Source organism: Arachis duranensis, chromosome 5 (genome assembly GCF_000817695.3).
Source record: "Arachis duranensis cultivar V14167 chromosome 5, aradu.V14167.gnm2.J7QH, whole genome shotgun sequence".
Classification (NCBI taxonomy): domain Eukaryota; kingdom Viridiplantae; phylum Streptophyta; class Magnoliopsida; order Fabales; family Fabaceae; genus Arachis; species Arachis duranensis.
In genome coordinates, this window is record NC_029776.3 from 105,313,410 (window position 1) to 105,373,524 (window position 60,115).

General features: G+C 35.4%; 6 protein-coding genes across 47 annotated transcripts; 2 read left to right on the forward strand and 4 right to left on the reverse strand.

The window, feature by feature from the left end:
* Positions 1–3,102: 3,102 nt before the first annotated feature.
* Positions 3,103–15,230, reverse strand: LOC107491114 (putative F-box protein At5g55150). 41 transcript variants are annotated; one of them, XM_052262146.1, is made up of 15 exons: positions 14,651–15,225; positions 14,414–14,505; positions 10,322–11,636; positions 9,893–10,069; positions 9,734–9,786; positions 9,409–9,649; positions 8,960–9,067; positions 8,327–8,412; positions 8,031–8,085; positions 6,196–6,273; positions 5,755–5,838; positions 5,141–5,280; positions 4,290–4,344; positions 3,886–3,963; positions 3,103–3,283 (listed from the first exon to the last, which is right to left on the reverse strand). In XM_052262146.1, the coding sequence occupies exon 3, from the start codon at positions 11,560–11,562 to the stop codon at positions 10,348–10,350; it is 1,215 nt and encodes a 404-aa protein (XP_052118106.1). In that variant the 5' UTR covers positions 11,563–11,636; positions 14,414–14,505; positions 14,651–15,225; the 3' UTR covers positions 3,103–3,283; positions 3,886–3,963; positions 4,290–4,344; positions 5,141–5,280; positions 5,755–5,838; positions 6,196–6,273; positions 8,031–8,085; positions 8,327–8,412; positions 8,960–9,067; positions 9,409–9,649; positions 9,734–9,786; positions 9,893–10,069; positions 10,322–10,347. The 41 variants fall into 41 exon arrangements, 37 of the variants coding, with proteins under 37 accessions (XP_052118106.1, XP_052118098.1, XP_052118103.1 ...); XM_052262138.1 differs by lacking the exon at positions 4,290–4,344; XM_052262143.1 differs by lacking the exon at positions 4,290–4,344 and having other exon boundaries at positions 3,103–3,461.
* Positions 15,231–17,893: 2,663 nt separating this feature from the next.
* LOC107491112 (probable receptor-like protein kinase At5g24010) lies at positions 17,894–20,783 on the forward strand. 2 transcript variants are annotated; one of them, XM_016111876.3, is made up of 2 exons: positions 17,894–18,400; positions 18,827–20,783. In XM_016111876.3, the coding sequence occupies exons 1-2, from the start codon at positions 18,080–18,082 to the stop codon at positions 20,567–20,569; spliced, it is 2,064 nt and encodes a 687-aa protein (XP_015967362.1). In that variant the 5' UTR covers positions 17,894–18,079; the 3' UTR covers positions 20,570–20,783. The 2 variants fall into 2 exon arrangements, with proteins under 2 accessions (XP_015967362.1, XP_015967361.1); XM_016111875.3 differs by having other exon boundaries at positions 17,894–20,783.
* Positions 20,784–29,493: 8,710 nt separating this feature from the next.
* Positions 29,494–31,752, reverse strand: LOC107490847 (uncharacterized). Its single transcript, XM_016111663.1, has one exon. It carries the CDS (start codon positions 31,750–31,752, stop codon positions 29,494–29,496), a length of 2,259 nt encoding a protein of 752 aa, XP_015967149.1.
* Positions 31,753–36,983: 5,231 nt separating this feature from the next.
* Positions 36,984–39,556, forward strand: LOC107491111 (deSI-like protein At4g17486). The gene is made up of 4 exons (XM_016111874.3): positions 36,984–37,459; positions 38,116–38,377; positions 38,856–38,923; positions 39,066–39,556. The coding sequence occupies exons 1-4, from the start codon at positions 37,325–37,327 to the stop codon at positions 39,360–39,362; spliced, it is 762 nt and encodes a 253-aa protein (XP_015967360.1). The 5' UTR covers positions 36,984–37,324; the 3' UTR covers positions 39,363–39,556.
* A 536-nt stretch (positions 39,557–40,092) lies between these two features.
* On the reverse strand, positions 40,093–42,357 carry LOC107491110 (pentatricopeptide repeat-containing protein At5g42450, mitochondrial-like). Its single transcript, XM_016111873.3, has one exon. It carries the CDS (start codon positions 42,051–42,053, stop codon positions 40,443–40,445), a length of 1,611 nt encoding a protein of 536 aa, XP_015967359.1. The 5' UTR covers positions 42,054–42,357; the 3' UTR covers positions 40,093–40,442.
* Positions 42,358–57,150: 14,793 nt separating this feature from the next.
* Positions 57,151–58,050, reverse strand: LOC107491108 (uncharacterized). The gene has a single exon (XM_016111871.3). It carries the CDS (start codon positions 57,950–57,952, stop codon positions 57,332–57,334), a length of 621 nt encoding a protein of 206 aa, XP_015967357.1. The 5' UTR covers positions 57,953–58,050; the 3' UTR covers positions 57,151–57,331.
* Positions 58,051–60,115: the final 2,065 nt, after the last annotated feature.

A 60,115-nucleotide genomic window follows, 5' to 3' on the forward strand; every position in this document is an offset into this window, starting at 1 on the left:
TATATAAGACTATAACATGAATTTATTAATTAATAAATATGTTCATTCATGTATATAGACCAGTATGTGATCCTATCATCCATGTTGCAATGCAATGCACTAATTCTATACATTGTTGACCTTTCTTATTCACCCTCAGCTTTGAAACTAAATCACAGCAATATTTAGCAATAATTGAAATTTTGAATACTTAAAACACACAATTTTGGCTGGTCCAAAAAAAAAAAATTGGCATTTATATTGTTTTAAATGTTTAAAAAATTCATTATATTAGTATCACGCAACATTATTCTTTAATACCAAACTAGCATTAAATGTGTAAAATATATTTTTTATTTTTAAAATTTATTAAAAGTTTTTTAAATAATTTTAAATTTTATTTCTAATTTTTTTATTTGTATCAAATATACCTTCTGACAGCTAAATTTTTAAAAAATTTAAGACTAATTTAAGAATAGTGCATGATAACTATCTTTAGTTTTCTTGTGTTGATAGTTATTCTTGTAAAATTATTGTTGAATTAGTCTTAAATTTTTTTAAAAATTAACCATAAAAAATATATTTGATGCAAATAAAAAACTTTCAGGATAAAATTAAAACAAAATAAAATTTAAAAATATTTTTAAAATTTTTATCAAATTTAAAAAATATAATTTATTTAAAAAATACTAAAATACATATTTAAAAAAGACGTCGTAAGTATCGTTATTTGAATGGTTCTCATCAATAAATCATTAAATAATAACTAGTAAGAGGTCTGCGCATATGCATAGGTAGGTGATTGTGTTTGTGAAATTAATAACAAAAATATAAAAAAAAACACAAAAGTTTGATAATGATATGTTTGTTATATACCTTTATTGAACTTAAAAATATGATCACAATAATGTAACTAATAATTCTAAATCATGTATTAATTAAACATGCTTATTTCAATGATTACATGATTTGAATAATCAAAATTTATAACAAAGAGTTCAGGTAGTATAAGCACCGCATTGTATTCATTTTTTGAATGTGCAAACTTTCTATTTTATGTGCAAACTTTCTATCGCCTAAATCAAGGATCCATTATACAATTTTTTTTCATTCTCTGTCACTTTTATTTTCTATTGAAGACCTTAATCTCATATTATGAGTTAAAGTTAATAACTTATATTCATGCCATATATAAAAAGAATTAATTGATACATTAACAATATCTTGTCTAGATCTATTTGTTATCATAAGAAGAAGGAAAAATAAATAAAAGTACACTTGGATTTTCACACGGTAAACAGATGTACTCCTGAATTTTTTAATGAGTCATTTGTACACATGAATATAAAATTCCGTTGTCAATTCTACCATTCTGTGGCCTGAGTAAATTTTTCGGCGGTAGTGGAGGCCAGGTGGCACGGTATTGTATGATGTGGCCAATTTGAGGTGACACTGTGAAAAATAGAAATATTCATTATGAAATTTGTTGAAATAAATACAAGAAAAGGGAATAATGCAATCACTGTTCATCTTCTTCCTTCTCTAATTTCTTTGAACCATATGAATCCTAACACAGGGTGTAGACCTTTCATTGGCCTTGATGGCACATTCTTAAAGGACTTCTATGAAGAACTTCTACTCACTGCAATAGGTCAAGATGCCAACAACCAAATTTTTCCAATTGCTTATGCAGTGGTGGATTCAGAAACTAGAGATAACTGGAAATGATTTTTGAAGCATTTACACAATGACTTGGACAACTACAAGGTTCATAGTTGAAACTTCATCAGTGACCAACAAAAGGTATGCATTTACACATATTCCCAATTGTTTATGCCGTGGTGGATTCAGAAACTAGAAATAACTGGAAATAGTTTTTGGAGCATTTACACAATGACTTGGACAACTACAAGGTTCATAGTTGAAATTTCATTAGTGACCAACAAAAGGTATGCATTTACACATATTAATTGAACAGGGTCTAATTCCGACTATGCAACAAGTTATGCCTCATCGCTTCTGTGATATGCATATTTAAAATAATTTCACAAAAAGATGGAAGGACAAACAACTCAAAGGGGCATTGTGGAAGTGTAGTCGAGCCACCACAACTCAAGAATTTGATGCTGCAATGTTAAGACTGCAACGGATGAATACTGGAGCATGGGAGTATCTAAACAAGCTTGATCGAAAGCGGTGGAAGAAAATCAGCAAGTAGAACTAGAACAATGGCTGCAACTCAATATTAGTTGCTTTGGACAAAGGAGTTTTTTGGCTTTGGTGTTCTCATTTGGACCTGCACATTTCTGATTGGAGTTTAAAAAATTGTTATCATTTCCTGTGTTAGGGTTCATACGGTTCGAAGAGATTAGAAAAGGAAGAGGATGAACATTAATTTTATTATTCATTTTTCTTATATTTATTTCAACAAATTTCATAATGAATATTTCTATTTTCCACCGTGTCACCTCAATACTCAGGTCACGGAAGGGTAGAATTGACAACAGAATTTTATATTCATGTGTGCAAATGACTCGTTAAAAAATTCAGGAATACATCTATCTACCGTGTGAAAATTCAAATGTACTTTTGTCTATTTTTCCTAAAAAGAATTTGAACATGATAATACAACATAATACTTATTTTAATAATTTGATTTTATATTTGTGAAATTTTTGAAGATATAATTTTGAACAAACTTAGACTTAGTTTGGTAAAACTTTTTGAAGAGATGCACTTTTCAAAAACATAAGAACCTCGTTTCGTGTTTGATAAATCAAAAGCTCATGTGCTTATACTTGCAACTTTTAAAAATTAGGAATACTTTTAATGAGCTATTATTCAGGGTGAATTATCAGTTCTATCCAAAACATTTGTATTCTAACTTTAAGAAGAGATTTTCAAAATTCCAATTAAAACTCATGATGTATAATTGACGATAGAATAACATTAAATCACTTTTATAAACGTTAGTAATACAAATAAAACAATTTAAATATTAGAAACACAAATAAGACTATACCCCAAATATTAGAGACAAACGATGCTTTACTCAATAAATATTCGATGGTGTTTGCATCATCATATGTGAAATTCACAACTAAAAGAAACAATAGCCTTCACAGTTAACATGATTTATCAGCATCTCAACAAAAGTTATATGGCTTGTTGCTTACCTGAAATTAATTGAAGATTAATTTATAAAAAGAATCTAGTGCTTTTAATTTGTACATACATGATGGGTTATATTCATCGTAGCTACAAAAAGTCAAAGTCGCCAAAAGCTATATGGCTTGTTGCTTACCTGAAATTAATTGAAGATGAATTTATAAAAAGAATCTAGTGCTTTTAGTTTGTACATACATGATGGGTTACATTTATAATAGTTACAAAAAGTCAAAGTCGCCACTTTATGCTTGTGTCTAGTTGTCCTCAACCATGTATTACTTTTATAAGTTTAAAAACAGCAAATATACTCTATTCTGAATCATAAATCCATAACAGTATATTAAATAGTATTTGAAGGGAAATTGTTGTCCAACATAAATACATACAATGAAAAGAATAACAAAAAACAGAAACCCATTTGAATGTAGAACTATTTTGAAGATCTAAATTGTTACTTAATCTCATTGCTTACGTTATAAGAGTCCCTTGTAGCCAGCTTATAAACAATTTATTCATAATAACAGATCTCTTCTGCACAAAGTATCTATTCATAATTTAGATTAATTAAAAGCAAATTAGATAAATATTCAATCACCTAAGCTAGTAATAAAGGAAATCATTCAAAATTTAAGAAAACAATTTCTAGTCAAAATAAAAAAAAGTAAGAATTTGACAAATTCTATACGATAAAAACGGTAAAAAGCATGAAATTTAGATATAAAATTGTACATAACTAACCTCTTTGCTCTATATTTTTGTGTGTGTAATCCTCATTGTTCTAAAATTGTCAAAAAAATTCATTACAAACTCACTTAACTGCAAGTTGAACAACTTGGAATCAGAAACATAATATTATTGGAGTCAAAGCTTTTAAAGTCATTACATGATCTCAAATGATATAGCTTTCTAAAGAACTATAAATAATAAACTGCATAGTTTCTCATGATTTGCTACACCTAGTCCTAAACTTAAAATAAAATGACAAACTCAGGGGCAACAAGTAATTTTAAAAAAAGCAAAACATCATGATTTTTCCATTTCTCCTACTACTTAAAAGTGATAGACTTACTTCCACTACAATTATATTGCTAAATCCAAAACCAAAGGCTAGTTATTAACACCAAAAGTTGAGAACAAATTACCATAACAATCACCACCACAAATAGCTTGCAGATTTCCTTCTCAATCAAAACCCTACTAATGAAATTAATCGAGTAAATATTGTTTAATACAACTATTAATCATGTAAAATAATAAGAATTTTCACATTAGTAACATAGAGAAAAAGAGTTCTTATTTCTTGTAAGAAAGAATATTAAAATTGAATGTAATCTTCATTTTCATATTTTCTAATTATAATCATCCTTATCACTTATAAAACTCATACATATTCAAAGGGTTCGTGGTTTGCATTGTAAGCCGTCAATTTACATAAATTTGTTAAAAAAAATTATACGTGTACAACTAAATTTCTGAAAAGCGAAAATAGATTCGATCCCATGAAAAAATCAATGATATATTTGATTCGAAAACATAGCAAGAAAACGGCCCTTTTAAATGAGCTGAGTTTTAATATTTTCAAATTTGTCCACCAAATCCTTAAACAAACTCTAGAAACACTACTACATTTATGTCTTTATATGTAGGCTTAATCTTGCAGTCATCCCCTGAAAAAAGAAAGAATGCAAGGAGGCATGGAGCTTTGACTTTGAAGGAAACAATCCGACAAAAGAAAATGAGAACAATAATAAAATTAGTAGTCACTATAAAAAAACCGCTACTATAGAACAATTTTCTTTGACAACTTAGACTATTAAAAGAACTCAAAAGTTAAATAGATGCACAACAAATGAATGAGTTCTTATAAGTCATTTTAAATTCTTTTTGCATAAAACACACCTTCAAAACCACTGGAAACTAATTAAAAAATTTCATGTAATAGATTAATTTCCCAATGTCTCAATTTAGTAAGTGTAATAGTAGTAGTAGGTACCTCCAATGCAGAAATCTCAAGTTGGAGTTGATGCAGAGGGAGTGTGGATTCTGAAACAGTATCATCTTCAAAAGAGAACTGTGTCATCTTCCCTCTTGAGACCATCATATTAAATTAGAATCTCTTTGATTGGAATGTATCTATTTGACACAAAAGATAAATAATTAATGAAAATCATTTATGAGTTGATCTTTTAAAAAAATCCCAAAAAAAAAAATGGAAGATTGATTTTACAAAAAAAGGTCTATGGATAAAATAACATACTTGATAAGTGTTTCAAGGTGAGCAACCACAATAACATAATAAATGCAATGTAACTTGTCAACTGAATTGAAAATCACAAATATGGCACTTCCAAACTTAAAAAATATCATTCAATAATAAGTGCAATAATAATTTTTCCTTCCTGCAAGACTATTTCTTCTTCTTTTGCTTCTGATTCTCTTTTAGTCACTGAAACAATCACAAAGATTTAGACATGAAATAGATAATTTGATTGAAGAAGGAAAGAGAGAAGAATACAATCCTCAATGGTTGGGTGTGGGAAAGTTTTGGAATTTGAAATCAGAGGTGCGCAAAATAATCATGTATTGGAGATTCTAATTTAGACTAACCTTTGAAGAGTCACCAGCCAACTTCCAACTGCCTCCCCTTCTTCTTCCGCCTTGACCGATCCGTTTCCCCTTCCGCAAGAAGACCTGCAATTGAAGAAGCAGCTGAACTCAAAACTAAACGCTAATCTAAATTAGTGAATTCTGATTATATTAAAAAAGATGGAAATATACATTAACTATAAGTTCTGGCTAATTTCAATTACTGATCCAATAAAGCTATAAACCAATATAAAAAAGAAGAAAAAAAGGACTCCATGTTCAACTAAGTGCTACGGTCAAGAAAAAGGTTTCCCTGCTGGCTTGCTCTTATATTAGTCAGTAATCTATCACTTGAATTATAGTCATGCAATAGTTATTTTGAAATAGAAAAGGCTAAATCTTTTTTAATCCTTTTGTAATTGAAGAAATGAAAATAAAAATATGGCCTAACCTTTGACTCACCGGCCAATTTCTAACTACTGCAGTACTGCCCCTTCTTCTTCTGCCTTGGCCGAATGTTTTCTCCCTCCGCAAGAAGACCTGCAATTGAAGCAGCAACTAAACTCAACCAAACGCTGACTAAATTAGTGAATTCAGATTATATTAAAAAACATATAGTAATATACATTATAAGTTTGGCCAATTTCAATTACTGATCCAATAAAGCTATAAACCAATATGACGAAGAAAAAAAAAAGGCTCTAGTGAACAACTAACTGCTACGGTCAAGATAAAGGCATCCCCTGCTCTAATATTAGTCAGCAATTTATTACTTGAATTATAGTCATGTAATAGTTATTTTCAAATGGAAAAGACTAAATCTTTCTTCTGCTCTTATAATTGAAGAAATGAAAATAAAAATTATCAAATGAATTATTAGAATTAGGAATTCTATGATACTTATGGAAGCTATTTCCATCAGGGTTTAAATGAAAGCAACCATCCAGTTGCAAACTCTTTTAACCTTTACCTTCAGATTGTGAGTAAATTAGGATAAAGAAAGTCACTTTTATCAATATAAGTATGTGGAACCTTTTGCAAATAACAGATTCTGCTCTTTTAAACTCAATTTCACCTCACTTATCTTATGTAGCACAGAGTTGGATATAAAATTTCTTTTATGCATAAAACAAACATCATATAACAACATAGCTTATCATGTTCATCCACTTTATATACTAAAGAAAAACAAAAATAAAACACTAAGAAAAAAAAAGAAAGAAAAAATACTATACTATTGTGAGAAGAACTAATAAAAATTTTGGATGCAATTAATTTAATTATTCTCTCACAAAGAAAAAGTGTTACAACGAAAATTAAGAATGTTTAAAAGTTGTCAAAACAAAAAAATGAGTGAAATATTTCTCATGAATGTTAAATATCTTACCTCTTTAGAATAGTCAAGTACTCCTTAAAGTACCCAAGTACTCCTTAGAGTATCTTATCTCTTTAAGGAATAAAAATCTCAAGAATGCACACATATATATCCTAAATGATAAAAAGAATTAGAGTCATTACAACACAATAAAATGATTTAAAATTATATATATATATATGATGGAGGGAAATGGCTAAACTTTGCCTCAAAGAATCATGTGTAGTAAGTAACTGTTACTCAAACAAACACACTTGCATTTCCTTTAAAAGAGAAAAAAAAAAAAAAAAGGGATAAAACACATGCAAATACATATATACACAGAAAAACATATAGACACCACTACACTTATATCTAATCACTCAATATAGTAACCTAATTTATCACCGGGTGAAACTAAAGCAACCCCATTCTTTTCTATTACTCTGTCCACCAAACATGAAAAATCTGCAAAACACCGGGTAAAATATAAGGGACAGTGACATTTGCTTTAAAATTTAGATATCAAACATTTATTACAGTTAAAAAAAAAAAGAAAAAATTATTACTCAATAAAACAAAAAAAATTAACTGGTCATCATTAAGTGTAATCAAACAACTCATTACCAATCTTCAGCAAATAATTCCACAAAAGAAGATAACAACAGTATAATTAGTAGTCAAAATAATAAAAGTTCTATGAAAGAATTATCTACTTTAACCACTTGAACTATGTCATATACAATTCTGCAAATCTGCAGACATTTTTCGTAAGATCAAGAAATCTTTAAATAAAGTGAATTAATTATAAAGTTAAACATCAAATTTTACGAAACTCAAGTCAGATAGATGCATAAAAAATGATGGAATTTTTAAGCCATTTTAAATTTTCTTTACACAACATAGATTAATTAAAAAACAAATTTCGCAAATTTTCAATCACCTCAGCTAATAATTCTAGATCTGAAATATTTTGTTCCTGCTCCATCAAGCTTCATCTGGAGCAAAAATATGATACAACATTTTTTAGCAACACGACAGAAAAAACATTTAACAATAAATGATCCAAGGAACTCCTAACAATGGCAAGTTTAATTTAATTGTTCTTGAGGTAAAACAAAGTTCCTCATCACAAATATATTATCATTGAACTTTCAAGAGCTTCAGATTCTACAAAAACTTCTACAGATGTAATAAACCATTAAGAATTTTGGAATATTCACAGGTGACTATGCTTACCATGTAAATTGCTCTAGACAAAGGCTTGCTAAGCATACAGTATGCATCAATCGCCCTTGCAGATTGCTCAGCATTGAAATCCCTTTCTTTCAAAACAAATGATAGGATTAAACAAAAATATTAGCTTCTCCTATAACTCATTCAAATACACAAACTTTCAAACGATTCACCAAAGGGTAAAGAGGCAAAGAAAAAAAGTGCAAGGAAAAATATCAAAGTTTATCCTAACAGACCGACCTAAGAATGTGCAAATCAGAATGCAATTTGTTTTGCCAATCTCTATATTTTCCATCCAAATTCACACCATTTATATCATACTTCTTCTCTCCCTGTTTTAAAATTTGGGGGCAAAGAGAAAACACTTCTTAATTTTAATTATTAGCTGAGGAAAAAAAATTATGATAACATAATCATCAATTTAAAAGGTAGCAATCAATCCTATTAGTTCTTGGACATAATCATCAATTTTACATAAATTTTGCTCCAAACATTAGTAGAACTCAATCCATATCATTCACAGAAAAATGACAAATTCAACTCGATCCATTTTGGCCTATGATTAACACCCAAAAGGGAAGGTGTTTTGAGAAAACATATTTTTTAAAAAATAAAATGTAGTTTTGTTGAGTATACCTTGTTTTGTTTAAATGTTTTATGTCTTCAATGCTGATGTTAGTCCTGCATGCCCTCCATTAGGCCTCGACCACTTCCATCCATCAACCAAAGGTCCATTCCTGCCAACTGATCATAAAGCAAGCATCATTAAATTGCAGCTAAATGATAAGCAAAGGTGACAGAATGAATACACAACACCACCACAAGAAAAGTACTTCTCGACAAAATAACCTCTCAGGTTTCAGCAGCAACACGAAGTTCATCTTCTTTAATGAATTTAGTAAAGGATGAATGATCACACACTCACAAGGAATTGCTCGTCACAGACAGTTAATGAGCAAAATGCAAAAAGGTAAAAAAGTTGCCAACTTTGAGGGTACCCAACATCATAAAAAGCAGAATTGGAACCAAATTTATAAAAAATAGAGAGAAATGAAGGATGAGGTATCGATAAAATAGGAGTGTACCGATTACTTGAGTTGGAGAGATGAAGCTTGAGATCTAGGGATGAGAGTTCGATACCGTAGCTCAGCCATTTCCTGAGTTAAGTCCTCTACTTCCTCTTTGTCCTTTAACTTTTTTACTCGCAATTCTTCCTTGTTAGCCTTCAACTCCTGCACATCCGACGGGTTATGAACGAAAGCCGCCAGCGGTGCAGCGACAGCGAATTCAGCATCGCCACGATTTCTGCCCTCATCTCCATCATATCTGAACCCACAAAAAGAATATTAATAATGCTAATAATAAATCCCTCAAAAGCTAAACTGAAACAAAAATTGTGAGTGAAAAGACCTTGAGGAGCATCTTCTGTGTGGTAGAGGCGCTTGAGGATGTCATTTTGAACTCTGATTTCAAATGAAAAAATTGCGCTCAAAATTTGGTGTTCAAATCCTAATTTGAAAGGAAAAGATTGCGCTCAAATTGCTGCAGAAGAGAGTTCTGCTTCATTACCTGAGGGACAATGAGTTCTCAATCCATTGTTTACCCTAATCATCCAATCAGAAGCTAGCATTTCCGTTTTCTTCCCCTAAATGGTGGTTTTGGGATTGCTGCCAAATTAACTCCAACCCATTGGACAAAGATCTTCTCCGATAACCTTCCACCAGGTAAGAAGGTTTTGGCTTTCTGCTGAGGAGCGAAACAAAAGAAAGAAAAGGTTTGTCAGAAACCATCTAACAGTGCTAAATAGTGTGTGGTTTTACTGTTTGGCTAGTTAACCATTATATATTAATAGATAACATTTATACATCACATCACATATTTTAACACTTCACAAGTAAAAATACATAAACACAAAACTATTTTAACCACTTATTAATCAAATAAAAGAAACTACTGAACAACATTAATTCCGAAAAACTGAATAACAAGAGTACCTACATCAGAGAAGAGAGACAACGAAAAATCTAGAGATGTTGATTGGGATAACACCAAACAGGAGGACAGAAAAACTTGACATCCTGTAATATTCTTCGGAAACTTCTATTCTTCAAGTCGAAGATGCCAATGTCACGTGTGGAAGCATGGTCTGTTAATTTCAGGTCTATTAAGTCATCCGTGTAGTAAATTTGATTTCCTTTGCCTAGAAAATTGGTAGGTAACATCTGGACACTGGAATTGAGTCTGATCAAAACTATGAAATTCCCTAAACTATGTAATCTTGACCATGTTTTGGAACCTTTTCTCAATTCATAGATATCAAATTTCTTTGTCTCGAGTTCCTTTTCTGTGCCCCTCAATGTATCAAATTTCCTTACCAACATCAGTATGTTTCCATTGTCACATCCAATCAGATACTTCAGCTTAGAAGCGCATCTGGTAAACCCAATCGGAGGTGCGGCATAGATTCCCCCCATAGTCCCTGATTCTGTGTTTGTATCAAATTCGTATAGCTGGCCATCATAGTCTGCATATATCTTCTCTTTGAAAAATATGACATCTTCGAAGTATATGTTTCTTGTGAAGTCTGACCATCTCTTGTTGTTAGGTTTGTAAAAGGCTAATCTTTGGAGCGGTCCATATATAGCCACCGCCATAAAATCTTTGTTATCATTGTTAGGTGGTGAATTTATGACAACCTTCCAAACTTGGAGCTTGTGCAAACTATCGCGGTCTTGGTTAGAGATTTTGCCCAAAGAATCCCAACAAGTATATTCATCGTTTCCAGGATTATACTCGATTATATTGGGAAAAGTTGACAGTGGAGGAAGATCGAAATGCATATTTGTAAATGGATTTAACATTTGCATCTTACCTTCGGATCTTGTTAGGGTGATCAACCATCCATAACAGGAACCACGGATGAGGATGTCTAGCATCTGCATACCTGGCAGCATGGCATGGTAGACTCCCTTCCCTTCAAGAACCTTGGTCTCAAGTATGTCTTCATCGGCAACAGGTAAATGCATCAGACTGTAGATCTCCTCCTCCTCTTGATCAAAACTAGACTTGAAAGTTTCTTCAGGTAACAGCAACCACGGAATTTCGTTGCTTCCAAGTTTGAGGTTCCATTCCTTGCAAACCAGTCGAAGTGGGATGTGGTCGTCGTAGGAATAGAACCGCTTTGTAATTTCGTTCAACATATCTGGATGGATGTCTGACCATCGATCAGTCTCACCCATGTTTCAGATTTAGGGTATGTCAAGGTACAGGTTCGCTATTTAATCTCAAATTTCAGAAGAGACGAACAAAAAGCCTGTGCAACGCGTGCATGCAGAATCCACAAATTCAGGGAACAAACAACAGTATAGAAAACAATTTAAATCATCAATTTTTTGAATCGAAATGAATAAAAATTTCTTCTAAAAAAAAGCTATACAATCTATAATAACAGTAACATCCAATGTATAATTGCATCCAATTCAGCATTATTAAACACAAATCCAAGGTTGCGAGAACCGAACCAGTCATCAAACCGGTCGAGTAACTGGTTCAATGGTCCAACCGTGGTCGAACCGGTTTCGTTAAATATAAAATAAAATTATTAAAAATATAATATAAATCCAAGGTTCTGAAAACCGAATCGGTCATCAAATCGCTCTAGTTACTGGTTCACTGGTTCATATGTTCAACTGGTTTGACTGTGGTTGACCGAAAAACCGTTTTATAATAAAATAATAAATAAACACACTAAAACATAATTATAATCTAATATAAACTTTAAAATATCATCCAAATTAAAAATAATACATAAACTAGAATGTTATAATCTCATTCAAATACAAACTCAAAAATCAAATAACAAAAACAACCAACCAAACATAAAATGCCAACATTCAAGTTTGTCATCAATCATCAAAATCCGCCATAACTTGCTGCAGTGTTGTTTCGTTGATATCATCAACTACTTGGACCATAAAAATTAAGTGGTGTAGCATAACATATACTACTACTACCACCACCACCACCACTTTAATCTAAATTAGCATCAATATCTTCTATAAATATACAATTAGATTTAATTTTTATTGTGTAAATATGACTACTACTCTACCAGCAACAACATATAACTTGTGAGAAAAGAAAACAAGAGATGAAAGTATCTATTATCTCTGAGGTCCCTCTCAAAACCGTTTATTATTAGTACTAGACTCATCAACCAACCCCTTTGATCTTACTACTCTTCATTCCCTGTATTGTAAGCAAACCCCACCACCATCATTATTATCATCATGTAATACATCATGGCTCGTCATTATTAATTAATTGCCTCCAAATCAAGCTTCTTTCTAATACCTCTATATATAAATTAATCCCTCACTTATCTAAACCCTTGTGGCTTGCGAGACTTGTTTGTGGATATGCCTAACAAAACAACCAGAGGAGATCAGAGGCCATGCAAAGCTTCATGTGTTTTCTTTCTTTCTTTCTTTCTTTTTTTGTCGTGAATTTTCTGTTTGTGGAATAAAGTGTGTTAGATATCAAGCTTGTGATTTATCTATGCTTACATCATTATAGCTTCATCAAGATGTACCACCACGCTTGCAATGAAATGAAAAGCTTTTATGAATGCCAAGAATGAAATGAATTGAGTAGGTTTAACGTGACAGGTTTAACATGGCAGGAGTAGGTTTATCATGGGAGGTTTTCATCTTCCAATCAATGAACAATTTATTAAATCAACAACAAAACACAATATAACAATCAAAAGGTCAAGAACAACACCAAAGCAATAATTTATCAAATTAACAAGTTAATAAGATCAATTAAAACTGAAAATCAAAATAACAAGAACAATTAAAAATTTAAACTACAGCAAACCAACAAAATAAGAACTAGAAGAACATACTAATCATGAAAACAACAATCAAATAAAACAATAACTGAATAATTAATACAAGAAAGAACAAGAAGAAGGAAAAAAATACCCTAGGATGGAGCAGTCCTGAAATTCAAACAGTACAGGGAGAGGGAGGAGCTTTAAGACGCGACGGAGATGGCTGAACAACGGCAGAACGGTGGCTGAAAGGCGGCGGAACAGAGGCTGAACAGAAGGCTAAGCAACTCGAACAAGGGCAGAACAAGGGTTGGCCAAAAAGGGCAGAACAAGGCTCGGCCAAAAAACAGAGGCAGAAGCTTGACCAAAAAGGAGGCGGATGCACGGCGAACAACGGTGACGTTAAGCCAAAGCTGTAGCAATGCGGACGGCGGCGGTGGCTGGACGTTGAAGAACGGCGACCAGAAGGGGCTGCTTCGGTGCTTCCTCCAAGCTGCGTTTGAGTTCTCTTCTCTGCGTTCTTCAGTGTGTTCGTTCAGAGGCCAGAGAGAGGGAAGTGAGGGAGTGAGGGAGGAGCTCGATGATAGGAAGGAGGAGAGTGGCTGAGTCAGACCGTGAGAGAGGAGAGTGGCCGAGTCAGACCGTGAGAGAGGAGAGGCCAAGAGGGTGCTGCGTTTTCCGTTTTGGTTAAGGGTTAGGGTTCCTCTAACCAATGGCGCCGTTTTAAATTTTAAGCAAATTTCAGAAAACCGGCCGGGTTCCGGTTCGATTCAACCGACCGGTTCGACTATCCAACAGCTATTTCTGAATTTTCCGGTTTTGGTACATAACCGATTCGCTTTTTACATCGGTCCCCGGTTCGACTGGCCGGTTCAAAACGGTTTTCAGAACATTAAATCTTTTAAAATTTAAATTCAATCGTTCATATAATAATAAGATTTAAATTTTCATAACCAACCCACTAACTAAACTATATCACATCTCATCATTAAAATTCTATAATCAAATTCAAACATCAAAATTTAGAACAAAAAAAATCATGGCATAAAATACTATATCCAGTTATCCACATTCAATCAACATTTAACAGTCACCAACAATGTCAATAATTACTTAATTAGACAAAATTCGCTCAATTAATGTCAAATTACTAATTAAAATTAGCTATGAACCAATCTCAGCAGCAATATTTTTTTCAAGATGTGCAAAACAAACCATCCCCTGCCCCATGAAAATCCTAAAAAAAAGAGATTTACCAATAATTGACCAACTTCTATTTTAACATTCAGCTCCAGAAACGCAATAGGAACCTGCCTTCCAACAAATTCATCAGCAACAACACAGTAAGCTGAAAAACGACAATGCAGCATTTCAAATCACTCAAACACAATGAGAATTTCACCCTAACAATCATCTAAGCAAAAATGCATAAATATATACACAAAATTGAATCAGAGAAAAACAGATCTAGAGAGAAAAAGAGAGGAACCGACTGGAGCAATTATTGACGAGGAAGTTGAAGGTGTTGTTGTCGCAGTCGTAGGTGAACTTCTTGTTGGAGGAAGGAAGCTTCTGGAGGCACTGGAACGACGGTGAGGAGAACAGGCACGTTTGCGACGGCGAGGAGAACAGGGCTGAGTAGACATTCGCGACGTCGAGTAACAGAAACGTTCGGCGGCAACGGTGGCACCCTCGGGCTCGACGACGACGATGACAGATCTGGGCTTGACGAACTTCTGGCGACGACGAGGAGGATAGGTCCGGACTTGACGGTACCCTTGGGCTTGACGACGCAAGGAGGAAAGAATACCTTCGAGAAGCAAGGATGGCAATCACTGGTTGTCACCGCCGAGAATGGTGGGGACTGATGGTGGCTGAAAAGCTTTGATGATTTTGCTCTGATAGGGTTAGGGTTGGTCAATTTGAGGCTTTGTGCGTTTTGTGGAAGATTGAAGGGTTAGGGTTTAGGGTGTTCTCATTTTGGGCTGAACATTGGGTTTTTTTTTCTGTTGGGACTAAAACGGCGCCGTTTTAATGTTGATTATAGAATTTTAAAAATCTGGCCGGTTCAACTGGTTCACCAGTTAACCACCAATTCGATTGATTTTTTGACCGGTGTTTTGCAGCACGGTTTTAGACGTCAACTGGACCAGTCAAATGACCGATTAATCCGGTCGAATCGGCCAGTCCGATCTTATTTTCAGAACATTACACAAATCAAATGAAAAAAAAATCTCAATTACTTCTTCCCTCTTATATAGGGTTTGAAAAAAGAAACAGATATATATTCAAAGACAGTAAAAACAGGGACAGTGGACTCACAGTGAAGGGTGGCGGCACAGCAGCGAATAGCGCGGCAACGAGGAAGGTTAGCGACGACGGTGGGCACGGATGTCGCTCAGAACGCGCGTGGAGGCACCCGCAAAGACGATGCCTAGAATTGGGTGGAGGCGATGGGTTGGTCGACGCGGCAGCAGCGACACTAAAGGGAACGGAGCTCGCGACTGGCAGCATTAGCAGTGGAAGGCTTGACACTGGTGGCTGTTCCACATTGGCGGTGACTTCACCGGTGGATGGCAACGGCGCAACAGAGATGACAAGTGAGGGAGGAAGAGGAGTGATTGGGCGGTGAATTTTTGAATTTTACTGAACGTGAACTTGAAAGACGAGGTTAGGGTAACTAGTGGGTAAATTTTTGGGGTGCACTTAAAAATAAAAGAAAATCTTTTTAATATTTTTTAAAAGATTTTTTAAAAAAAGTAAAAATAGTTTAATAATAAAATTTTCAGCTGAAAATATTTTTAAATATCAATTAAATACAATATTATATTATTTAATGGAATACAGCCATTTATGCTTAATAATCAAAAATTTCTAAAAGTTATACTTAATAATCAAAATTTCTAAAAATTGTGATTACAAATAGGGGTGGAAGTGAGTCGAGTTAGACCAAACTCAAGTTCTGCCCACAAAAATTGAGCTTGGCTCACAACTCAACTCATTAATAATCGAGCTTATTTCTTATGTTTAAGTTTGGCTCACCGAAAGTTCATGAGCCGACTTGAGTTCACGAATTGGCTTAAATAACACAAACATAATCTATAAATATAATCGAGTTAATTTACGAATTAATGAGTTGAGCTTATCCAAGTTTAAATTTGGCTCATTTAATTTATAAACTCAATTCCAGACTCAAATTCGGCTCATTAGTTTACAAACTCAGTTTATCAAACTATTAACGAGTCGAATTTGAACTGGCTCATGAATTAACCCTAATTACAACCACTTCATAGAGAAGCAGCCAACCAAACTATGATTGCTAACTAGACTCATACCTAAATCTCCACCACTTCCAGTCTTCCACTAATTCTATACATAGACCAGCATATACTATACTAATATATTTATATAAGACTTTAATATGAAGTAATTAATTAATAAATGTTCATGTATATAGACCAGCATGTGATCCTATCATCCATGTTACAATGCAATGCACTAATACTATACATTGTTGACCTTTCTTATTCACCCTCCGCTTTGAAACTACATTACAGCAATATTTAGCGATAATTGAAATTTTGAATACCTACACACAATTTTGGCATTTAAATTGTTTTAAATGTTTAAAAAAATTATTATATTCCCTTGAAAGTGCTTTATACTTAGATCTGTTTAAAAAGCTTTAAAAATAATTTTTTTAAATTTTTAATTTATGAAAAATAATAATATTTATATTTAGTGTAATTTTCAAAATCAAATTACACCTTTTTAAGAAGTTATTTAAAAGTTTATAAAAAAGTTAAAAAAATGACTTCTCTCATAATACTACTATTTTTTATCACATTTATTTTATAGTCATTTATTGTTTAAACTATTTTTTCAAAAAAAGTTTAATCAAGCTATTTATCCAAAGTCCAAACTAGGCATTAGTATCACGCAACATTATTTTTTAATACCAAGTTAACATTAAATATGTAAAGTATCTTTTTTTTTAAATTTATTAAAAATTTTAAAAATAATTTTAAATTTTATTTTATTTTAATTTTATTCCTAAATTTTGTTTGTATCAAATATACCTTTTGACAGCTATATTTTCAAAAAATTTAAAATTAATCTAAGAATAGTACATAATAACTATCTTTAGTTTTCTTGTATTGATGATTGTTCTTGTAAAATTATTATTGAATTGGTCTTAAATTTTTTTAAAAATTAACCATCACAAATATATTTGATGCAAATTAAAAAATTTTAGAATAAAATTAAAACAAAATAAAACTTAAGAATATTTTTAAAATTTTTAGTAAATTTAAAAAAAATAATTTATCCTATAAATAATTTTCACATACACCACTTTTGTTTTTCTGATGGATTCTTACATTTATAAAGATAATTTACACTTAGTTGATGTGAAACAATTTCATTAATAATATTAAACCATCTTTCCGAATGACCACTATAACTGAATAACAAATTGCACCAAGTAGATGATAGATATTCATTAACAAATAAACTATATAAACCTTTTTTATATTCTAATACTTCAGTAAGGACCTACAAGATCTAAGAAACAGAAAAACAAAACCAATCTGAATCTAGTACAGTTACTTCAGTTTGTATTGGAAAGACATAATTCGTATGAAACATTCAACAAAAATGATTTTTTTTTTTAATTTCTTAAAATGAAGGTAGGGAGTAGGGACAACATCTTTGACTTAGAGCAACCGAAAATTCATGGTGACACTGTTTCTTCTCTCTTAATAAATCCATCCACTGCAAAATCTTCAGATACCTATCTGTCACTGTTGTTTGTCTTTATCTCCATGTTTCCTTTCACTCCAAAAAAATGATCTTCATGGCTGCTTCTTCTTCCATGTGAGTTCCATACACAACAAAAGGCCTTAAAATTAAATTCAATTTCCATGGAAACTCAAAAGCTTGTTATCATTATTATCATACCTTTCATTCTTCTTCTTTTCATGATCCCATTCTCTTCTTCTTTTACTCCTATAGACAACTACCTCCTAAGCTGTGGGTCACAGAACAATGCTTCATTCTTCAACAGGATTTTCATTGGTGATGATGGTACCAACCAAGGCTCAAACTTTCTCTCTTCTGGCAAATCCTTTTCTCTCAGAAACCAAAACCCAAATCCAAAGTTGCCATCTTTGTATCACACTGCAAGAGTTTTCACCAACAATGGTGGCTACAGGTTCAGCATGAGGAAAAACGGCACTCACTTGGTTCGTTTTCATTTCTCACCTTTTAAGGCACAAGGTCATGATCTTAAATCTGCAAACTTTAGTGTCTTGGTTGATGGGAATTTGGTTCTCAGTAGGTTCAATTTCAAGCCAAATAATGATGATGCAATGATTAAAGAGTTCATTTTGAAATCAGAGTCTGATTTTCTTGAAATTATGTTTAGGCCTTTGAGGAATTCTGGTTTTGGATTTGTCAATGCTGTGGAAGTTTTTTCTGCCCCTGATGATTTTCTTTTAGATTTTGGAGCTAGGTTTGTTAGTGCCTCTGGTGTTGAGGAGTACAAGAACTTCTCAAATCAGGTTTTTGAAACTGTTCATAGGATCAATGTTGGGGGTTCGAAATTAACCCCTTTTAATGATACCCTTTGGAGGACTTGGATCCCTGATGAGGATTTTCTTGTCTTAAAGGAAGCAGCTAAGGCTGCAGTTACCACTCACACCCCCAATTATCAGAAGGGAGGTGCAACCCGAGAGATTGCACCGGATAATGTTTATATGACTGCTCAGGAGATGAATATGAATCAGTCCACCTTAGCTTCACAGTTCAACATAACATGGAATTTTCCGGTGGCTTCCGGTGGCGTTCGACACTTGATTCGGTTGCATTTCTGTGATATTGTTAGTCCTGCTCTTAATTTGCTTTACTTTGATGTGTATATAAACAACTACTCTGCATATAAGGATGTTGATCTGTCATCCCTTACATTCCACGCACTTGCATCTCCAGTCTATGTGGATTTCATTGCAGATTCTGATGATTCGGGTGTTATTCAGATAAGTGTTGGTCCTTCTGATCTTAGCAGTTCAATGAGGAAGAATGCCATACTGAATGGAGCAGAGATATTGAAGATGGTTAATGTCATGGATTCGCATGTTTCGCCGAGGAAGAAGAGGATTTGGGTTTTGGTAGGCTCAATTGTTGGAGGGACTATTGTTTTGGTTCTAGTTGTAGCTGCTATTTTGCTTATTGTCAAATGCAAGAGGAAGAAACCAAGAGAAAGATCAGTAGAAAGTGTAGTGTGGACTCCGTTGCGCATGTTTGGAGGGAGTTCACAAAGTAGAATGTCTGAAGCTGTAGCTTTTCCATCTCCTGGTTCTTATGGATATCTTGGTTTGAAGATCCCTTTTGCTGAGATTCAATTAGCAACAAACAATTTCGATAGAACTTTGATTATAGGGTCTGGAGGTTTTGGCATGGTTTATAAAGGAGTTCTCAGGGACAATTTAAAGGTTGCTGTCAAGAGAGGAATGCCAGGATCAAGGCAGGGCCTTCCGGAATTCCAGACTGAAATCACTATTTTGTCCAAGATTCGCCATCGCCATCTTGTTTCGCTGGTTGGATACTGTGAAGAACATTCAGAAATGATTCTTGTTTATGAGTATGTGGAGAAAGGACCACTTAAGAAGCATCTGTATGGCTCTTCAGCACATCCACCTTTGTCCTGGAAGCAGCGACTCGAGATATGCATTGGCGCGGCTAGAGGTCTGCATTATCTTCACACTGGTTTCGCGCAAGGAATCATTCACCGGGACATCAAATCAACCAATATCTTGCTTGATGAGAATTATGTGGCCAAGGTTGCTGATTTTGGTCTATCAAGATCAGGGCCATGTATCAATGAAACTCATGTGAGTACTAATGTCAAGGGTAGTTTTGGTTATCTTGATCCAGAGTATTTCCGGAGGCAGCAACTCACGGATAAGTCAGATGTGTACTCATTCGGCGTTGTGCTTTTCGAGGTGCTGTGTGCTAGACCTGCTGTTGATCCACAACTTGATAGGGAACAGGTGAATTTAGCAGAATGGGCACTTGAATGTCAGAAGAAGGGAATGCTTGAACAAATCATTGATCCATGTCTTGTTGGACAAATCAAGGAGAGTTCATTGAAGAAATTCGGGGAAACAGCAGAGAAATGTTTGGCTGAGTATGGTGTTGATAGGCCAAGCATGGGTGATGTGTTGTGGAATTTGGAGTACTTGCTTCAGCTCCAAGAAAATGGACAACAAGGTGAACCGGATAAGGCGACTGCGACGATTGTTCCCGGGAATGCTTCTAGCAGCACAAGAACTGAAGATGATTCTGATAAAGGCTATTCTGACATAAGTTCTAGCCAGGTTTTTTCTCAACTAATGACCAATGAAGGCAGATAGAGAGATAGGATCAAACATGCTACAAATGTTGAAAATTCTTGCTGATGTACTAAGAAAGTATCAGATTTATAAAGAGATAATCACAGTTAGCTGCATTTACTTATAGTTTGTGATACATATGTTAAGAGTAATCTTTGTTTTCATCATGTTTTAAGCTTCCTAATATTGCAACCTTGTCTATGATATAAGTATAACCTTCTTCTGCTTCAGTTGAAAGATGAACAGTTGTCATAAAATCATGAATCTAATTTCTGATAATTACTTTAGTTACTTTCTCTTGTACAAATATTAAGAATAATGTTATCACACATGAGGCCATGAATGAAGGAGCAATTTCCGCTCTATCAAAAGATAGCAACCTTATTATTGTTAGTGATTTGTTCTCCTTTAAATTTTTCAAAGAAGCATTTCCATCAATTGCTAAATCATTGACCTGTTTCTGCCCAACTTTATTTCTTTACATTACTTTAAGAGATCAGCTTTTCAAACACTGCCTAATAGTATTTGATAGAAAGGTTCTTCTATTTGGGTCTAATAGGGAAAAAAAAAAGTTAATTAGAAAGATAAAAAACATGTTAACAAAATCTATTAAATAAAAGCTCAAGTGGAACCACCTACAAACAAATTGTGGAAACTGCGTAGAATTATAGTTATGCAATAATGTTATTTCTTTATTCTATGATATTTTATCTGCTATTAAATATAATATAAATTTTATTTAAATTTAATTCATATTCCATCAAACAATAAATAAAATTTGAGTTGGCACAATATTCTCTAGTATATAAACACAACTAAAAAACATTATCCGTCTCCAAATTGAACCACTTAAGGGTGCTTACTGCTTAGCTAAGCCTAAGGCTAGTTGGTACCACACCTTTTTTTTTTTTTGCATTTGTCAACATTTAAAGATTAAATTACTAATAACTTAACAAACAACTTTTTTTCCCCTTCTATTTCAGTGCAGTCAAGTACTCAAGTCAATAAAGCTAATAAACTGTGTGAAATGCTGCTAATTTTGCAAGTGGGGTGGATCATTAATATTTAATAGAGTCATTTACTCCACTCCTTTTATGTAAGCTTCACTAATCAGTAATCACTATCAAACAAAAACAAATGGAAGAAGCAGTGAATATGTAAAATATTTATCTATAATAGTATAATATATTGGTCACATGTCCATGTTTATATATACAATACATAATACATGTGAGAAATAGGATCAGGAGAAACTGAACTAAATCTAGTTAAATCAAATCCTTCTTCGGTTACATGGGCTTGGATTTTATTCTTTTTTACACATCAAGATCTAGCATTAACTTTTGGAGTTGCTAAAGGCTCAAGTCACGGCAAGCAGCTCAATAACCAAAGCATGACAGCTGCAATAATTAATTAGATTCTATAACCTGTTCAATCAAATCTTCTTATGTTGATTTACATTAGTTTTTTCAAGAAGTAAGCAACTTCCAAAAAGAACAAAACAAGATAAGTTCACATATGAAGAACAAAATTAGCTAAAAATAAGAAGAAGAAAAAAAGAGAACAAAAATAAATGGGAAAGATGTGACATGTTGATATATATATTAAATTGCTGAGCATGTGTAAATGGGACATTTGTGCATTGAATAATTGTGACAAGTTGAAGAGGTGTCACATTCCATATAATGAGGTGTTGTATGTATAGATTAAGCTTCTATATATATGGTGAGGTCATTCTCTTTTCACTTCAACATGTTTTCAATAAAAAGAAGTAGGGTCGTCTCTATCTTTTTGGCAGTGCAACTATAAACTAATAATAACACCTTATTTACATATTATAGAGACTAAGCATGTGTTACTCTTAGATGATTGTAATTACTATTCAATATATTATATATGTTAGCAACAATAAATATTTAAGTATTGTATTAAGTGATCGATAATGTTTGTTTAGTAGTGAGAAATTTGGCCATTTAGGTAATGTACATGAAAGTCTTACTTTAAATTTCATTGTTTATGGTTTACCAAAAGTATATATACTAATATTTAAATATTTAATATAAGATATTATTGTATGAATTATATATTATTCATTAATAATATGACATATCAGTAATTTTTTTTATGACAAAACTCATTTTTACCTAACATGTCATTCTTACTAATAGATTAAAGTATTAAACAAATCTAAATGTTTTAGAACATGCAATAGTTTTTTCTTAAGTAGTATTATATATAGTTTCGAAAATATTTAGTAATCGAAATAAATTATAAAAAATGTCAAAATTTAGTATTTATCAATAATTAGTAAATATTAAATAAAATAAGTTACGATTATTTTTTTTATTTTCCAAACATTATCGATATTATTATCTTTGGTGTCATTGCATATCACTACACAAATGCACAAATATGACCTCCTTTTAACACTGAAGAAATTGCAATTGATCAAATGAATGTTGACATGACAACGACATTGATCACCAAAATAATTGACTAATACTCACCATACATATCCTTAAACACTATTATTGTTAGTTATTGTTCGTTGATCGGGTTCCGAACAGGTCGAGTGGAGAGATGTAGAGGGGAGGACGTCTTAGCTTGGGCCGCGCTGCTTGCGAGTAGTCGGGTAGCCGAGCACTTGTTGTGGAGAAGTGAAGAAGAGGGAGGGGGTGCCACCTGCAAAGACACTCCGACGCTCAAGTCAGCAATGTGCAGGCGAGCAGAGAATAAGGTCGAAATATGTGACGTACCTCGGGGGAAGAGCCAATCTTCCCCTTATATACATGTCAGTAGTGGGCCCCTTATGGGACAGGCCCATATTTCCAAGGGCGCTGTCCTGCAGCCGTGCGTGAGCCACGCAGGACGCGTGTCCGGGTCGGTTGGAGGGCGCGTGTCCGGGTCGGGTATTGCTTGGGTCGGGTCGGCCCAAAGTTGATTCTGAGCCGGGCCGTAACAGTGCCCCCCACGCGCCAATGGTAGTCGTGGGAGCTACCAATGGCGTGTCGTCTCGCATCTCGTCTGGTCGGCCGCTCGCGGGGAGGGTGTGCCCCCAACGCGCGTCTCTTGGCTGCTCAAACAACCGTTTCATCGCATCGTTTCCTGCGCCGAGCATTGAATGCTCATAATGGGGTAAAAACCCCGTTTGAAAAGACTATTTTGCCCTCAGCGGTTTCGCGCTTTGGGGGCCGTTTTTAAACGATTGATTTTGACATTTCTACACTTTTTCACACTCCCTGCTCTTCCTTTCCTCCTCCTCGCTTACAAGATTTCAAGGTGTTGCTGTGGTGCCTCCGTTCGCGTTTCTTGCACTTTCTCCAGATTCGCAATCATCCTTTTTCCATCAATTTAGGTAAATCTCGAATCATTCCTCTCTTTGTGCATTATTTTTGGTATGTTTGTTGCCTTGGTTCTTTTGATGTTACTGTGTAGCTTTTTAGTCACGAGTAGACGTGTTAGGGGGAAAAGTACCATTCCAGGGTAGGTTTTCTCTCGCTCTATTAGCCGTTTAGTCTTGTTTTGGCCTTAGTCGGGAAGTCGTGAGGGTGGTGTGTGTGTTCGGCTTGAGCAACCGATCTCTTAGACTAACTGGATGGTACCCCCATGTAGGTATGGCTCGCACGGTCTCCCGGGCATCCGTTAACCCCGCGGCGTACGACCAATATGCTTGGGTCGTCTCTGATATAAGGGAGTCACCCAATCAAATGGGCGAAGAGGAGCTCACCGAGTTCCGACGAGCCGGGTACCTGTGTGGCGGGACCGACGAGGAGGCCAATTACGACGCCTTCATCCCGGCTGCTCACGAGCGGTTGTATGAAATCAACTTCCAACCCCGCCAGGTCGCCGACTGGATTTGGTTCTACAAAGCCATGTTCACCCAAGTCGGAGTTCGTATCCCGTTCTCGGCCTTTCAAATGGCGCTCTTAAACCGAATTTCCGTGTCACCGTCGCAGTTGCATCCGAACAGTTGGGCTTCGATCCGCTGTTTCGAGATGGTCTGTGAATATCTCGACCTGCCGGTGTCCGTGGATGTTTTTCTCTTTTTCTTCACCCTCACAAACCCTTCCAAGGAGGGGAAACATAGGAAAGGGTTCATGTCCTTCCGAGCTGCCCAGGGTCGGAAGATTTTTGGTTTGTTCGAAGATTCTTACCACGGGTTTAAGGACAAGTATTTTAAGGTCCGCCCGGCCAAAGATCGTCATCCCTTTTGGTTGTCTCTGGAGGGGGTACGGCTCATCCCGACTTATTGGAGCTTCGGGGCAGGAGCCAATAGTTTCATTAAGGTAGTTTATAAAAACATGTCGGCAGTAGATCAGCAGATTGCCGAGGTACTAAATGCAGTTTTTGGGAAAAACCCGGTAAATCCCCATCTACTTATGGGTGACCGGGAGTCCGGCCGTAACTATATTTGTGAGAAGCCTTTTACTTTTCCCTTTGCATTTTTCCTTTTTGTTGATATTGTGTGACGACTAACCGACCTTCCTTGTTTTCCTGCAGTGGATATGTCTGCGTCCGTGACGGGTCTTCCCGACTTGTTTCAGACTTTCCTTGGCGGCGGCGATGAGGAGGAGGATAATGAGCAGTCTGCCGCTGAGACGTCTACAGCTCCTCCGGAGGACAAAAATGCTTCAGGGCCGGAGGGCGCGGTTGGGGGAACCGGGATCTCGACCCAAGCCGCCCAGGTCGAGGTCGAGAAACCGGTTCATTCCTCTCCTCCTCGTGAAGTGGTGGGACAAGGGGGTTCTACGTCTGCCCCTGACGATGATGTGGAGGTGGTCATCCCCACTCCTAAAAGAAAAAGGAAGGCGTCCTCTAGTCCCGAGGGGGTCCTTACCGTCATGGAGAGGAATTTTGACGCGAGCAATTTTATAGATACCCAATTGATCCCCGGCACCGAGGAGTATTTCCACGAGTCTTCCCTTGCCGGGCAAGCGAGGTGGATGTACCGAACACTCCTGCGCGGCGCCGTGATAGCTCGGAAGGCTGAGTTTGAGCTGTCCGGGATGGAGTCCCTTCGGAGGAGGCTGGAGGCTAGTGGGAAGGCCAACAATGAATTGAAAAGTGAAGTGGAAACTCTCCGGGAGCAGCTGACTCAATCCTCGGGAAAGTTGGACGCCGCCGAGAAGAAGGCCACTACCGCTGAGCAGAAAGCTGCCGCCGCCGAACAAAAGTTAACCGCTGCCGAGAAGAAACAGAAAGAGTCGGACGCGACGATTGAACGTTTGGTCGAGCGTGAGATGACTCTGGAAGGACAGGTCGGTGCGGCGCAAAAGCGGGTGGCTGAAGTTGAGGAGGAGAAGCGTGCCGTGGAGGCCGAGCTGTCAACATGGAAGGCAAAGTACAAGGACGTCGTCAAACAGGGCAGGGGTGCGATCCTGGCCACCGAGGAAGCCCTTAAAGCTCAAGTTAAAATTATTGCCCCTGAGTTCGACACGTCGGCAATTGGCGTTCGCAAGGTTATCCATGATGGCAAGGTTGTCGATGCCTCCACGAAATGATCCTTCTGTTTATAGTTCTTGTTTAGCCGCTTTATTTTGACTTGTAAACTATTTTAGTTTTTGCCGTTTTTGGCTTTGTGGATTATTTGATGTTAGCCGTTTTTCTTTTGGCTTTGTGAACAATGGCCTTTTTGGTCGCTTGCTCGTGTTGTCGCGACAAACCTTTTATTTATCTATGTGCGTTGTCATTTCTTAACCGTTTTGGTTTATATTTGTCGTTTACTCGCTTGCTCGTGTTATCGTTCCCATTAACCGTTTTTGGTTTGAGGTCGCTTAGACCGGCGGCCCGTGGCCTTTCGTGTAGTTGTTTGTTATAGCGGTGGTTGACGACTTCCCGGGGTGATCAGTCCCGGGTCGCTCGTCGTTGTTAGTCACGACGGGATGGTTTATCTGAAAAACTTAGACAAAACATGGTGGAGAATTTGCACAAGTATATCTTATTCGGTAACCACATAAAAGACTTGAAAGTTACTATGAACGACAAATTGACTACTTAGCTAGATTAGCCGGCCCGTCGTTCCGTCTTCTAGGAGTAAAATCTTCTAAGGTTGTCCGCGTTCCATGTTCTCGGGACTTCTTTGCCATCGAGCCTTTCTAACTTGAAGGCTCCTTTTCCCATCACCTTTCTGACTCTGAAGGGGCCTTCCCAGTTTGCCGCTAGCTTGCCCTCTCCGGGGGTCGGCAGGCCGATATCGTTTCTTCTCAGGACGAGGTCGTTAGGCTCAAAGTCCCTCCTGAGCACTTTGGTGTTGTAGCGCAGAGCTATCCTTTGTTTTAGCGTTGTTTCCTTCAAATGGGCCATTTCCCGGGCTTCATCTATGAGGTCCTTTTCTATAGTTTCCTCTACTCCTTTCAAAAGCAATCGTGGACTTGGTTCACCGATCTCTACGGGTATTACTGCATCCACCCCGTATGTGAGTCGGAAAGGAGTTTCCTTGGTGGAGGACTGCTCGGTTGTCCGGTAAGACCAGAGTACCGATGCCAGCTCGTCGGCCCAAGCACCCTTTTTACTGTCCAACCTCTTTTTTAGCCCTGAAAGGATAACCTTGTTGGCGGACTCCACCTGTCCGTTCGTCTGAGGGTGTTCTACCGACGAGAACCTTTGTCTTATACCCAGGCCGTTGAGAAATTCTGTGAACTTCCTGTCAGTAAATTGTGTGCCGTTGTCCGAGATGACGACTTCCGGTATCCCGAATCGTGTTATCACCTGCCTCCAGATGAATTTTCTGCAATTGGCTGAGGATATGCTAGCCAGTGGTTCAGCTTCTATCCATTTGGTATAATAATCAATTGCCACTATGAGATATTTGACCTGCCCAGGGCCAACCGGGAAGGGTCCTAAGAGGTCGACTCCCCATTGAGCGAATGGCCGGGAGGTCGTTAGCAAGCTTAACTCAGAGGCCGGCGCCTTGGCGAAGTTGGCGTTTTGCTGGCACTTGATGCACTTTTTGACGAACTCTTTGGAATCTGCCATCATCGACGGCTAGTAGTACCCAGCTCGGATTAACTTCCTTGCTAGGGCTCTGCCTCCGATGTGGTGCCCACAGCAGCCCGCGTGGACTTCCCTGAGGACATAGTCCGTCTGGTCGGGGTGTAGGCACTTCAGTAGGGGTTGACTAAGCCCTTTTCTGAACAGCTGTCCTTGGATGACGGCGTATTTGGCTGTTTCTCTCCTTAATTTCGCCGCATCCTTTTCATCGCCAGGGACTTGGCCATGTTCTAAGTAGTTGGTGATGGGGTCTAGCCATGAAGAACTTAGGGTTGTTATGTGTAGTGCAATTGCTGGTTCCTTTGCCATGCCTTGGATGAGAGACCGGTTTCCCTCCCCTGGCTTCGTGCTAGCTAGTTTCGATAGGAGGTCTGCTCGTGTGTTCCTTTCTCTGGGTACGTGCTGGACCGTGACCTCTTCGAACTTTTGGCTCAAACTTTTGACCTTTTCCAAGTACTTCTGCAACAAGGGGTCCTTGGCTTGGTAGCTGCCGTTTACTTGGGAAGTGACAACTTGGGAGTCGCTGCACACTTCCAGCCTTCTCGCACCGACCTCTGTTGCTAGGGTCAAGCCTCCTATGAGGGCTTCGTATTCTGCTTGGTTGTTCGAGATGGGGAACTCGAATCTAACCGATTGTTCGTATACGACCCCATTCGGACTTTCCAGGATGATCCCGGCACCTCCGAAGGTCTGGTTGGAGGCTCCGTCCACATGGAGCTTCCACCGTGTACCCATGTCTTCGCCTGGATCTCCTGTTACTTCAACCAAAAAATCTGCCATGGCCTGTGCCTTGATGGCTTGCCGGGGCTCGTACCGTATGTCATATTGGGAGAGTTCTATGGACCAAGTCATCATTCTTCCCGCCAGGTCGGGTTTTTGGAGAACTTGCCGGATCCCTTGGTCCGTTCTGACGACCACCTGGTGACTCTGGAAGTATTGTTTTAGCCTTCTTGAGGAAGTTAGGAGTGCTAAGGCTAGCTTTTCAAGCTTGCTATATCTTAATTCTGCTCCTTGCAGGGCCCTGCTTATGAAGTATACCGGCTGTTGGGTTTTTCCGTCCTCCCGTACTAGTACCGCGGCCAGGGCTTCGCTTGTTATAGCGAGATATAGGTATAGTGGCTCCCCGTCCCTTGGCTTCCCGAGAACGGGGGGTGCCGCCAGGATTTCCTTGAAGTGTTGAAAGGCCTCTTCGCACGCTGGTGTCCATTCAAACGCCATCCCTTTCTTCATGAGATTGAAAAATGGCAGGGCCTTTGTTGCCGAGGCTCCGAGAAACCGAGAAAGTGATGTCAATCTTCCTGCCAACCTCTGGACGTCCTTGATACATCCCGGGCTCTTCATCTGAAGTATTGCCTGGCACTTCTCCGGGTTTGCTTCTACCCCTCTTTGAGTTATCATGAATCCTAGGAACTTGCCGGCTTCCATGGTGAAGGCGCACTTGAGGGGGTTCAGCCTCATGCCATGTTGACGGAGGGACGCAAATACACTTGCCAGGTCGTTTATGAGGTCGTCAGGTCGTGTTGTTTTTGCCAGGATGTCGTCCACGTAAACTTCAACCGTTTTCCCTATGAGGTCGTGGAATATCCTGTTCATCAGCCTTTGATATGTCGCCCCTGCATTTTTCAAGCCAAACGGCATTACCTTGTAGCAGAAAGTTCCTCCTGGCGTTATGAACGCCGTTTTGTCTTCGTCTGGTCGGTGCATCGGTATCTGATTGTAACCGGAGTAGGCGTCCATGAAACTCAGATACCGGTACCCCGCCGCGGCGTCGACGAGTGCATCTATGTTGGGGAGGGGGAAGCAATCTTTGGGGCATGCTTTGTTAAGGTCAGAGTAGTCCACACACATTCTCCATTTGCCATTGTGTTTCTTCACCAATACCACATTTGAGAGCCACGTCGAGTAGTCCACTTCCCGTATGAAGCCTGCTTCTAGGAGGCCGGCCGTTTGCTTGGCTACCTCCTCCGCTCTTTCCGCCGACATCTTTCTGCCGACATCTTTCTCCTCCGTTGGGCCACTGGCCGTGCTTCCGGTTTGACGGCTAGGTGATGTGAGATGATTTGTGGATCTATGCCCGGCATGTCGGCTGGTGTCCATGCGAACAGGTCCCTGTTGGCCCTTATCATTTCAATCAACGGCTTCTTCAGCTCACGTGGGAGGTTCTTGTTAACGAATGTGAACTTTTCTCCTTCTTCACCGATGCTAAATTTCTCCAGGTCCCCTTCTGGCTCCGGCCTCGGCTTGTCCTCTACTCTGGCATCAAGGTCGGCTAGGAATACACCAGATGCTTCCTTGGACTTCTTTCTGAGGGAAAGACTGGCGTTGTCACAGGCGACCGCCGTCTCGAGGTCTCCTCTTATGGTCCCTATGGATCCATCATCGGTGACAAACTTCATAACTAGCAGCTTGGTGTTGATTATGGCCTCAAAATCATTGATTGTTTTTCTCCCCAAGATGATGTTGTAGGCTGTAGAGTCTCGGAGGATTACGAACTCGGCCATCGCCGATCTGCGACCTTGCACCTGTCCCACCGAGATCGGTAGGGAAATGACTCCATATGGTTTGATAAAGGGGTCGCCTAACCCGATAACCCCGTGCTGGTGAGTCGTCAGGTCGGTGTCCTTCAGCCCCAGTGCGTCGAACACGTTGCGGAACATGATGTTTGAATCAGCTCCAGTGTCGACAAGGATCCGTTTGACGAGGCCGGTTCCCACCCTGGCCGTTATGACCATGGGAGGGTTTTCCGGGGCGTCGCTGAACCATTGGTCTTTTGGGCCGAAAGAAATGGATGGAGGTTTTTTGGTGCTCTGCACTGGTTGAGATGAGATCGCCAGAACCTTGGCGTCTTTCTTGTGTGCCGACCGGGACTTTGGTGCAGTGTTTTTTGCCGTTACCACGTTTATCACAGTGAGGCCATGGTCTCTATCTTCGGGCTCCTGTCGCCGCTTGGCCGAGCGTGTCTTGCCTTCCTCGTCCTGGTCGCGATAACGCCTTCTCGGCTCCCTGATGAGGTGGGAGAACGCTGCTAGTTTTCCTTCCCTTATCGCCTGTTCTAATGCATCCTTCAGGTCGAAACAGTCCTGTGTTTGATGGCCATATCCCTTATGGTAATCACAATAAAGGTTCTTGTTTCCACCCGTGCGGTCCTTGAGTGGTCGGGGTTTCGGAAGAATTCCCTTCTCAGCTATTTGTTGGTAAACTTCCACTATGGGGAGGGCGAGTGGAGTGTAGTTAGTAAATTTCCCAACTCGAGGGAACGGCCTAGGTGCCTTGTTCGATGCCTCCTCTCTAGCCTTTTCTTTTGTTCTTTCACCGTCTCCACCGGACTGCCGAGCCTGGCCGTAACCGGGCTGCCGCTTATTGGCTGCCACGACTCGGCTGACCTCCTCGTCGTTTATGTACTCCTTCGCCACCGTTTGGATTTCATGCATTGTCCAAACCGGCTTCGTGGTGAGGTGTTTTCGAAATTTCTCGTTGAGGAGGCCGTTCGTCAGGCAGAGACTGGCCACCGAGTCGGTTAAGCCGTCGATTTCCAAGCATTCATCGTTGAACCGATCCAAGTACCTTCTGGTCGGCTCTCCCTGTCTCTGGGTTACCCCGAGAAGGTTGATAGGATGCTTGGCCTTTGCTATTCGCGTTGTGAATTGGGCCAGGAAGGCGCGGCTGATGTCTGAGAAACTGTAAATGGAACCTTGAGGGAGGCCATTAAACCACCTGATCGCTGGTCCTGCCAAGGTTACCGGGAAGGCGCGGCACCTTACCTCGTCGCCTACTCCCTCTAGGTTCATCCTAGCCTCAAAGGCCGTGAGATGTTCTAGAGGATCTTGAGTTCCGTCATACCTCATGTCCGTCGGTTTGTCGAAGTGTTTCGGCAACCGGACCTCGAGGATAGATCGGTGGAACGGCGTGGCACCCATTATCATAGGTTGTCGTGTTCTCTCGGTTTTCCCTTCTCCGTCCTCGCGACCTCTTGTCGTTCGGCGAGATCGTCTGCCGCGAGAGTAGATGACCGTGTCGTTCCGTCTTCTTGGAATAGGCGATTCCTCTGCTTCCGTCCGGGATGCAGATATACGCCGTGAGTGGCTTCGGTGAGAGCTCTCTTCCTCCTCGCCCCCGGGAGACGGGGTGTAGCTTGGATCGGTAGACCATCCATCCCTCTCCCGGTCGGCTAGCTGTCGTTCTAGGTTCTGGACTCTGTGGCGTAGCTCCTGCATTATTATGGCGCTATCGCCGCCCGTTCCCCCGAACGGTCGGGTTCTCGCGTGTTGTTGGGGGGATCTCCGGCCTCCTCGTTGTGAGGCGACGGAGGCTGCCCCCTCCGCTCCGGCTACTCGAGCTCGGTCGCCGGGGCCCGGCGCGATGCTGCTCGAGCTCGGTCGCCGGGACCCGGCGCGACTTCCATTCAGGCAAAGAGGTCCCCACAGAAGGTGCCAATGTTCGTTGATCGGGTTCCGAACAGGTCGAGTGGAGAGATGTAGAGGGGAGGACGTCTTAGCTTGGGCCGCGCTGCTTGCGAGTAGTCGGGTAGCCGAGCACTTGTTGTGGAGAAGTGAAGAAGAGGGAGGGGGTGCCACCTGCAAAGACACTCCGACGCTCAAGTCAGCAATGTGCAGGCGAGCAGAGAATAAGGTCGAAATATGTGACGTACCTCGGGGGAAGAGCCAATCTTCCCCTTATATACATGTCAGTAGTGGGCCCCTTATGGGACAGGCCCATATTTCCAAGGGCGCTGTCCTGCAGCCGTGCGTGAGCCACGCAGGACGCGTGTCCGGGTCGGTTGGAGGGCGCGTGTCCGGGTCGGGTATTGCTTGGGTCGGGTCGGCCCAAAGTTGATTCTGGGCCGGGCCGTAACAGTTATAATATAAACATTTATTTTAATAACATTAAAAATCATTAATTAATGAATTAACCACACCACATTTTCCCTCTTGATCTGACCGAATTGTCCATCAACTAACCAATACATTTGCCTCCACAACGGTCACCAAATAGAAAAAAACAAAGGGTATTACCGTCATTTTAATAAATAAAATATCATAAAATTAATTTAAAATATCATAAAATTAATTTAAAAACTCAACAATATCATAAAATTGGTATGTATATTTAATTTAAAATATCATAAAATTTAATTTAATTACTTTTAAAAAAATAATTTTTTTAAAATAAAATTCTCAACAAATATAATAAATTATAAATAATGTATTATTTAATTTTCAAAAACTTATGTTGTTATGTCTTACTCATCTAACAAAAATTTTTGCTTTCAAAATTTGTTATATTGAAACAAGATTAAATTCAAACTAAAGAAAATAAGATCCACGAAAAGAATACAAGGATATCAAAAATAATGTTTGAAAAAGGTTAGATAGGCAATTAGGTTTACAGGCAAACAAAGATACATGGAAACAATAAGGTTTGGTCGGGAAATAACCAGATCACATTTTGAAAAAATAATTCCAAAGAAGATAATGAAAAAAGAGATGGCACGAGTTCGTGTAGCACGAATAAAGAGAATACGTCGAAATGAATCCTTAAAATGCAACTTCTAACATTCCCAGTGTGACTCGTATAACCTATTATTTCTATATTGTCTATGATAATCCGTTAGTGTTTCCGTATACACAAGTCATCAGTATTAAGTTGGCCAGACCTAATACCATCAGTGTTACCTATATTATTTCTTTATCAATAATATGTTTATCATTGTAATTATTTTTTAGTGAGAGTACATAAAAAATTACATTTTTAGATATGAAAATTTCCTTTGATTTTAAATCAATAAGTCAAAAACCCTTTGTTCCTAATTTAAAATCGAGAAAAGCTGTTTTTCTGGCTCTTGGGTCTAATTTTGTTCTTAAATTTGTTAATGTGGAGGCATATACAAGAGAACCAAATACTCTTAAATATGAAAGGTCAGATAAGTTACCATACAAAAGCTTTTAAGGACTAGCATTATCCATATTAGTACTGGACAGCCTATTAATTAGGTGAATGGCGTGAGCAACTGCGTATTGCCAAAAACAATGTGAAATTCCTGATTGAAATAGCAGTGCTCTAGCAGCACCTAAAATATGCTCGTGTTTTTTCTCTACAATCTCATTTTGCTCTAGTGTTTCTACACAAGAACTTTGGTGTAAAATTTCAGTTGATGCAAAAAAGAATTTTAGAGTGAATTCTAGCCCATTACCACCAATGAAGCTTGCTTTGTTGGAAGAGAAAAAAAGTGAGAGAATTATGGTTCTCTGCTCATTGTATATAACCCTTCTATACACTCAGCAATGCCAATCATCTTTGATGTGGATCGATCTTATATCTCACAACACTTATCATTGATTAACAGTTGACAATGTAAGTTTGAGGTTAACTTTAACACAGAGATCAGTTTAAAATCAAAAGAAGGAATGTATAAAATATTTTTGAGAAAAAAAGTTTTAGAGAATCTGATTGTGCCAATGATGGTGCTAACAGTTTTGGTCCCATTTGGCAATATCACATTGATTGGAGCAATATTTTAAAAGCTTGCAAAATATTTTAAGTCAAAAGTCACATGATCTGTTGCACCGGAATCAATGACCCATAGTGTAGATTTTGGAGTGATAATACTCATAATTCTCGCATTAAAATGTAATGCAATGGTTCTATCTGGAGTGAAAGTCTGAATGAAATTAGTCAAAATTTGATTTGCATTATGAGGTTGTTGTTACACACTTTTGTCTTTGATCAACTCTAACAAGGCAAATCTTTACTTTGGAGTGAATCCAGATCTTGATATTCTAGTGTTCTCTTGGAGACAATTGAGCTGTGATTGTTTGTCACTGAGTATATCATCATACCCTTCAGTGATCACATGATTGATGGTGATGTTATGTTGCCGCTGTTGATAGAAATGGGAGGAGTGCCCATGCTTCTTATAGCATACATATTCTATGTGGCCTTGCTTGTTATAATCAGAGCAAGCCAATGTAGCTCCATGACCTCTATAATGGGAGGATTTATTTACCATGTTCGCCATTTTGAGAAATCAATGAATCATAAAATAATAAGGATTCAGGTCTTCTTCCTTCCAATTCATTGATCGGAACATCTATATTCACCAAGAAATAATCTTGCGAAATAGCCTCTCATCAAACTCTATTGGATGAGTTTGAAAGAAGAGGTAAGAATGGGGGAAAGAAAATGTCGAAAGAAAATTAGGGATAGAAAAAAAATGACAAAATTGGATTGAATTTCAATTCACAACTTTTTTTTTTAAATTTGGTTCTGGTTGCTCTCCACGCTCACCGCACCATAAACAAAATCTCATACCCTAAGCTGTTCAAGCTGTGATGTTGATGGTTTGATGAACTAAAAGGGATTAAGAGAGGGAAAAAAATAAGTTTTTCTCATTGTTGAAGAGAATGAATAATTTCTTACAAAATATTTGTTGAGTTATTACACCTTATATACTATGTACTCTTTATGTCAACACTGCCTTCCTTCACGAAGATTTGGACAAGGAAGTTTATATGAAAATACCACCTCGTTTGACTATGTCACAACCAGGTTTGGTTTGTAAAATGCAAAAGTCTCTATATGGGCTTAAGCAAGCAAGCAGGCAATGGAATATTAAGCTTACTCAGACTCTTGTGGATGCTGGTTATAAGCAGTTTTTTTATGATCATTCACTCTTTATCAAGAAACAATCTAAAAGCTTCATTGCCATTCTAGTATATGTTGATGACTTGGTTCTAACCGGAAATGACATTGGCGAAATCAATTCCATCAAGCAAAATTTGGATGACAAATTCAAAATAAAAGATCTTGGTGATCTCAAATACTTCTTGGGAATGTAAGTAGCACGCTCTAAATCTGGAATTCACATTTATCAGCGGAAGTACACCATAGACCTTCTCAGGGATTTTGGTTATTTAGATTGCAAGCCTCTCTTTACCCCATTTGATTATAGTCAAAAACTCTCAAAGGAATCAGGTACCATTTTAATAGACAACACTGTTTACAGACAGCTCATCGGCGGACTCCTTTACCTCACATATACTAGACCCGATATCTCTTATGCTGGGACGTTTGAGCCAATTTTTGGACTGTGCAACCACTTCTCACCTACAGACTGCTTTTCGCGTACTCTGATATTTAAAAGGGTGACCTGCAACTGGTCTCTTCTTCTCCTCTACTTCTAATCTGCATCTCACTGGATTTGCCGACGCTGACTGGGCTAACTGTGTCGATACTCGTCGTTCTATTTCCGGTTATTGCTTCATACTTGGAAATTCTCTCTGGAAGAGTAAGAAGTAAACTACAATTGCCTAGTCCTCTGCAGAAGTTGAATATATGTCTCTTAATGAATTTCATTGGTTTGCCGCTTCAAAAGTCTATCGCTCTATTATGTGACAACCAGTCAGCCATTCACATTGCCAATAATCCCATTTTTTCATGAAAGAACCAAACACATTGAAGTGGAAAGATTAACTTGCTGATTTTCTTACAAAAGTTCTGTCACCGGGTCCTTTTCTTGCTAATGTTTCCACCGAGTTCTTAATCCCGTTTAGTTCATCAAACCATTAACTTCACAGCTTGAACAGTTTAAGTCATGAGATTTTTTTCAGCATTATCAGATATATTTATTATTATTTATTATTTTTTATTTCTCACATTTATTAAAAACTTATTTTAGATATTTAATTATTAAAATATTAAATATTAAATATTAATTATACCCAATTTATAATAATAAGACTTTAGACATAATTTCAATTTAATTTTAGAAAATATCAAAAACAAAATATATTTTGTCGTATTACTTATTAGATTAAAGTATAAAACAAATCTAAATGTTTTAGAACATGCAATAGTTTCTCTCAAGTCTTAAGTGGTACTGTATATGTTTTCCCAATGCACAAATATGACCTCCTTTTTAACACTGAAGAAATTGTAATTAATCAAATGAATGTTGACATGACAATGCCATTGATCACCAAAATAATTGACTAATACACACCATACATATTCTTAAACACTATCATTGTTAGTTATAATATAAACATTTATTTTAATAACATTAAAAATCATTAATTAATGAATTAACCACACCACATTTTCCCTCTTTATCTGACCGAATTGTCCATCAACTAACCAATACATTTGCCTCCACAACGGTCAACAAATAGAAAAAAACAAAGGGTATTACCGTCATTTCATTGAACACTAGCCGCACTGTTTGTGTGACCATTAATAATGGCCTGCATGACCAAGTGGGACCCCACATTTTCTCTCCCACTCCAACTTATCATTAGCCAAACACGTCCCCACTGTAGCCGCCAGCTGTAAAGAAAGGGTATAATTCGTAATTTCACCTTCCCATTAGGGGTAAAAATGTATTTTCAACCATTCATTTTTTTTAATTTTTTTTTTCAATTTAGATATCTTAGCCTTGTTCTATTTTACACACACACTCTCTCTTTCTCTCTATATGTTCCCTCCCTCTAAAAAATATAAAAATTCAGAGCGAAAAATTTTCTAAAATTGCAGTTCGTGTGTGAAAAGATTGAAAGGGGTTTTCCAGAATCCCGAGGAGGAATCTTGCTTCGATTCAAATCTGAGAGAAAGAGAAAGAACAATACTTGTTGTAGTTGATGTGTTTTGTTGTGGATGATTCTTGAATCGAATCGTTTCTGAGAGAGAACCTGAGAGTATAGAGAGAGAAAGGGGAAGTGAGGTTGTGTAAAGTTAGAGTTTTTGTTGGGGTTTGTTGTGAAGAAAGAAAAGAAGAAGAAGAAGAAGAAGAAGATGACGGATGTGATACTGCATATATACGATGTGACGAATAGTGGATCGGAGAAGACGAACAGCACCATTGTTCAGATCAACAAGATCTTCAAGGACGGGATTGGTCTCGGTGGCATCTTCCACAGCGCCGTTCAGGTTAATTCTTTCTTCTTTTTGTCGGTGGCTTTTTGTCACTGTAGATTGGATCTGGTTTTTTCTCTTTTTTTTTTCTCGTGTCTTTCTCTGTTTGTTCTTGATTCATGTGTAGTAATTGAATTGTTCATTAGAGACTGTTAATACCGAATTGTAATTGGCTCAATATGTGACTCACACTACTGTTTTGTAATTAGATTTAATCTTTACTTAGTAATTCTTATCTGATTGAGAAACAGTTGTGATTGGCTTGTTTGTAGTATAACTATATAGCTCTTAATTCTATGGATTAATTTGGTTGTTAGAGAAATACTAGGTGTTAATTCTAGACGTTTCATATTAGATTATTTTGGGAGTGAAGTGTTTATGGGTTGTCTTTAGCTCTGTAGAGTGCATGGATGTAAAAGCATGGAGAATAAATTGAGATATGGATTATGGACATTGATTACCATAACTGATACATGCATGCTTTAAAGCTAAGCTATGACTCCAAGTTGCCATACCTGTGTCCCATACATCCTGGAAAATGGTTACATTTTTGCAAACTGTCAGAAAATTCAATGCTGCACATACATATTTTCTTGGAAAATTGTAATGGAAACCTGTGTTTTATTTTGTCACATGCTGACTTATTAGAATTGTGTGTTCTGCTGACACAGGTTTATGGTGAAGATGAATGGTCATTTGGATTCTGTGAGCAAGGTACTGGAGTTTTTAGTTGCCCTTCTGGAAAAAATCCAATGTACACATACCGAGAATTTATTGTTCTAGGGAAAACAAGCTGTTCCATTTTCAAGGTAAATCAAATATTAAGAGAACTCAGTAGAGAGTGGCCTGGGTGTTCGTACGATCTATTGGCCAAGAACTGCAACCACTTCTGCGATGAATTCTGTGAGAGGCTTGGTGTTCCAAAACTTCCAGGTAAACATGTAACAGTAATGCTACTTATATGATATGTATTTGGCTTTTTTGGTTGCTAAAAGATGACTCGGTAATATGCATGAAAAGTATTAGAAGTAAAGATGCCTTAGAAATATTTAGGACTATTCATTACCTTTCTTATTAGTTTAACATGATAGAATTGTGTGCCAAACTTAAATATTAGTTTGCATTTCTGTTGTTTCTCTTGAACAACAGAAATGCTGTTGGCTTGGGTTGCATCTGCTTTTATCTTCTGAATATAGGGACAGCAAGTTGGGAAATATCTAGTTAAAAATCATTCATATTATAGGGAAGGGTGTGAGGAGGTACTTAGGTGGCTTTGGATTGATTGGCTAGATAATGTGCCACTTCCCGTTGTGGATTGATACGCTGAGAGGTGGAGGTTTTAGATCCATGTTGTGGAATATTGCTTCAACATGTTTTTTTTTTTTTTAATGGTTTTCACTTTTCATGACAGGTTGGGTTAATAGGTTTGCGAATGCTGGTGACACTGCTATGGAAGTGGCTGGAAATACAGCAATACGTGTAAGAAACAAATTTCAAAATCCACTCATAACATGGTGTTTTGTCAAAGATAATATTTCTGGGAATTGTATCATCAAAACATGTTTGTTATTTTGCCATGGTTTGAGAAAAATATACTGAGAACAATTTTCGGTTAGTGCAGTTGAGGCAAGCCAAGACAGAGGTTGTATCGGCAAGCAAAGTAGCATTACGGTTCCTTGTAGGTCTTACCAATAATGTCAGAAATGGTGCTCCACCAGAGTCCCCTAATTCAAACAGAGGAGGAGCATCAGCATCACCTAGATTTCAAGCTTCTTGGTTGAAAAATATGATTACCACTGGTGCAAAACCATCTACTAGTTCAGAAGCTGAGAATGAGAACGGGGTTGAGCCTCGACGACCACCGACGCATGAAGATGACAAGGCACTGCTACGGAGTTCATCTTCACATGATTCTTGAGTGTGTGTGTGTGTGTGAAAGGCTCAAAGCAATAGCTGTGAATTGTAACTGTAAGTCAGAAAAGGGAAACAACATATTACATGTTATTCATTGTGTATCAAATGTAAAATTTTCGGTTTCTTGTTCAACTCAAATCTTCTATTGGTGCCCTCTTAAGACACTGTTCATCTAAAGGGGGTTATGATATTTTCTTCCTTCTCAAGTCTCACTTAGATAGATGCAATGTTCTTAATCAGTACTTTTTGTTATCTTACTATCATTCCACGTGGACACTCAGTATGTTTTCACCTTGATTGGGGGGCTCTCTAGAAACTTAACAGGAAAAAGGTGAAAACTGGTGAGTAATATTTTCATTAAGATGAATTTGCCCGAAACAAAAGTTATTATCTACGAACTTGTATTATTAATAAAAAATTATAATAAATAATCTCTCTTTTTTAGCAAGAATCTATTACCACATCATTTCGGTCAACATTATGAGAGAAAGTTGCACGCCTAGTATTCAAATCCTGTTACAAAAAGTTATTGAACAAGATATTATTAATTAATTAGTATATCTAAATTGATAAAAGGACAACAATACAGCTTAACTGTTCTGTAGCACAGTATCTTAAGACAAATGCATACTAAAGACTTAACTATGATCTAAAAGATTTTATTCATATGAAAGATTTATTCTTTTAGTTCTAATGCTTCTAAAGCTTCAAGGGGGAAGGGGTACATGCATATGAAATTAAATAATTTGGTAAAATACAAAGAAATTTGCCAATTGTGAATGTTACAGTAAATATTGTAGCTTAAATCTGAGAAGTATCTAGAAAGCATGGCCTTAAATCATGAAAGCTAGCTTGAGAAATTCAAAATGATTTCCATCAAGAAAATGATAATGAATCTCTCCCACCACTTAACTTTGGTTATTGTTATTCTCACTAACCACTGAATTTCCCTGCTAGACTTTTCCGCACTTCATTATTGTTCAACAAATGAAAGAATACTTAAGTTACAAGCTAAAAGAAATTAACATTAAACCCTTTGTAGCATACAAAATCCTATATCAGACTCAATTGTTTCCATTGTTTATTATTCTGAACTGAAATTGCAATGAATGTTGAGCAAATCGGAAGCCTCATTTTCCCTGTAGTGCTCATAGAAAATTCCAAGAAGAACATAAATTTCCTCATTTTCAGTATGACTATGATCTGCAGTAAGAAAGACATGAACTTTGCCTGTGACTTCAATCCAACTGCAACCCGGAATCCTCTTCAACCCTTTCTCCTTCATCTCTGTCCTTAGCATCGACACATCTGACCACCTAGCCGCTGCAGAATGTGCATTTGACAACATCACATATGAAGACACATCATCAGGATCCAAAGCCAATATCTTTCTTGCTGCAAGCTCCCCTAACTCCATGTTTGAGTGGATTTGACATCCCCCAAGTAATGCCTTCCAAAATCCGATTCCCGGGTCGAAATGCAAACTCTGAAGGAAATGTTTGGCTTCTGTGAAGCGTCCAGAGCGAGCAAGCAAGTCAACCATGCAAGCATAATGCTCAGGTTTTAGCAAATTCGGGCTCTCAAGCCTAGCTTGATTGAAATATGAGTAACCTTCATCAACAAGACCAGCATGATTACAAGCCAAGAGTAGTCCAAGAAGAGTAACCTCATTGGGTTTAGGACCTGTATAACGCATTCTTTCGAAGAATCTTATTGCTTCAACACCTCTTCCATTCTGTGCATAACCACATATTAAAGCATTCCAAGAAACTATGTTCCTTTTAAGAAGTTTGTTGAATACTAGGAGGCTTTCTTCGATGCTTCCACACTTTGCGTAAAAGCTGATAAGTGAATTACCAACAAACCCATCAAGCTTACCCAGAAACTTGATTGCACAAGCATGGAAACTTTTCCCAATTCCAAGGGCCGCGATATTTGCAGCTGCACAAATTACACAGGGAAATGTAGATTCATTAGGTATATATCCTTCTTTAAGCATGTCAATGAAAAAATTCACAGCCTCTTCATTATGGCCTGTTTGACTGCAGCCACCAACCATTGCATTCCAAGAGACAACATTCCTCTCAGGCATCTCGGAGAAAATGCGTAAGGCATCTTCGAACATGCGTCTCTTCAAATATCCAGAGATCATAGTTGTATAAGACACCACATTGGGATGTTGGGTATCTCTGAAAGCCTTCAGTGCTTCTTCCATAGTACTCAATTTCACATACAAATCAAGAAGAGCACTACCAACAAATACATGAGAACCAAGGCCAATCTTTGCTGCACAGGCATGCAGCTGCCTGCCAAGATGAACATTTCCAAGTACAGTGGAGGAGTGAACCACAGTTCCAAAAGTGAACTCGTTTGGCCTAATTGTCGAGGCAAGCATTCTTGAGAAAAGATAGACAGCTTCTTCATGGCAGTGCCGTTTAGCGAAGCCACCAATTATGGCAGTGGCTGATGTAACAGTTAAGTCAGACATTTCCTCAAACATGTGACAGGCAACTTGGAAAGTGATTAAACCTGAGCCATACAGAGGAATCACTCTTTCTACAGGTGACGTTCCATGCTTGATGGCATGTTTTTGGTGGGTTCCAGTCAGATAGCCATATGAAACAACATGGGGTGTGATCCATGTAGGAGGAGCAATAGATAATCTAGAAACTATGGTTTTCATATTAGTCTTCATCCAATGTGGAAGTTAAGGTTTGTTAGTAACCACAAATTATGTTTTGTTTCCCTCAAATCAAATGAATTTGGTTGGATGCTCGCTCTGTTAACTGTCTTTTTGTCAATTATAATACATGTTCTGTTGTAAAAAGGAGGGGGGACGCCATTTAGTGCTCCAAAAATAAATGGAGTAAAAAGATTGTCTTTGAAGTTTTAACTTTTAAAAGCTCTTTTTTATTTTTGGTCATACAACACATTCACACACACACCAACCTGGCAGCTCCACTGGGATTCGATCCTAGTGTGGCTTCATTTGGGGCAAATATCTATCTTTGTCACTACATCACATGCCTCACCACAATTTTAGAATGCTCTCATATGTGAAGAAAGAGAAAAAATTTTTTTTTTATTGATTTTTGTTTTACTTTGGGCTAAATCCAGTAGTATTTCAATATTGGGTCATCAAAACACTTTTTTTTTTGTCGCAAACCCATTTTAAGTTGGAATAATTTTTTATTTAAAATTGTAGTGAATTAAAATTAGTAATAAATCAACCATCTTGAGTTGGTCGAGTGGTCAGCTCACTGACCCTTAAATAGAGCTCAGATCTGCGACGGATTAGTCCTTAATCTGTTGGGTTGGGGGATACCATTTGAATAAACAAAAAAAATAGTAATAAATCAAAGAAAAAAAATAATTTTATGATTTTTTATTTAAAATTTGTTTGGATCGTGAATGGTTTGTTTTATTATTTTCGTTTTGGATTATTTTATTTTAAAATTGATATTGAACTATTATAATAAAAACATAATAAAATAATAAAATAATAAAATAAAAATATCTTTTTACAGTTAATTTTAAAAGACTAAAATATCATTTAAAATTAAGATTGTTTAATTTGAATTAAGAATATGATTTAATTTTAATAAAGAAATACATATTTTTAGTTAATTTTTAAAATACACAAAAATCCTTTTAAAATTAAAGTTATTTGATTGTTTTAAATATTAAAAATTTAAATTTAAATTTAGAATAATAAAATTATCATTTTTGAGGAATAATTTTAAAATATATATTTAAAAATTAATTAAAAATACAAAGAAATCTCTTTAATATAATGTGTTTAAAAGGTATTTAAAATATCCTATTTAAGATATATGTTAAAGAGACTCTTTTAGAAAAAGTATTATTTAATGGAATTAGGATGTTCAAAATTAAATTTTGATTTTAAATAAATAAAATATAATTTTAATAAGAATGTTAAAACAAGTCGAAATGAATTGCTAAAAAATGATGCTTGCAAAACTAAAAAAATTTCAACAAATTACATTGTCAAACTTGTAAAATTTTATCGAAATTGAACGAGACGAACCAGCTATTAAATTAAAATTTTTTAATAAAACACTGGTGATATATACACACACAAATAAAATTATGATTTACAAACACGCGCCTTTATCTTTTTTTTTTCGATTATTTGTTTCATTTATTTTATTTTTTTATTTTTTATTAGTTTTTTTAGCATTTTCACATATATGTGGCCTTGTTTCTTAAATAAATATTTTTTTATCACAAAACTATGTTTTTGTCTTATATTGTATAGTAAATGTTGTGATTGTTTTAAAGTTGTTAGTTGTGGACAATTAATTTAAAATAAATATTTTATTATTTGTAGTAATTCGAGAATAGATATTATGATAAATAATTTTATTGACGTCAAAAATTTAAAAAATTATGAAAAAATTGTGTTTGAATAATGATTGAATTTTTATTTCTTATAATTTTTATTAGATTAATTTTAATTATATTTTACTTTAAAAAGAGAGTTAAATAGACTAGCATGTTGGCTCGTTATAAAACGAGACAAATTAACATTTTAAGTTCGTTTTACTTTGATGGGTCGAATCAACCTGCTTTATCTTTAGGTAAACATTAACAGGAAGAAATCTGTTTCGCCATTTCTAATTTTTAGGTAACTATAGTGTAACACCCTACCATATTTAATCTTATGCTTAAGTCATAAGATTGAGATAGTAAGATATTACGACCTCTAAAAGTATATATATATACGAGATAACTTGCGTGCCAAGAAAGCTGTAGTTAACAAGTGAAAGATAACGAAACTGGGAATAGAGGATCAAAAATACAAAGTAACAAGCTCCTAACTCAGCCTGCGAAGCCAAGGCTGGCCGGAGAGTATTTACATACATATATACATATCCCAAAAACCCCAAAATATATAGAAAACCCTAACTCTCCTTAAACCTCTAAGAGGAACAAAATAAACAAGTTTCTTGGAGAGAAAGCTAAGTACATATATACATAAGCTGATAAACACAAAAACCCAGGAATCGCTCCGCTTCAGGGACCCAGACGTCTAGCGAGGAGCCTCTTGACCTGCATCTGAAAACAACAACAGTATGGGGTGAGAACTGGAGGTTCTCAGCATGGTAAATGTGCCACACATATAATATATAAGGTCCTGGGAATGCCAGAGGCAATCCTAGAATGCCGACACTCAGATTATAAAACTTAAAGAACTAAGCAGAAACCATAAATCAGGGTGGTTCTCTAAGGCTTTCTAAAACTTAAATCTAACTAAAACTTAACTAGAATCCCTAATCTCTCCGTCTTTTCTCTATTTTCGGTAATTACAAAGACAAACAAGCAGACAAAGCAAGCACAGGTAGAATATCGATAATACAGATATCAATTATGACAATTAGCATAATATAATCAATTAGGCAATCCTAATTAATGCACAAACAAGCAATACATACAAATGCATATGATGCATGCCTGTCTTATGGCTGTTGATATCGATGTCGGTTACGTAGCCATCCCGATATATTCTCAAGCTCAAAAATACACCATGGGGAAAATCCCCAAGCTGACATGGGAAAAAAATGCCCCAAGCTCAATAATATCCATGGGACGAATCCCAAAATGACATGGGGAGAAGAGACAACACCCCAAGCTGACATAAGAGAGATAACAACCTCAAGCTCAATATATTTAATCATGAGGGAGAGAACACCCTCAAGCTCAATATATTCAATTATTTCTCATAATTGTCAGTTTCATTTTCGATACTAATTCATATCTCATCTCATCATTCTCAATTTTACTTAACCCATTGCTCATACATTTAATTATTCTTGATTAATTAACATCATCAATTCTCAATTCTTCACATTACTGTCTTACTTGCCTCATACATTTCATAATGTAAAAAATCAATCATTCAAACCTTAACATCATAATTCATTCATATATACACCTCTCTCTTATACAATCCATCATTTTTAATATTGACTTCACTCCCAAGTTACTTCTATTTCCTAGCTTCAGCCAATTACTAGGATAAATATCACTTTTTATAACTAAGAGAGTGAAAATAGAGATTTAGAAGTCTGAAATTGACTTTAAAATATATAAACTAGTTTTGCAGAAAACAGGGGCCACGCAAGCACGTGGGCCACGCGTACGCGTAGGTGAGAACATCATGTCACGCGTACGCATGGTCATGCATGTTGACTCATCACGCGCATGCATAGGTTTCTCGCGCACGCGCAGTTTAAAATACCATGCCACGCGTACGCGTGGGCATACGTTGTTAAAAAAAACATAGTTCACCCAAAAAGCTGCATAATGCCCAGAAATTTGCTTTACCCACCTGCATAACACATATTCCACACCCTAACTTCCGATGCTCATAAATTTTGCTTCAAAATTCCGTTTTTCACAAAATTTATACCGTCCAAAAGCTTGTAAAATCATCTTTAAGTTGAAAGAAATTCCACCTCCAACCAAAATTTGAAGCTCCAATTATGAGCTGCCGAAGTTCGGCCGAAAACCAAATTTTTCAAAAAGACTTCAAACCTCATTTTCTTTTCAAAATCCATTCTCACTCAATCCGACATACCATAACCATCAATATAACTTGTCCTTAATCATAGCACAACAATTCTTGTAACCTTAGCTCAATAACATTACATTTCAACCCAACTTCACAAGTTTTAGTCACAACCTAGCATATTACTCTACATACACATATTGTCACCATCATGAAACTCTTCAACCATCATCACAACATTATTCATTATGTCAATACCAACAAATCCAAATAAACACCACTCAACCTCAATCATATCATTACAATGCCATAATCATAAGTCTTTCAACCATCATCATTATACTAGCATATATATATACACACACAAAATCAGCTGACATTATCAATTGCTCAACACAAACCCAACACCTATTTATCCATCAATATCACAAAAGCTAATCATTTAACACATTCAACCATTTCAACTTATCCTATAGTTTTCTAGCCTAAGTTTTCACAGAGCCTTACATATTAGTTATGCGAAACCTAAATCATACCTTGGCCGCTTTTATTTATTGTCCAAAGCAACACTTAAGCCACACACACAGCTCCTCAATTCATAAGATCACCAAGACTTGACACCAATCCAAGGCATCCAATGTCCACAATATCAAGTTCCACTTACAAACACACCACCTAATACAAATATATAACACATATATATACCCAACTCAATATCTATTACCCAAATTCAGAATTTAGATAGGGCTATGGTTTCCTTACCTTATTCGAGTTTTGCATAAGCAAGAGTGAACGTGTTTATTTTAAGAGCCGCAATTAATTGAACCGGTTAATTAAGCGATTATATTGTCTAAATTTGATTTCGAAAAGTTAGAGTGAGAATTTGAGATTTTACATATCATTTTTGGACTCAGTGGGTCTTTTCGAGTCAGAAAATGTGTTTCTATAAAAAACCGTGAAAAACCGCGAACCGACAATTGAACCGGTTCAAGTTTGCCCGGTGCTGCGCGAGAAAAAGTGGAAACAGTAAAAAATCTTAGAAAAGCATTAGAAATGGAAAACCGGGTGTTAATTTTAAAGGTTTGGCCCGAAGTTGGGCCAAACGAACTAAAAACGCTAACGGGTTGAACCAGGCCCAAGTCCAACATATAAATACACTTAAATGAACCCATTTCAACCATATTCACCCTCATAACATAAACACAACAGCAGCTGAAGTGAGGAGAGAGGAGAGAGGTGAGAGCTTTCCACAATTGTTACTATTCACCATCTTCTTCTCAAGCTCATATCTTGAGCTACAGAGCTCCGATTGTCGCACCGTTTATGGCTATGCGTTCTTTGTGAAAAGCTCTACAAAACCCATTCAAGAAACTGGAGAGGTAACCACGAAATCTTCTCAGTTCTTCTCCTCAAAGTTTCGAGTTTTAGGGTTTTTGGCTACGTGAGGTTTTGTGATTTTTGGGTGTTTAGGTACACTCTAACTTTTGATTGATGTTGGTTTTGTCTTCCAAAAATGTTGGGTAAGGTAAGAGAGTTTGAAACTCTTGTGAAATTTCAATTATAATGAGTCCTAGGTTGATTTGTGATGATTTATGTATATATAGCTTGATTATGGTGAGTTTGGAGCTTGTTGATACTTGTTGGAGATGATTGGTGACTTAGATTGTGATTGAAAGCTTATCTTGGGCTCATATTGGGGTTTTGGTGCATATAGGGAATCGGCCAAGGTATGGTTTTGATTTTTTCTATGTAGTATATAATATTCATGGACACTTAGACTAGTGACCCATAGGATAGGTTTGAATTTAAATGGTTGTTGAGTTGTTAGATGATGATATGTGGTGATTTATGATGAATTAATGATTATTGGGTTTGAGTATGATGAATGATGGTAATATGATAATGATGATTGATTGTGTAACATTGAGAAGGCATAATGATGATATAAGTGATGATTGAATTGGATGATTTGGCATTATGGTTGTAAAAGTGTGATATATTGGTGTTGATGTTGAAGATGATGAAATGTGAAGGGAAATGTGGAAATATTGGTGTATTATGGCACAACAGGTTAATTTTGATGAAAGATGAAGTTTTTGAATGGTTTGGTATGATTTGGAATGTGTATGGTAAGAAATTGTGTGCATGGTGAGGTTTGGTAAATTTGGTTTTTGGTGAACTTTGTTCGATCATAACTTTTGTCTCGGTTTTCAAAAATTGATGAAACTCATCTAGTATTAAAGATCTTTGAAAATCTTTTAAATTGATATAAAGTTTATGAAACTTAAAATTTTGTAGAGGAAGTTATGATCATTCAAAATTGGTGTTAAAAATCTGAAATTCTGCAAAGTTGCAGAATTTTATGATTTCTGATGTGTGCGCACGCATAGCCTTGTGCGCGCGTACAACTCTGCAAAAATTTTGATATGTGCGGACATACACACCTGTGCGCACACACAGGCAGGGAAGTGCCTATTGGTTGCAGCGCTAGCACAGCTGGTGCGCGCGCACATCAGAGGAAGAATTTCAACTTGTGCGGACGCATACGTTGGGAAGGCCAGTCTGTTGGGGGCACTGGCACAGGTTGTTCGAGTGAAAAGATTTTGTAAAATTTGACACCTATGCGTACGCACACCCCTGTGCGTACGCATATATTTTAAAACTCTCAGGAGCGTGCGCGCGCACACCCCTGTGCGGCTGCACATGCCCTGTTTCTCAAATTTTACTTGTTTTTCAATTATTCCACCTTCCCAACAAGGTGTAAGCTTCTCTAACACTATTCTTAGACTCTTAGGCCTAGTTTTAGACTCTTAAAACATTGGGGAAGAATATAGGGATGCTAGATGATATTAGTTGGAAAACTTAGAAAACGGAGCCCTAGGTTTCTGGTGGACTGAGGATGCTTTGATGTCATATGAAGGGTGATTGAGGTATGAGATGAGAATTATGAATTGTTGATGTTCGGAAACTGAATTGTGGATAGACAGTGGTTGAGATGAGTCGGGGACTCGGATTGAGATGATGGATCCATGTATATTAAAAATGTTTTCTAAAAACCACTGATATATTGTTTTTACTGAGATTATGAGACACTATGCGCCTGGCAGGGACGGTGGTTAATCCCGCCTGTCGAGGTAGCGGCGGCGTAAGGGCGGTGGTTCATCCCGCTTGTGCTTAGATGTGAGGTCGGTGGCAATAGATCCCGCTCACATCCCTTTGAATCATCAGAGCGTACAGGCGCAAAACCCTGGATAGTGATCCGAGCACTGTATCTCGGAGGTTCCCACACCATGAATCCGAAGGGCAACATCCCCATGGAGATGTGTCGGGTTGGCAGTTGAACCGACAATGTGATATCACAGCCAGTAGTGCAAGCATTCATCATATGCATTTTCTACCTGTTTGTATGCTTTGCCGACTTGATATTGTTTTTCCTATCTGTTTAACATGTCTAATTGCTACTTGTATTAACTGATGTATATGCATCTACTTGTGTTTTACTTGCATTGTATATACTTGTGTTTTCTATTGGGATTGAGAAGGTTCGGAAGGCAGTGGCGATGGGATCGCATGGAGGATAGGTTGGTGAAGGCTGTGGGACAGCGGCGTTTGGTTAGGGTAGAAATCACCTAAGATAGATTACCTGGTTTATTTATGTTAAGGATTATATAATCATGCTTATCTATTTTAATATGCCTTACATTTGAATCTTGTGATGGATATGAAGTCTAGGATTGCCTTCGGCGTCCCGGGTTCTTATATCCTACATCACTGGACACTGTTACCATACTGAGAACCTCCGATTTTCATACCATATTTCTGTTGTATTTTTCAGATACAGGTCGCAACCCACCTCGGTGAGTTGCTTTGGATGGTGACAGAAGCGGAGGATCTTGAATTCTTTTGGAGTCTTTTTGGTTTATTTTATTTATACATCTCTCCTTTTGTATTCTATTTTGCTTAGAGGCATGTATTTGAGAGAACAAAACTTGTATAAGCTGTTTTAACTGTATGGTTCTGTTTACCTGTATATGGCTAGCCGGCTTAAACTCCGCGAGTCGTGACTAGTTTCCTATGATATTATATACTTATCTTTTGTTATATCTTATATATTTCTTGTGCCTTAAGCTAGTAGCTTCGTTAATTAGGGTGTTACATTCCTCAAGCTAATTCGAACCTAAACACTAAATCGGGCAAAATCTCATCACAAGGGCTCAATTTCACAAATAGAAAGGGGGTGGAGAATCTGAAATGAAATTGAGGCTTACCCGTGAAATTAATCTGATAGAAACGTAGAGCTCGACGCGCTGGACGCGTGGCCGCAAACAGTACGGCGATCGGAGCTCAAACGGAGAAGTTACGTGGATTGTAGCAATGGTGAGGGTTTGGAGTTCTCCTCTCCCCCTTGCTGCCTTTAGCGTGTTTTGTTGCTGAATGGGGGAAGGAGATGCTTCTGCCCACTTAAGTTATGGGCCGGTTGGACCCACAGGTTCGGTTTGGGTTCGATTCAATCAATTCAGCCCATCCAGTCAAATTTGTGGTCGAATTTTTTGAAATTGGTGTCAAAATTCTCGTTTTGAAGAGCTCTATCTTATTTTGATATTAGATTTACATTTTTAATTTTTCTAATTAAAGTTCAATTTATTGACTAATTATTCGCTAATTTTACAGAGTTTACATATAAGATAAAAAAATATTCGATATACAATTAAGATTGTTGTGTTATTAAATTAGAATAATTCGATTTATATAAAATTGTAAACAAGATATGCATATAACCCAATTCACTTTAGGACATTGTTATAATTTTGAGTTGGATTTATTTTATATGTGTGAATTACTCTTTAATTTAATTTTAAAATTAGTTTAATTATAAAAAGACAAAATATACTATTTTAAGATTAGAATTTAATTATTTTAAAGACTACACGTTTATATTTGAATTTAAAAAATAAATGCTCTCTTTTAAAATTTAATTTTAAAATACTAAAATATTCATTTAAATATTAATAAAAAGGCAAAATATCCTTTATAATTTATATAATGTTGTTTATTGGATTGAATGCTAAATTTAATAGCTCATTGGATTAATGTCAAACTAACAAACTTCATCTCAAATAAAAAAAAAATCAAAATTATTAAGTTCTTTCAACTATTTGATATCTCATAATATGTTAAATCAGTAAAGAGTACCTCGGATCAAAATTAATATGATGAATAGATAAAATAAAAAATGTTAGCAATAATATATTGACAAAAAATTAACTATTTATGTGACTAAATTTATTTATTATAATTTATCAAATTAACCAAAATATAAATTTAGTTATTATCGCTAATTTAACATGTTCTATTAGTATATAATTTTAAAATTATGATGCTATAAATGAAAAAAAAAGTAGTATATAAAACAAGTTTTATGAGATAAATTATAATATCAACTAAACAATTAAAATAAATAAAATTTAAAATTATTAATTAATTAAAATTTATAAACAAATTTAATAATTTTAATAGCTTATATACCGAACAAGTTAAATTTTTAATAATAAATCATAAAAAAATCTCAATAATAATAATCATAATTGCTATTTTATTAAAAATATATTTTAGAGATTATAATTAATATATTTTTAATTTAAAAAAATACATTAATTATTTAACGACCTTATCAATATGCATTAAAAATTTTACAAATAGAAAAATATCTTTTAAATAATAGTAGTTTTTTATCTTTAATTAATGTAATATCCGCTCTGACAAAAAAAGATGAGCATGTTTCTTTTAGGAATTCAAAACGTATACACCTTTTTCAGATATGTTAACCTATGAATTTTGCAGTATAAATTTAAGTTGCTTAAATTTAAAAAAGTTACACTAATAGTATCATTCCGCAATTTGACATGATTCTTAACTTGTTATATATTATATAAATGTCCATTTTATATTACTTAATTTTTTATTGGAGTATACAAAATATATACAAATAAATTATATTTAACAAAAAAAATTTAATTATAAATTAAAAAATTATTGTTTTCTAAAAAAATAATAATTTATTTTTATGTACTCTTATGTACTCTTATATATCTATATAAAAAATTAAATAGTATAAGATAGACATCTATATAATATATTACAAGTTAAAAATCATATCAAATTATAGGATGATACTGTTAATAATTTTTCTAAATTTAAACGACTTAAATCAACGGTGCAAAATTCATACGTGTTAACATACTTGATGAAAGCATATAAGTTTTGAATACAGAATATGCTCATCTTTCTTTGCCAACGAAGATATCACCGTAATCAAAGGTAAGAAACTACTATGGATAGCCGGTGGATGTTACGATATTTTTACATTATTTGGGGTTTTAAATTTTTTTTACATTATTTATATTATAAGATTATTAGGTAACTAATGTATTTTTTTATAAAATTACAAACACGTTAATTATAATTTTTAAAATATATTTTTAATAAGATAGTAATTAAAATTATTATTGAGATTTTTTTATGATTTATTATTGAAAATTTAAGAAAATAGATCTTTTTAATTTTTTTTAATAAAAGAAATAGGAAAGTGTGATCTTTATATACTATTGTTTTTTAGATGAAGTTTGTTAGTTTGACATTAATTCAAAGAGGTATTAAATTTAGGATTTAATTTAGTAAGCAACATTATATAAAGGACATTTTATCTTTTTATTAATATTTAATTACAAACTAAAAAAATATTTTTTTTTTTAAAATATAACTTATTTCTATGTAATTTTATGTACTCTTATGTACTCCTATAAAAAAATTAAATAGTATAAAATAGACATCTATATAGTATATTATAAATTAAGGTTATCAATAGTAGTTTCTCACATTTGATTATTGTAATGAGCATGTTCCGGATTAAAAATTTATATACCTTCTACATGAATGTTAACACGTATGAATTTTGCAGTATTGATTTAAGTTGTTTAAATTTAGAAAAGTTATACTAATAGTATTATCCTGCAATTTGATATAATTTGGTGGATGTTATATACTCCTATATTCTTTAGAATTTTAAATTTTTTTTACATTATTAATATTATAACATACAGTAGCACATTGTTATAAAGGGTATTATTTTATTAGTAGAACTTTTAACGCATATTGATAAGATTATTAAGTAATTAATACATTTTTCTTGTAAAATTACATAGATGTTAATTATAATTTTTAAAATATATTTTTAATAAAATGGCAATTATAATTATTATTGAGATTTTTTTATGATTTGCTGTTGGAAATTTAAGGAGATAGATTTTTTTGAATTTTTTTAATAATTGAAAGAGTAGAGTGTGATCTTTTACCATTAATTTTATAAGTAGAACCAATAATAAATATAAAAGAGAGAGCAGCGAAAAGTTAAAGACCACACTTTACACTTTCAATTTTTTTTAGCAATTAAAAAGATCCATTCCCAAAATTTAACATGTTCTATTGGTATATAAATTATTAAATTCGTTTATAAATTTTAATTAATTAATAATTTTAAATTTTATTTATTTTAATTATTTATTTGATATTATAATTTATCTCATAAAACTTATCTTATATACTATTTTTTTCATTTGTAGCATTGTGATTTTAAAATTATATACCAATAAAACAGGTTAAATTAGCGATAATAACTAAAATTATATTTTGCTTAACTTCATAAATTATAATAAATAAATTTGATCACATAAATAATTATATTTTTGTCAATATATTATTGTTAACATTTTTTGTTTTATCTATTCGTCATATTAATTTTGATCTGAAGTGAACTTTACTAATTTAACATATTATAAGATATCAAACGGTTAAGAGAACTTAACAATTTTGATTTTTTTTTTCTTAATTAGCAAGTAATTTAAGATGAAGTTTGTTAGTTTGACATTAATCCAAAGAGGTATTAAATTTAGGATTCAATCCAGTAAGCAACATTATATAAACGAGATTTTGCCTTTTTATTAATTTTTAAATAAATATTTTAGCATTTTAAAATTAATTTTTAAAAGAGATTATTTATCTTTTTAAATTCAAATATAAATGTGTAATCTTTAAAATAATTAAACTCTAATCCTAAAATGGTATATTTTGTCTTTTTATAATTAAACTAATTTTAAAATTAAATTAAATAGTAATTCATACATATAAAATAAACTCAGTTTAAAATTATAACAATGTCTTAAATTGAATTGGGTTATATATATATATCTTATTTACAATTTTATGTAAATCGAATTATTCTAATTTAATAACACAACAACTTTAATAATTTCACTCTCGTTACTTGCCTAAAATGCATGCTAAAAGATGAATCATTTTTTCATTTTTTGTTTCAATACCCTCTTTTCAATACTTTGGAGTCTAAACTTAATAATGCCTGACTTATGGCAGAGAGAAGAGGAGACTTTCATCAATTAGTGGCAACGAGCCTTATTTTGGGCAGTGACTCAAATCGAAAGTAGACAAAAGATCCTCTTCATCGCGGTACTGTGTTGGAGCACTTGAAAAGCGAGGAATAGGTGTGTTTTTGAGAAGCTAATAAGCTCAGCGTCGGAGATAATGCAAGAAACCAGTAGTCTAATGCGTGAACTCAATAGCCATACTGATGGATGCTGCTAATTTCTCTTTATTCTTACTTTACTCTTTCTTAATTTTTTTGCCTTCTAATCACATTTGATGATAATTGAAAATACCCAACTTCTTTTATATTTTTTTTAAAACAATTTTATTTTATTATAATAAAATAATATTTATCTTTTTGAAAAAAAAAAACACAATAATTTTAATTGTATATGGAATATTTTTTCATCTTATAGTTACCTAAAAATTAAGAAGCGTGGAACAATTTTTTTCCGTTAATATTTACTTAAAGACAAAGCAGGTTGATTCGACCCGTCAAAGTCAAACAAACTTAAAAATTAAAATGTTAATTTATCTTATTTTATGACGAGCTAACATGCTAGTCTATTTCTCTCTGGGCAAAATGTAATAAAAATTATAAAAAATAAAAATTCAATCATTATTTAAATACAAATTTTTCACAATCTTTTAAATTTTCAACGTTAATAAAATTGTTTATCATAATACCTATTCTCAAATTACTACAAATAAAAAAAAATTATTGATTTTAAATTAATTTTTCACAACTAACAACTTTAAAACAATCACAACATTTACTATTCAATATAACACAAAAACAGAAACATAGTTTTGTGATAAAAAAAAGTATTTATTTAAGAAACAAGACCACATATATGTGGAAGTGCTAAAAAAATTAATAAAAAATAAAAATAAAATAAATAAAACAAATATTTAAAAAAATAAAACAAAAAAAGAAAGGCGTGTGTTTGTATATCATAATTTTATTTTTGTGTGTATATATCACCAGTGTTTTATTAAAAAAATTTTTGATCTGACGCTTGGTTCGTCCCATTCAATCTCGATAAAATTTTATAAGTTTTACGATGTGGCTTGCTGAATTTTTTTAATTTAACAAGCATCATCTTTTAGTGATTTGTTTCGGCTTATTTTAGTATCCTTATTAAAATTATATTTTAGTTATTTAAAATCAAAATTTAATTTTAAACATTTTAATTCCATTAAATAATATTTGTTCTAAAAGAGTCTTAACAACATATATCCTAAATAGGATATTTTAAATGCCTTTTAAACACATTAATATTAAAAAAATTTAACAACTTTAATTTTAAAAGGACATTTGTGTATTTTAAAAATTAACTAAAAATACGTTACTTTATTAAAATAAATCATATTTTTAATTCAAATTAAATAATCTTAATTTTAAATGATATTTTACTTTTTTAAAATTAACAGTAAAAAGATATTCTTATTTTTTTAGTTTTTTTATTTTTTATGTTTTTATTATAATAGTTCAATATCAATTTTAAAATAAAATAGCCCAAAACGAAAATAATAAAAAAAAAATTAATCCAAACAAATTTTAAATAAAAAATTATAAAATTATTTTTTCTTTGATTTATTACTACTACCGTCTTTAATTTTATCCCACTATAATTTTAAATAAAAAAATAATTCCAACTTAAAATGGGTTTGCGACAAAAAAAAAAAGTATTTTGATGATTCAATGTTAAAACACTATTGGATTTAGCTCAACATAAAACAAAAATCAATAAAAGAAAAAATTTTTCTCTTTCTCACATTTAAGAGTTTTTTAAAACTATTCTTCAAAAAAAAGAGTTTTTAAAACTTGAAAGACAAACTCTTTTTCTTTTACTCACGGAGTTTCCATTTATTTTTGGAGCACTAAATCGCATTCTAATATTAATACTGGTTTGAATAGGTTTATAAGTTATTTTTTATTTTTAATTTATGAAAAGATATAGTGTTAGTGTCTGATATGATTTTTAAAATCGAATTACAGCTTTATAAAAAATTATTTTAGTGTTTATGAAAAAGTTAAAAGAATTACTTTTCTCAAATAAATTTTTTTATCATTTCTCTCTTAAAATAAACATTTTTAGAACTAAAAACTCAAACACAAAATAACTTATTTATAAATTACTCTTAATATAAATATTTATTGTTTAAACTATTTTTTCAAAAATAATTCAATTAAACTAGTTATCCAAATTGAGGCTAAGTAAGTACACTCCTTCTAACTCAATTATGTTGGCAAATATCGAAGTTTAATTGAGTGATTCTTTTGAAAAATGTGACCATTTATTGTTCTAGATGGAAAGTGCTTACGATTCAACACTTATAAGTTGTAGAAATAAAACAAAGATTCAATTGCTATAGCGTTATATATATCATTACAAACCTTTCATAACAAGTAACAAAATCCACAAATGATAACATAATCCAAGAGACGAGGAGGGTAAATATAAAGGTGGATATTCCAATAAAGTTTTTATAATTATCTTATATAAAAATATTTTATTTTAATTATTAAATGATAGATAAGGATTTAGAATTTGATTTTTGTATACTATATAAAAATGTCATTTTTGTTTAAAGTATGACAAAATAAATAAATCATACTTTTTAAACTAAAATCATGATAAAAAAATATTTTTGATATCTTCATTGAAATAAAAACATCTTTATTGGAGTAGTTGTCAAATATAAATTGGAGGGTCCATTTGTGTCTATAGCTTCACTATTTTAGAAGTAACTCCACACGGTAAATTAGGAGGCATCGAATTACAGTTAAAAGATAAACAATCAATAACAAAAAACAAGGTGACAAAGCAAAGCAACATGTTAAGCGTTCAAACACAACTGAAGCAAGAAATGTTCTGACAAGACTCTCATAGTATAGTCATAATATATACACACATCTCCAGCAAAATAAAAAAAAGCACAAAAACACAACAACACGGTTAATATTATCACCATCTCAGTCTTAGCATTCCCTTCTTTCCTCAGAAGATAATCCTTTCCTCATCAGCCTCAGCAATCTGCAGTGACGAAACTGCTTGTGCGGCGATAAGATCAGCGGAGAAACCGGCGCGCCCCCATCCTGTTGCATCTTCATATAGTGGTTTTTCATGTGCATTCCTCCCGAGAGGCTCTGATGAGAATGTCCACCCTCCATTTTCAGCAGCTCCCCACTTGCAACCATATCTGTATGCATCAGTGACCCAACCCCTTGTTTCCACAGACCATGTGCCGCCGTATAGATGAGGGAAGCAAGCTCTCTCTCCACCCACGAAGATGTCAAGATTACGATCGCAGTTCCAGGTCTTGCATGTTTCATCGTTGATAACAACCTTGCACGAATCCTCCGAGTCTTCACCGAGCAGAACATGCAGAGCAACGGCCTCGGCAATTGCAGCGCCCTCCTCATCTAGTCTTTGTTGTTCCTCTTTCTTCTTCTGTTTCTTCTTCTCCAATTCGGAAATGATGGCGGCAGACGTCGCGAGAGCTTTCTCCAAGCGCCTTTTTTTCTTCTCAGCCTGCTTGAGACGATCCAACTCGTCTTTCACCTGCTTCTTCTTGGCCTTCCTCACATGTTGCCCTTTATTACATGCCATGGTATCCATAGAATATAACTGCGTCTAAATACTAAATTAACTTTTCTGAACTCCTTTTCCTTCAAGATAAATTCTTTAGTGCTGTATACATATTTCTATAATTTTTTTCCCTTAATTAGTTGAAGTATTTAGACTAATGCTACACAATTGATGCAAACGAAACAGCTACACCCACTCAGGCCTATATGAGTACCTCATCTTGCGAACAATGCAATCCCAAACAGAAACAACAGGAGACAACAGAAGAGAAAATTCATAAGCACTCATAGATCCATCCCTTGGTCTCATTCTTCCTAACTTCCCACAGCCCTTGCACTTGCCCATCCTGAAAAGGCCAACAGCTCTACAAGACTAATGAAATATCTGCACGCTGCTGTGACACTCCGGTTCAGGTACACCCTTCCCGACTGCAGTTAAGTAAACACACATAATGCAATCCATCAAAATCAGATGATGATAGAAGTGCTTTAAGAAATAGAGAAACATCATTCATTCACAGATCAAGTACGACAAGTAGATCGATAAAGACTTAAAAGGCTAACATCAAATAGTACATCAAGCTCTTATTCGTAAGCCAAATCTTTGTTGAGGACTGGGAGAAAGGCGGCATAAAATGTAATCTAAATGTTTAGATCTATATCTACCACAAATTTCATTCTATATCAGTCCTAAATAAATAAATAAATAATTCAAATCTGGTAGCAATCTTTCCCTTTCACATGAAACAACAAAAGGCAAAGATGAATACAAGTCAAACAGACAACTGGTGTCCATAGTGCTTCAACTACCTAAATCCTCTATCGATTCATTCTAAAGTCACAAGCCACCAATAACATGTCGGCCTAACAACCTATGTCCCCAAAGAACAAAATAAGAATCACTTAAAATAACATTATTTATTGTGAGTGTGTCCTTTAATGACTTATATATAATGTAAAAGCATGACGAATTATTGGCCAAAACAAAAATCTGACCAAACCTCAGGCCAATTATTCATGTTCTCTGTGATTGATTTGATGATTTTCCCAAAAAAAAACTCCAACACCACAATTCCCCCAATCTGATTTAGCACAAATCCAAAACAGAATAAATCATTTACACCTCTAAGGAGATCAGATCCACCCAATTAAGAAGCAAAACATGAAGAAATTCACTTTCTACTAAAATTTAAACACAGCTCATATATTAAAAAAATACAAGATCTAAACAACCCATAATTCAAGGCACCTGTTTCATCAAAATCAATAGCACAAGCAAATAGTACAGACCTAGATCCAAAATTACCCAAAAATGTTCAAGTATCACAGCCCGAAAGGGGAAAAAAACCAACCGATGAGATCAAAATCAGAAGAAAAAGAACAAAAAACGGCAAATTTGAATGAGAAAAAGAGAAATCAAACCTGAGGGAATGGCATAGAGAGCAAAAGGGGGGTGAACCTATCAGAGTGGTTGAAGACGGAAGTAAGAAGAAATGTTGTTGGTGGTGGTGGTGGTGGTGATGGTGATCTAAATTGTGGTTGGATCTGAAGAAAACGTAGACGGGTAGGAAAAGAAAGTGAGAAGTTATGTGCTTGAAAGAGAAAAGAGAGAGAAAGAGCGAAGAAAGAGAGAGAAAGCGTGGGTGTCTGAGGAGAGAGATATATGAATGAATTAGCGATAACGTGAGGTGAGACGGGAGAAGGAGAGGGTAATCGTGTGAAGGGCCAATAGGAAGTAGACACGTGGCGGGGTTAAAAAGGAGAGGCAAGTGTATTATAGTATGTGACTTTTGTTGGAACGACACGTCGTGTTTGTTGGGCTTTGGAATGGACACCCCCACCCTACTGGGCCCATGCTCTCTCACTGACAACTTGGACCACGTGGCGTAATCATCTACCATTATTGGCAAATTAGTCTATTAGTTAATAGAAGATTTAACTAATTTAAGTTGGTCGAACAGTTTATTCATATGCTTAGACAAGCGTTAGGATTTAGATCCCGTCTTATATATGCAGCTAGGGCTGGAAGTGAGTCAAGTCAGCTCATGAGCCAGTTCGAGCTCGATTTGTTAATAGCTCGATAAACTAAGCTTGTGAGTTGGTGAGCCAAATTTGAGCCTGAAATTGAACTCATAAATTAAATGAGTTGAGCTTGAGCTTGGATAAGCTCAGCTCATTAGCTCGTAAGCTGGCT

What these genes read in the sequence shown, in the direction of transcription:
- LOC107491112 (XM_016111875.3), top strand. Translation starts at nt 18,080, where the DNA reads ATGGAAACTCAAAAGCTTGTTATCATTATTATCATACCTTTCATTCTT.
- LOC107491111 (XM_016111874.3), top strand. Translation starts at nt 37,325, where the DNA reads ATGACGGATGTGATACTGCATATATACGATGTGACGAATAGTGGATCG. An exon ending in TCTTCCACAGCGCCGTTCAG is followed by an intron (nt 37,460 to 38,115) that starts GTTAATTCTTTC and finishes CTGCTGACACAG; the next exon opens with GTTTATGGTGAAGATGAATG. An exon ending in TGGTGTTCCAAAACTTCCAG is followed by an intron (nt 38,378 to 38,855) that starts GTAAACATGTAA and finishes TTTTCATGACAG; the next exon opens with GTTGGGTTAATAGGTTTGCG.
- LOC107491108 (XM_016111871.3), bottom strand. Translation starts at nt 57,952, where the DNA reads ATGGATACCATGGCATGTAATAAAGGGCAACATGTGAGGAAGGCCAAG.
- LOC107491114 (XM_052262145.1), bottom strand. Translation starts at nt 11,562, where the DNA reads ATGGGTGAGACTGATCGATGGTCAGACATCCATCCAGATATGTTGAAC.
- LOC107491110 (XM_016111873.3), bottom strand. Translation starts at nt 42,053, where the DNA reads ATGAAGACTAATATGAAAACCATAGTTTCTAGATTATCTATTGCTCCT.
- LOC107490847 (XM_016111663.1), bottom strand. Translation starts at nt 31,752, where the DNA reads ATGCAGGAGCTACGCCACAGAGTCCAGAACCTAGAACGACAGCTAGCC.